Source organism: Gnatocerus cornutus, chromosome 4, assembly GCF_029298725.1.
Source record: "Gnatocerus cornutus isolate USDA-ARS CGAHR chromosome 4, icGnaCorn1.1, whole genome shotgun sequence".
Lineage (NCBI taxonomy): Eukaryota > Metazoa > Arthropoda > Insecta > Coleoptera > Tenebrionidae > Gnatocerus > Gnatocerus cornutus.
Genome location: NC_142236.1, coordinates 8,750,881 through 8,822,969, shown reverse-complemented (window position 1 = coordinate 8,822,969; position 72,089 = coordinate 8,750,881). Strand labels below are relative to the sequence as shown.

At 34.8% G+C, this 72,089-nt stretch overlaps 3 protein-coding genes across 3 annotated transcripts; all 3 read right to left on the bottom strand.

Annotated features, from left to right (window-relative positions):
* Window positions 1–12,639: 12,639 nt before the first annotated feature.
* LOC148176343 (uncharacterized) lies at window positions 12,640–13,383 on the bottom strand. Its single transcript, XM_088035050.1, has 2 exons — window positions 12,787–13,383; window positions 12,640–12,645 (listed from the first exon to the last, which is right to left on the bottom strand). Exons 1-2 carry the CDS (start codon window positions 13,381–13,383, stop codon window positions 12,640–12,642), a joined length of 603 nt encoding a protein of 200 aa, XP_087891176.1.
* A 16,834-nt stretch (window positions 13,384–30,217) lies between these two features.
* Window positions 30,218–30,746, bottom strand: LOC148176342 (uncharacterized). The gene is made up of 4 exons (XM_088035049.1): window positions 30,740–30,746; window positions 30,527–30,666; window positions 30,335–30,490; window positions 30,218–30,280 (listed from the first exon to the last, which is right to left on the bottom strand). Exons 1-4 carry the CDS (start codon window positions 30,744–30,746, stop codon window positions 30,224–30,226), a joined length of 360 nt encoding a protein of 119 aa, XP_087891175.1. The 3' UTR covers window positions 30,218–30,223.
* Window positions 30,747–46,673: 15,927 nt separating this feature from the next.
* LOC148176341 (uncharacterized) lies at window positions 46,674–50,426 on the bottom strand. The gene is made up of 4 exons (XM_088035048.1): window positions 49,679–50,426; window positions 49,308–49,469; window positions 49,060–49,265; window positions 46,674–48,998 (listed from the first exon to the last, which is right to left on the bottom strand). Exons 1-4 carry the CDS (start codon window positions 50,424–50,426, stop codon window positions 46,674–46,676), a joined length of 3,441 nt encoding a protein of 1,146 aa, XP_087891174.1.
* Between the last annotated feature and the right edge of the window lie 21,663 nt (window positions 50,427–72,089).

Below are 72,089 nucleotides of genomic sequence, written 5' to 3'. Positions count from 1 at the left end.
GCCCCATTGTCGCAATTCGAAGATATTGCGACGATAAGGAACCTCCAAACTAAAGATAATTAATAATAATGGGAAAGAAAAGTTAAAATTTACGGCAAAATAAAATAGAGCGATACTAGCCATTTCGATGGTCCCCACGAGTTGATAAGGCAGTACGAATATTTCTGTTCGATGTAAAGCTTGCTGAGCATTTCTAAAATTTGAGTAATAAAATTAATCACACAAAGGGTCTCCGTACTCATAAATTTGTTGGTAGTTCTTGACAAGTTGGCGTAGTTCTCTTGTAATGGTGTTGTGGTAGTTGGTGTAGTTAAGACTTTTGTATGAATTTAAAGAATGTATATAATAAATCAACATTTTTTTTTGGAAAGCCAACAAATCAACATAGAGTAGGAGGGTAAAAGCAGGGGTACCAATTGCCCGGAAAGCAAAAATTGGCTCTAAAATCACTTTTCCAATCCAATAAACGAAACCACCCTAGAAGTGTATAAAGTATATATTATATGTATTCTAACACTATTTGTACTATTATTATTTTAATATACAGGATGTTTTTGAAATACAGTAGCAAACAAAACCCGGCAATTGGCTAAGACAAAAATAGAATCAATGGACAAAAAATGCTAGATGTTAAAGTCTTTTTGTTTTAAATTAACCGAATACTTTGTCAAAATTTCCTGTTCACTACTATAGTAGGAATTTTGTAACTTTGGTTTTACTCCGCCCACATGAACAGATGACGATTTGAATTTGTCGAACTAAGGAATGGCTAGCCTCGTTTATCCAACAGAATTAAAAATTTGACGGCTTTAGTGTCACACTTGTCAAGAAGATTTGCAGTCTTGCAGGAATTCAATTAATCGTGAAACCTTCGTGAATTTTTATGGTGTTTCATCTTCTAATGTCTGGACAGACTTTCATCCAAAATTATATTGGCCTAAAAGGTAGGCGGAGTTGAACCAAAGTTATAAAGTTCCGACTAAAAATTATAATTTTGATTGCTTAGCAACAATGCAAGGTTTGTTACACAGACAATCAAGCAATAATAAGACAGTTCAAATGACGTATATTTTTGACACAGCGTTTGACACAACTAAAACAAATCCGCGGGACGTTTAAAAAAGCTAGGTAAAGGATGCTTTTATGTTTTTCTTATTTTTATAGTCCTTTAATAAATGCAATATTTTAAAGAAACAAAGAATTTATTTTTAAATATAATAACAATAATAAAAACTTAATTTAGATGAGATTCAAAATCTGTTGTTGTGCCTTATCACTGCTTGACCCAAGTGCACTCTAATTAGTATCGTGAGGATAGTAATTTGTAATTATGTAATTAGTGTTAGGATGAAATTTACATCAATCGAAAAATCGAAAGCTAACAACAATTTTCTAGCAGTAATGCCTGACAGATCCCTTCAAAGTCTGCAAAGTCTAAGTATTTTCCACACGTTTTCCATGTGCTTATGTCAGCAACTAATAACTTCCGAAATTTTTATTTGATACCAAATTTATTCTGGTACCCAAAAGTCGTAATTATAGTCATCAAAATGCCACTTATTTGGGGTACCTCGATCAAGCTACGATTACGCATGCCAAGCGGTCTTGAATCCATTCATAAAAATCTTCAAAAAGTGCGTTTGATCGAATTGGCTTACAATCCAGAGTTGAGTGCCATGCGATCGTGGACTAAAAAATGCTTCTTTGTGGAACCTTTTACACCAGAAAGCAGAGATCTAGGAAGTTTTTCTCTGTATTTAATTTGTTGGGCTTGTTGAGTTGCCAAAATTTCTGGAGCGGATCGACATCATCAATTTTTAAGTCAAGAGGAGTAGAAATTTTGGTAAAATGTGGGACGCTATTATACACATATTAGATAAAGCCGTTTGTATACCATTGACTTAATCCAGGGTGGTGTTTGATCGTGGGACTCGACGGGTACAAAAAAAAGTCCTAAAATTATTATTATAAAACTGTAAACATAGATACTAAATGCCTGATAAAAAAGGTCGAAATGTTAGAAACAATTTGGTAATTGCCGCATTTCTTCAACTGCAATGACAATTATTATGACATATCAGTTAGCATTCTAGATTTAAAAATTTGAGGGTAGGTTCGAACGAACATCTCACGGTAATGGTCGAGACTGGCCAAAGTAGTAATTCGCCCATCTGCGCTTAGTGTCGCTCTATTTGCCGAAGTTCCTAATTTTTTGAATGGATTGAATCGTCTTACTATTGCTTAATCGTGTATGGTTTGTTATTTTAGGTGGATATTTTTATCAGTAGTGCTCCAAGTAAGTGGTAAAAGGTGTTTTTTATCATTAGAAAAAAAAAAGAATAGTCAATTCGATTCCTTAAGGCTGCCAAAGATTGTTCAGTTTTTAGTAATGTATTTCAAAAACAACTATGAATAAACGATTTTGAGTAACTTTTCATTATTTATGACACTAAAAATCGTTTAAGAATGTTTTAGTATGATTTTTGAGGATAGAATAACGCAATTCTAATGCCTTAATATTGAAAATTATATTGAACGACAATTAATTTTTTTATTTACCCATTTTTTGAAGATTCCATCAACGATGGGTATCACGTACAAAAGGTCATAATCTTCTTTTGTGGGACAGCAAAATGAAAGTACCATCAGCAATCCACAGGCTAGAGAACAAATCATATACACAGTGATCCAGAAAGTCAGTTTCTCAGACTTTTGTCGAATTTTTAAATTTGCTTCGTTAAATTTCCAAACCCGAATGTGTGGAAAGTGTGTTGTTACAATATTCGCGGCGAGGGGTTGATAAAAAGAACACATCAACACCTAAAAAATCAAAGAAACAGGTAATCTTTTTTACGGATATGATTTTAACTTATAACTTACGTAGACTAACGCAGTGTAAATTGTACTGTACTGAACGAAATATTGCAAGTCAAATTTTTTCAGAAAAAGAAAAGTTTGTATTGTGGTCATTATAACTATTATTATTGTAGTTATATTCTGCACAAACTTAAAACATTTTATGTGGAAAATGCCGACTGTTAAAAACTCACAGATTTTCTTGTAGTGAGAATCTAAAAAATATTAGGTGAGTAAAATTATAATCCCCATAAAACTGTAAGAATAGTTATCATTTGTATAGAAGGCGAAAAAGTGTTTCTTTTCTTGGCCGAGTTTTATTTTAATAAGTAGAATGGTAGAATCTGTATTTTTTCTATATTCGAAAAAGAATCGTAAAATTAACTAGGTGGTTTACTGTATTGGATTTTTTATAATCAGACCAAATAACAACAATAACTAATGCAAAGCCTTTGTTGCTTTTTTTAATTTTTAATTTCTCTACAATCCACTATACAGTATGTTCCCTGATTGAGTTCACAAAAGGGAAAAAATATATTTTTTTCCATTTTACAAAAAAATGACAAAGGAATAACATTTTTTGTTTAATTCAAAACAGATAAATCTGCAATTAAAATAAATATTTTTTTTTATATTTTTATTTATTGAATTTTCTAATCGTAAATACATAATAGCAGGATTCAAATATCAAATGTACATTAAAGATTAAAGGAAAATTTAGCCAATTAATGTGTGAGTATTAAAAAATCGGATAATAAATGCAGTTGCATCCGAAACAATAATTGAGAAAATTGGAAACAGTCGAATTACGAGTTAGAATTATTAAACTATGTGCTGAAAGAAGTGGTGCGTTAATCGAATAGATACAATTGCTTTGAATTGTAAGATATGGGTACCCCGTACACTAAAACCACCTAATAAACATAATGTGAGGTCAATGAAATCGATGAACTGTCGTTCGATCAGACGATGCAATTCAGCAATAGGAAATGCAACGTCTTGATTTGAGGGGGTTCATCGGCTCCTTGACCAATGGAGTTTTGTAAGACGGGAGTCAGTAGTTAGTTGTTAGTTGGTGTTGAAGGTGGTTGTTGGTGTCGGGGGTGCCCAGAAGGCTAAGGGCCAGATCGGCACGAGAATACCCCTCAATAATGTAAGTAGGCTAAGAAGTAGAATAAACTATTAAAAATATATACTCCACACCCTGAGCCTACAGAATTAAGGAACAAATTTGATTCCTTTGGAATTTGTTGGAAAATTAAAAAGAAAAAAGTTTTTCGTTAGTTTTTGTTTTTTACGATTTTATGAATACAGTCTGATAATATTAAAGTTTTAATTATTAAAGATTTATTTATTTTGACTTAAGCAAAATCTATTATTCTGTTGTCATTTATTTGTAAAATTAAAAAATTAAAAAGTTTTTTCCTTTTGCAAACTCAATCTGGGGACATACTGTACTACTCTATACAAGGTCCGGCAACACTTGTGTCCACCCCCAAAATCGTCATTAATTTTAAAGATAAAATTTTGAAAATTTGCATACGCTCACAGTTGATAAAGCTCTAGAAGCTGACGCAAAAATTTGTTTTTTATCACCGATAGTTTTGGCGTCGCGACGCCTTAAAATGTAATTTTTAATTAATTGTGAAGGTTTGTGATATCAACCACCAATTTTTTTTTTTTTAATATAAATGTGTTAAAAATATCTCAGTTGTTATTTTAGATTCAATGCAAATTGTCTTCAAAAATTGAGGAAAAAATGCTGTTTTATCAAGTTAGTTTCCAATTTCATTACGTCAATATTGTGAACAACGTTTACTCCCATCTGTCAAGATCTTGTGTCACTAATGACATCTATCCTTTGGCTCGCTTTAGATTGTAACAAAAGTCTTACTTGGTGAAATTGTCGCTTTGTCGATGTTAATTAACGATTTCTAGTGCCCATATAGTGCAACATGCCCGTGTTAAACAAAATTAACCTTTATAAGAGTGAATGAAGGTACTTGTGAAATTTTGGTGTAAACGTTGTTTGCCGCTGCGCTGTCATAATTTTGAAAACTAACTTGATAAAACAACGTTTTTTTCGCAAATTTTAAACACAATTTGCATTAGATTTAAAATAAAAACTCAAATATTTGTATCACAGTTATGTTGGAAAAAATTTGAATTCGCAGATATTTCTGCAAAAACTCAAAAATCGCTAAAAATTATACTTCTTAGGCGTCGCGACGCCAACCAAACTGTGATAAAAAACAAATTTTTGCGTCAGTTTCTAAAGCTTTGTCAACTATGAGCGTATGCAAATTTTCAAAATTGTAACTTTAAAATTAAAGACGATTTTGGGGGTGGACACAAGTGTTGCCGAACCCTGTAGAATGAAAGTCCTAACTAAATTGGTAAATTTCTTAATTAATAGTTTTTTTGTTAGGCCAAAAGAATTTTTTTATTGAAACCACCAACGCTTTAAGTCTTTGAGAAGATGCACAATTGGCAATTGTTTCGGATTTGACAAATCAGTTTAAGCAAAAAATTCATTGCTTTTAAGTTTGTTTAAAGCACTTTAATAAATAAAGTCAATGTATGTAGCAAATGGACTAGAGTTAAAGGTAATCAAAGAATATAATACATGTAATAATACAGGATGTCCCAGAACTCGCGCCTAACCGAAAAATTGCGGATGCCGACGGCAATCAGGACGCCAAAAATGCAATTTGTTTTGTCCTGATGTGCATTAAAATTGAGAAATTGCTTAACGAAAATGACCAATCCCAGAAGCTCAAGCACAAATAATATTAATGTTGCTAGGTTTCATAAATAAATCCTTAAAAGGATAAATTGATTTGGTCCACTACATTTTTATAACTGACGTCTAATGTCAATTTGACAAATGAAAAACCACACAATGGGGGTTCTAAAAAAACCCCTTTATTACAACAAGAAACAGAACAAGGCACATGGTGTAATAGTTACATCAAATACTCGAACAAACCACGATTATTTTGGACACATTGAGCTCTTCTAACAAAACTTTAACATGCATTTTCAATCATGTCATGCGTGATGCCATCCACAGCTCTCTGAATGCATTGTCTGAGCTCCGCTTCAGTATTTAGCGGCACCACAGCAATTTACACATTCACAGCTTTTCCCGATATGCCCGGTTTTCGGCTAGGCATGAGTTCTGGGACATCTTTTATAATTAATTACAATAAATTTAAAATATTAACCTTTACAGAAAGATCAGACATCGAACATCTCACGGCAGAAAACATTTTTTTTCTTCTTATTGTCTTCAGAAACTGTTATAAATAATTTTTTCGGGTGCATTAATACTAGCAATTTTACATCCTGGCACAAAACACCACTTTTTTGACCCCATTTTCAAATATAACGACAATCGAATGAGAGTACAAGTGAAGCTGAGATGTGACGTCACAAAGCTAGCCTCGCTGATAAGTATGTTTTTCAATCTCGCTCGAATCGTATTTTTAAAAACGCTTAAAAGGTTATAAGCAATTTTTTTGCAATTTTTCGACTAGCGACATCATGTTATACGACATGCATGAAAACTATCGATTTTCGTCAAAATTTAAAAATGTGAATTCTCACCTATTCTGTGTCATACGCGGAACTCCCGAAAATTCTCCTAGTGGTAGGAGAATATTTTTATACAGGTGTCCCAGAACTCATGCCTAGCCGAAAACCGGGGATATCGGGAAAAGGTGTGAATGTGTAAATTGCTGAAAAAAAAGTTCCAGCTCCAACAGAAACTGAGAAAAGACATGACAAAGTTGACCAATCACAAGGCCGCGTGGAGATGATCTGGAGGATACACTGGCGCGTTGCTAAGAAACCAGTTTAAATTTTCTCCTTTGAATTTTGTATGAACAATCTGGTCCACTGTAAATTTCACTGACGTTAGAGTGACAGGCTTCAATAAATCTAACTCATATTGAACTTAGTGTGCAGAAACGGCTTAGCGTACTTTAGAAATTGACTAGAGGGTTGAAGACTACTGGTTGACGAGCGTTGAATGACAAGAGACACACCTGGAGGACAACTGACACAGTGAAAATCGAAGTGGAGTGTGAAACGGCGTTTCTTTTGGTTTCCCTTGCTTGCTGGTTTCCTAGTTGGTGTTTGGTGTCAACAAATATCCTAAAACGGTTCAGGAGCACTCGGCGGCAGAATGCCTCGAAATGCGTCTTATTTTTGAAGAGTGCTATCGAAATTAGTATTAGCAGCAAGAACGTACCGAGGACGTTTTCCAGGTCGTAATGATTATCCGGACAACAAAACGATTCTTAGTGTTGTTTCTCGGGCTGGACACACTGATCAGTTATTAACAGATCGGCGCGAAGTTGGTGGAGCACCAAGACAGGCCAGAACTGTTGCAAATGAAGAAGCCGTTTTGGAAGCGGTTGATGAACACTCCACGCCAAGTATCTGAACTGTGGCACGCCAGTTAGAAATCGGAAAATCTTCTGTACAAAAAATTCTCGCGACAGATCACCGGCACCCGTACCATGTCAAAGTTTGGTTAGAAGAGCTCATCTGTGTGTCCAAAATAATGGTGGTTTGTTCAAGCATTTGATTAAACCATTACATCATGTGCCTTGTTCTGTTTCTTGTTGTAATAAAAGGGTTCTTTTTAGAACCGTCATTGTGTGGTTTTTATTTGTCAAATTGACATTAGATGTCAGTTATAAAAATATAGTGGACCAAATCAATTTTCCTTTTTAGGATTTAATTATGAAACCTAGCAACGTTAATATTATTTGTGCTTGAGCGTCTGGGATTGGTCAGTTTCGTTAAGCAATTTCTCAATTTTAATGCACATCAGGACAAAACAAATTGCATTTTTGGCGTCCTGATTGCTGTCGGCATCCGCCCTTTTTCGGCTAGGCGTGAGTTCTGGGACACTCTGTATAAGGCAATAAGAGACAGCATGTATATAATCAAGTTATTGGAAGTATTGTAAAGTGAAATAAGAGAGAGTAATCGACAGTGTTTCAAGCGCTAAATAAATTTGTTATTGTTGCAAGTGAGACTTTGAATTTTCGGTCAACGTGACAATACATTACCTTCCATTTCTTGATTGTAGTCACGTCGTTAGAACTGTAAACACTGCTTGGCCGAACGAACTTTCGATCAATCTTAAAATATAGATCCTTGGTAGGAAGTAATGGCAGTTTAAGCACTTTTTAAATATTGCCACGTAAGCACTAGCAGTCTATGTTTAGTAAACCTTCGATTTGAAATACCGGACTTCACTACGATTTTAACAAAACAATATACCAACGTATTTTGTTGGCATTGAAATTTAATTTAACTCGTATTATATCAAAGAAATTTATTGGATCAAATCTTGGTGTTGACAAAAATTAAATTATTATTATTAATTGAATTAAACTGAGTTTAATCATCGCTCTGATGATAATAGCATTGCTATCGAAACGCGCGTTAGCATTTTTTGACAAAATTTGGTGTTTGCGAACAAATTGTATATTTTTAAATCGTATTATACAGGGTGTTAGGTAACGTTACGGCCATAGACTAATGGGTAATTAAGGAAGGCAAACTGTCTCGGAGTCCGCAATTAATTTTATTTTTTTCGTTTTAGTTAAAAAGTTACAAGGCTTTAAAGTTGGCCAATAGAATGGCTTCAAATAATTTTTCAATTTTACAGAAATCCAAGTAGCTTTCGGACCAAACGAATAATTTGTCACTTTCCCGTCACATTTGAAGTTTTAAATCAGTGGCGTCAATAAAAGGGAAAACCAATAACGCAATTTTATTCAAAAAACAGACAATACAGCAACACTACAATAGATGTTCAAAATGGCCACCATCTTGTTAAACACATAATTGTAAACGACGCAACAATGTTTCCTTTATTGTACCCAACACATTTTCGTTTTGACGAACTTGATTTGTGATGTCCACAAAAATGGAACAAGTACGTCACTGATAAAAAATAAGAACTGTCAGTTTAACAACAAACAAAAAATTTCCTTCAGTAACTCTGATTCAAATTTTTATAACCTTATGCAAGATTGTTTCCTGATTGGTCACATTCAATGCCTTCCAGCTCTTAAACGGTTCAAGAATACCCGAAAAAAACTTCGAAACATAACTTTTCACGGCTGCCTCCATCACCCCTTTTTCTATGGCCGTAACGTTACCTAACACCCTGTATATTTCCGATGATCAGAGCTGTTTTCATGTTCTTGTGTTTTTTCTTCAGCTTTATGCCATTTGAAAAATCCTGTTTTAACAAAGGAATTTTCACTGGTGTTGTTGAAAAATTTACACACAAAACTGAACACACTTCCGGTAGAGCTTGAATGCATCAACCAGTCTCTTTTAAATACTTCTCCATTGGGATGATACACTTTGAATAATTTAAGAGATAACAGTCTGTTTTGGTTTTTGTATTTTTTCAAAGATTTCTCAAAATTGTCGCCATGGTTATGAAAATAAGTTATTCCTTTCTGTACTGATATTGCACTGATAAATACGTCGTCAATCATCGACGGCCATAAAGCTAGATCTTTATTTATTTCTTGGCATTTAAAATCAGTGTTATCCAACGATGGCAAAGCTGTTGAAGAGCAAGGTAAACTATCCATGTTATTTTCATCTATTGGTAAAGCAATTTTAGGTAAATTATAAAAAGTTTTGTCGGTTTCGGTTGTGGAAGTTTTTGGTTTGAAAATATTCGTCAATTCCATTGCATTTTTTGATGTTTCTTCCAAAACTGTTTCTCGACTCTCTAAATTCACGAAAGAAACTGGTTAGTTTTGGATTTTTTCGGCTTGTTTTAATTTTTCTTGTCGTTTCTGTTGAAAAATGTAATAAAGGTCAATAAAATATAAAAATTATATTAGGTGTAGAATTTATCTTACGCTTAGCAGCGCCACTTTCATATTTTCTAAAAGACATTGTTAATTTTTAGCAGTAATAAGTATATATGCTCAATACAAAATTACAATACACAAGCAATCAAGCACTGTTCAAAAATTAATCTGACCATAATCTAATATTTTTATTTGTAGAGCAGATCCGGATGTGACTTCATCGAAGCGACCGAACAAATTTCTAGAAAACTATCTTTCGTTTTCATCGAATCCATAAACATAAAATCGGCAATCTAATTATTGCAGATTCTTCGAAAACATGCTTGCTGACTTATAGAACTTTGCAAGAATTTCCGTATTAGATTTGTACTTTTTTCAATTTCTATATCAAGATGGGGCCCCAATAAAAGTGGGGCCCGGTGCTACAGCACCCTTAGCCCGACCCTTAGTCCGGACTTGCTGGATGATCTACATCAACAAACTTAGTTGAAATAACTGAATTCCTATGCCAGAATCTTAATATGCATAGACAGGTTGATGTTTTATACAGGGTCCGGCAACACTTGTGTCCACCCCCAAAATCGTCTCTAATTTTAAAGTTACAATTTTGAAAATTTGCAAGCGCTCAAAGTTGACAAAGCTCTATAAGTTGACTCAAAAATTTGTTTTTTTATCACGGTTTGGTTGGCGTCGAAACGCCTAAGAAGTATAATTTTTAGCGATTTTTGAGTTTTTGCGGAAATATTCGCGAATTCAATTTTTTTTCAGCATAACTGTGATGCAAATATCAGAGTTTTTTTTTTTAAATTCAAGGCAAATTGTGTTTAAAATTTGCGAAAAAAGCGCTGTTTTATCAAGTTAGTTTTCAAATTTATGACAACGCAGTGGCAAACTACGTTTACACCAAAATTTCACAAGTCACTTCATTCACTCCTATAAAGGTTAATTTTGATTAACACGGGCATGTTGCACTTTATGGACACCAGAAATTGTTAATTAACATCGACAAAGCGACAATTTCACCAAGGAAGACTTTTGTTACAATCTAAAGCGAGCCAAAGGATAGATGTCATTTGACACAAGATGTTGACAGACGGGTGTAAACGTAGTTCCCAATTTTGACGTAATGAAATTGGAAACTAACTTGATAAAGCAGCATTTTTTTCTCAAATTTAGAAAACAATTTGCATTGAATCTAAAATAACAACTGAGACATTTTTAACACATCTATATTGAAAAAAAATTAAATTAGAAGTTGATGTCACAAACCGTCACAATTAACTAAAAATTTCATTTTTAAGGCGTCGCGGCGCCAAAACTATCAGTGATAAAAAATAAATTTTTCCGTCAGCTTGTAGAGCTTTGTCAACTATGAGCGTATGCAAATTTCCAAAATTTTATCTTTCAAATTAAAGACGATTTTAGGGGTGGACACAAGTGTTGCCGAACTCTGTATATTGACATAGCCAAAGCTTTTGATCGAATAGATCATTCAATTCTCTTACGTAAGTTGGTGGATTTTGGCTGCAATAATCATTTACTAAAACTTTTTAAAAGCTATCTTGTCAATAGAGAAGTTTGTGTAGTTATGGATGGACATGCGTCACAAGTTTATCTTCCAACATCCGGTATACCGCAGGGTTCTAATCTTGGCCCTTTAATGTTTCTAATTTATATTGACGATCTACCAGACTCAGTACGTGGCTTCAGCTCACTGTATGCAGATGACACTAAACTTGCTATGTCTATAAATTCGCAGGAAGAATGTCTGGCTTTGCAGAGCAACTTAGGCAACGTCGCCAATTGGTGTAAACGTAACTCGCTTGATTTAAATGTAGCAAAATGTGATGTAGTTTCTTACACAAGACGTAATTCAGTTATTGAATTCAATTACAACTTACAAGGGTTTGTTCTTCCTAGGTTAAATGAAGTCAAAGATTTGGGTGTAATATTTGACTACAAACTTTCTTTTCAATATCACATCCAGGATATCACCAAATCCGCAAATAGAATGTTCGGTTTTGTAATTAGAAACACTAAATCATTTAGTAATTTAGAGTCTCTTAAGACTTTATATTGTCATCTAATAAGATCTAAATTGGAGTACGGAAGTATGGTTTGGTCTCCAATCTACAACGTATAATATTGATGAGTTGGAAAGTATTTTTTACAACGTCGATTCTTAAAGGTATTGCATTTTAAACAAAGTGGGGTTTATCCTGACCGCGGATGTAACCACGGCAATCTATTAAAAATGTTCAATTTTGTCTCACTTGTTTATAGACGCAGAATGTCTTGTGTTGCTTTTGTATATAAACGTTTAATGGTGTCATTGATTCAAGTAATTTACTTGCTCAATTTAAATTATTAGTGCCTTCATGTTGTAAACGATCCCGTGCTTGTTTCTACTTAAGTAAATCCAACACAAACATCGACAAATTGTCACCTATTCAAACCGCTGCAAGTAACTTCAACGTTATCGCTCACAAATGTGATCTGTTCTGTAGCACACTTAATGAGATCCTGTCGCTAGTTGAGTAACGATTAGCCTTGGCCATAAAGCTAACTGCGTGATAAAGCGCAGCTACAAAGGTCTGACGTCAACTCCAGAAATATTTTCATTTTATTTCATTTCAATTTGTTTATTCTTAGATGTACTTTATTATTTCTCCATTTGTTTTCTATCACTTTTCTCTCGTTAACATTACTTTTTTTTCTTTTTTGTAATTTTGGTTTTCTTTTTGTTTTTTCTCTCCTGGTAATTGGGCTTTGGCCTGTCCAGGGAGACGACAATAATAATAATATTATACAGTATGTCCCCGGATTGAGTTCACAAGAGGAAAAAAAACTTTATTTTCCATTTTTCAAAAAAATAACAAAGGAATAATATTTTTTGCTTCATTCAACATAAATAAATCCTTAATTAAAACTTTAATATTATCAGGCTGTGTTCTTAAAATCAAAAAAAAAACAAAATTCACAAAAAACTTTTTAATTTTTTATTTTACAAAAAATGACAAAAGAGAAAAAAATGTTTCATAATTCAATTTCTACTATTCAATTAACCCACCAGTTCAATTCTTAATCGTAATTCTTGATAACTGTTACGAATTTCGTCAATTGTCAAAGATGCAACTGCATTTCTTATCCTATTTTTTAAAACTTGCACATTGTTGGGCAAGTCTTCTTTGTAAACAATTTGTTTTAAACGCCCCCACAAATAAAAGTCTAAAATTGTCAAATCAGGGCTTCTTGGCGGCCATAAAATTGGGCCACCTCTGCCAATCCAAATGTCTCCAAATTTGCGATTTAGCCAATCAACAACAATATGAGCAAAATGCGCTGGACAACCATCCTGTTGGAAATACATTAAGCGTTGATAATCTAGAGGTAAATCACCTAAACCATCGCGCAGAAAATGTCTCAACATATCCAGGTATGTATGCTGATTACCGTTAGTATCAAAAAAATATGGGCCTATTATTCCGTGATAAGAAACAGCACACCACACGTTTACTTTAACATGATATTGACGTTTAGTCATAATTCTAAAATGCGGATTAGTATCACTCCAATATCGAACATGTTGCGACGAAACCGTCCCGTTGGTAGAAAAGGTTGCTTCATCAGAAAACATAATATTACGATAAAAATTTCTGTCTCTCATTATCTCACTACCCAATCACAAACAAGAATAAAGACGCTTTTCATCATCTTCTGGCTCCAAAGTATGATTAAAGATAGGTTTATAGGGATGCATTTTACATTTGTTCAAAATCCGTTGAATATGTGATTTGCTGACGCCTATTTGCAGGGACCGTCTCCTTAAAGAAAGTTTTGGATTATCGTCTACTGAATCCAAAACTAACAGAGTAGCAGCATCTTCTTCATTATGGACCATCTTTTTTTTCTTCAAATTGGTTACGGATACAGTTTTTAAAAACTTTTTGACCAACTTCTTGATACCATTAATTGAAACATTAACTCCAGGAAATCTTTCATTAAACTCCTGTCTTATGTAACGATAACTTTTACACCCCGTACCATATCATTGTATTAAGTAGATTCGTTGTTCCAATGTTAACATTTTTAATAATAAAATTTTCACTATTTGTAATTATATCTGACATTAACGCACCATTTGACATTTTGAATCCACAGCCTCTCATTTTAAGAGTACAAACTAATAATTTTTAAATTTTAATTGCAGATTTATCTGTTTTGAAATAAGCAAAAAATGTTATTTTTTTGTCATTTTTTTGTAAAATGGAAAATAAACTTTTTTTCCCTCTTGTGAACTCAATCCGGAGACATACTGTATATAATAAAACGGTATTTCTAATCGAAACTCTGCTTAACATAGAATGCTAATGCTTATGTGGCAATATTTAAAAACTATTTAAAAGTACTTAAACTTCCATTACTTCCAACTAAGAAACTATACGTATCTTAATATTGATCGAAATTCAGTTCTGTCGAGCAGTGTTTAAAGTTTCAACGACCTGACTACAACATTAAGATATGGAAGGTACTGTATTTTTTCTCTACCTTAAGTGAAAACTTAGCACCATGAAAACATGTAATAAGCTAATAAGTTGTAAACTCAATCATCGTAATCATCAATATTTCAGATCATATGAATAATACCGGTTAGCAGCAGAGATGACAGTTTCGTTTTTGTTTTAATTCAAAGACGAAACGACATGGTATCAGACAGATCTAGTTATGTTAAAATTACCCGAACTAATTATTATGTAAATGATAAGGTGTGAATTTCCTATCCAAACAATTAATTCATTGAAATAAGAATAGTATCCTGTGATCAATATTGTTTGTAATCGAATCATCCATGAAAATAAATCAAACTTAGCAACCGAATCTATGAAAATAGATAAATCAAGCGACAAAAGAGGATTAAAAGGAAATCTGGAAGATGTTAGATACAGGATAAAAACGTAAATTCGCTATTTGCTCACTTTTGGCATTGCAGTTGACAACCATTTGACAGCTGTCAGTACGAATCTATCAAAGACATACCCACAAATTACTTTACAAGGCTGACTCAATTACAAACAATATTGATCACACGATATATTTTGTAAAGAGTTTTGCAATTGCCCATATTCTGCAGTAACACACTATTGTACTGTAAACTCAGGTGGCATAGTAAATTACCATAAATACCATAAAAGTAGGCGCACACCGTGATCGGTCGGTACTTAAACAGGGTCGTATTTAAAAGAAAATTGAATCGAATATAATAAACAAACATACTATATTTACATACACACAGTTGACCATTTTTAAATTTAAATTAAACTTATAATAAGTTCATTGGGAGAAGTTTATCGAAATGTTGCACGAAATGCGTCCGGGCCTTTTCAACCTTCCCCCCTCTACCTAGAAATTTGTCGACTTGTCACATCGATGTCCTAAATTTAATGTTTGTTGATAAATATAGCAAGGGTTTGAGTCAGTTCCTCGTTGCGTAATTAGCTCGACCATTTCGCTGATACTAGGTCACCAAGTGACGACAGACGTCAGCGAAATGGTAAGAGTCAGCAGTAACTTTGGTACATCGCAATGTATGGATGATGATGTCATTTCTCAATATTGAACTTTGCACGAGGAAATGACCTAAACCCTTGACGGTATTTAAGAGGGAGCAGCACCACTGACGAGAACAAGAACTGATGGTGTGTTGTTACCGTAGTGTCTGGTGTTGTTCCGTCAGGTGTCTGCCCCTCAACCCAATGTCTGTCTTTGAAACATAAGTTTGTCTCATTATATTTTACTTGTTGGCCCAATATAGTCTCTCTGTTTTTATCATCCCCCAATCGAACCTACCCGTCCTTGTCACCCCAAACGTGACAGGCTGCATAAAATATTTACTAGGTGTATATCGTCTGAGTTTACAGTATAGCTTTCTTACAAACTACGCTAAAACCGCACGAATAAATTTATTGACATTTCTGTTGACATTTAGTAACTATGTAAAATTTTAATTATAACTATGCAAATTGCCATTAAATGTAGATTATCGAAAATGCACTAATAAAGTAGTCTTTATTCACTCATTTGAGACAGATAAAGTACTCTATTATTCTCTAGAAGCCATAAGGAAAATTATGTTACATTTCCATGACAAGGCACGCATGGCTTTCTAAATGCTAAAAATTTGTCACTGCTGTCACTTCTGTCAATTCTTTTAATGCCTTAGTTGCAACCAACAGAGGCTTTGGATAAAATCTAGTATTCCATTCGAGTGTAAGGGCAAATTATTCACTCCAAAAATCTTATTCCCTCGATCTACGATCTCGAGAATAACAGATTTTTTGTCGTGAATAATTTGCTTCCTTACACTCTTATATAATAAATATCTATTATTTGACTTTCAGAAGGTGTTCCAGTAGTAGCTATTCTGCAACAAGTGCTGGAATGTATACAGGAGAGGCCAATAAAAACAAAACAGAGACGTTTTGAGGCACTTACCCGTAGATTTAAATTCAATCCCCTCTGGAAGAGTGAAATGAATTCAATTAATTTTTAAAGATAGATATAGAACATGAAAGCTTTTTTGAAAAATCTATTGAAGAACTTTACAATGATATACAATTTTTTTATTTCTAGCTTCTATAAAAAATAATTAGAAACGATTAATAAATCAATGTTAACGAAAAACTTCTGAAATACTTCAAAATCTACCTGTACATGGTTACACAAAAAATTGTATGATTGTATAACTATTGGAAGACACGCTTTCAACATTTTTTCAACTAGTTTTTTTTTAATTGCTAGATGAAATAAAATGAATGCATGTATTACTGTAATGCTTTTTACTAGGTCTTTCAAAAAAATGTTATGTCCTATACCTATCTTGAAAATTAAAAAAGAAAACAGTAAAATCAACAAAATACGTAAAAAAAAAGCAAATTAAAAGTTTGTTATTCTTTTTAAAATAAAATTTTCGTATTTTAGTCTTATTTTAATGCTTTGTTATGCTGATTCGTAAATTGATCGAAACTGTGTAGTTCTAATTATTTTTGTAGGGAGTAGAAAGAAAAAAAACCATATACCTTTTTAAAGTTTTTCAATGGACCTCTCAAAAAAGTGCCATGTCCTACATCTATCTATTTTTCAAAATTAAAGAAATTAATTTCACCACTCAAAGAGGGTTGACTGTAAAGTTTATAATTATATGTGTTCAATGTCCCCCTGTCAACTGAAATTGACCTGTCTCAGCGTTTTTTGAAAATCTACAGGTAAGTGTCCCAAAACGTCTCTGTATCATTTTTGTTGGCCCACCTGAATAATAAATCGCGACGTGAGAATTATAAGGTTCTAAGTGATTTTTTGTGAAAATTTAAATTGTCTGTTTTGCGTTTTTTTTAAACATTTTCTATTATGTATAAAAAAGAAGTGAGTTAATATTTTAACAAGCCAAAATGATTTTAATAAATCCTGTCCTTTTGTAAATAAATGCTTAATAAATTAAAGAGATATCACTGATAACGTGAACACTGGATCAATTTAATGCAAATGTTATTTAGAACCTTATAGTTCTCAGGTCGCGAAATATCCATTTATGGTCGTAGAAAAATTATTTCCTTTTTTCAATTATGGGGGTTATTATTTCACTTACCTAATATTTTTTAGATTCTCGCTGCTAGAAAATTTGTGAGTTTTTAACAGTTGATATTTTTTACAAAAAATGTTTTAAGTTCATGCAGAATATAACAACAATAATAGTAGTTATAATGACCTCAATTCAAACGTTTCTTTTTCTGAAAAAATTTGAGTTGCAATATTTTGTTCAGTACAGCACAATTTACACTACGTTAGTCTACGTAAGTTATAATACAAAATCATAACCGTACAAAAGATTAACTGTTTCTTTGATTTTTTAGGTGTTGATGTGTTCTTTGTATCAACCACTCACTGAGAATATTGTAACAACACACTTTCCACACATTCGGGTTTGGAAATATAACGAAGCAAATTCAAAAATTCGACAAGAGTCTCAGAAACTGACTTTCTGGATCACTCTGTATATGATTTGTTCTCTTGCCAGTGGATTGCTGACCATACTCTCATTTTGCTTACCCACGAAAGATGATCATGACCTTTTGTACGTAATACCCATCATTGATGGAATCTTCAGAAGATGGGTAGATATTACAATATACCTATAAATATCTTATACAGGGCTATTCACATAACTGTACGACCTGTATCAAAAAATGCAACCAACGAAACATTTTCAGTGTTGACTTGGGTTTTCTAAATCAAAATTTCGAAAATACAATCTGAGATGCTTTATATCAACCAGTGGTGTCATACAGATTGGTCAATTTTTGCAAACTAAACTTGATACTCCTAGTTATCATTGTCTTTGGGAAAATGTAGTCTAACGACGAGAAACTGACATGATATTAATTTTTGGCGAGTGCCGAAAAAATGCTGTCGCGTCTGCAGATTTCTATGCACAAAGATATCCTGACCGTGCTGCACACCCTACAGACAAAATTTTCCAAAAATTAGAAAAATACTAGGTGGCCCTCGGAATTCTGAAAATGTCGCTTTTTTCGTGAACTTCGCTTTTCCGTGGCGTTGAATTTTAATTTGAGATTGTTTATTTGTTATACTATGAAACAAAGATGGCCTCGGAAAAATTAGGTTCACAAAAAAACCGATACAGACTTCTGGGGCCACCTAGTTAATTGCATTTTGTCATTTAACATTTAGCAAAGAAAGTGTTAAGATAACTTCATATTTTGTGGTTTTCGTTTTTTAAAACTCTGATACAAATAATTACGCATGGCAAAATTTGGATTTTTCTGAAAATTTTTAGAATCAAAAAAAGAATAAAAGGTTTTAAAAACCAACGGGCTTCGCTATTAAAAATTTAACAGTACTACGCAGAAAATTCATAAATCAGACAGGCTGCGCCTTTCGTGGTTTCTGAACCCATTGCAAATGCTATTACAATAAAAGACGAAAAAATATATGACACACGGCATAGTCTCTCATTTGGGTACCACGTCATACCAAGAAAAAAGATACAACAAAATCTCGCGAATTTATATAAATTGGTGAGTTTCTAAGAATACAGGCGATTTCTAAGTTGGTGTCCTCTAAGCCATAAAATGAGGCTGTTGTAAATCAGTAATAATCAGCTCCTAATTACCCAACTTACGATTTTCTTTTGTGAATGTGATGCGGTACGACTCTCGGCTAAGTGTTGTCGATCTTCGTTTACAACATTTGATAACAGGGGTTGGAAAAGGAAAACAACAAACCATCGATAATAGAGCACCAGTAACAAAACTGGTTCAAAAAAGATTATGAAGAATAACAGAGTTCGCTCTCTTACTAAATTTCTATTTAATCTAAGAAATAAAAAAATTATAAATAAATAGAATGTTGACGTAGCGATGATGTTAACGGGGATGAAGTTACAAAATTTGTCTAATCTTTTACGGTCGGTTTTGCGTTTGAGAAGCTCTGGTACCTGTCAGGGGTTCCAACTATTTTATGACTTAACAGAAATCGCCTGTAGATTCGTTAATTCCCAAATAAACATTGCATTTCAATATTTTGGATAATAAGAATTATTATACACATTCAGGATGTTCGCGGTCATATTTAAAACGGACATACAGAAAAATGGTGGAGTCAAAAAACTTTAGAAAATTTTGAGGTTTCAACAATAATTATAAATGGGCTACAATAATTTATATTTTGGGACCCATTGTTTGGAAACGACCTGTTTGTTTAAGTTTATTCATTCATAAACTGGTATTGACCAGTGGCTGAGTTCACCTGATTTTGTCGCTGATTTTCTTGTGATTTTGTCTACCTTCCCCTGATTTCCGTGTGATTTCGTCTAACTTCCCTTGATTTTTTGTTTTTGATGTGACGTCTAACTCCTGATTTTCAAGTAATACTATCTGATTTCGTGTTGATATCTTAATAATTTTCCCTTATTGTCTATCTAGTGATTTCTTATTGATGACATGACTTGTCAGAGGTTAATACTTGTCAAAAATGGCACACACTTAACTTTATTTTATTTTTTCGCTAATTTCTCCTGATTTCTTTTTGATTTCGCCTAACTTCCCCTGATTTCCTTGTGATTTCGTCTGACATTTCCTATTTTTTTATTGAATGAACCTGATGTTCTAATAATTTTCCATGGATTTCGTCTAACTTTGTTTATTTTTTTGTATTGCGTCAAAGTTTCCCTGATTTCGTAACGAATTCCTCTGATTTGTAGTGATTTCCTAAGACTAACACACTGATTTTCCAGGAAGATTAATCCTAGAAATTAATATTTTTCAAAAATGGCATACTTCCCTTGATTTTCTTGTGTTTTCGATTAACATTCTCGGATTTTCTTGTAATTTCGTCCAAAGTCCCCTGATTTTCTTGGGATTTCGTCTAATTTACCCTGATTTCCTAGTGATTTTCTCTGATTTTCTAATGATTGGCCCCCGATGTTCTAATATTTTCTCCTGATTTTTAGTGATTTCCTCGAACTGCCCCTAATTTTCTAGTGATTCTCGATAAGCAGACCGACTGTTTGCAAAAAAGGTTTATTTGCGCTTTTTCTTGAACTTTTTGAACAATCACACAATAGATTCTCAGTTTATGAAGAAAAAATGCTGTTGATAATTTTTCATGGAATTCCCCAGTTACCTTTCAAAACATTCTTTTTTTACCGAAATAGGGACCTAAAGAACTCATTTAGCACACTCAAAGCAAATACTTGTATACGAAACATGCGTGAAAAATCGTATTTTTTTGTAAATTAAGAGTACAGATCCGTAATTAATTAATGTCAGATTATGTTTTCTTCACAGCTAGGAATGATTTTAATAAGTGCCGTTTCTCTCGAGGAAAACAATATTTTATGTATTTAAACACTGTTTAATTATAGACGTACTTTTTGGGGTATTTAAGGTTCTGTTTTTTTTTTGTTAGACTAAAATAAAACGATTATCAGGATGTCCTGTCCCATTCTTCAGTGATTTCGCATTCTTCATTCCTTGTGAATTTATTGTTTTCTTCGAATTCATATTTATTTATCGGTTCATTTATAGTAAAATCCTTATATACCTCCTCCTTATCTCTGCTTGAACAGTGACTTTAAGTCTTAATTGGAGTACTCACTACACAATAGTACCAAACTACCAAATAGCAGATTTTGTTATTGATGCAAAATATCGGTAAAATGAGCCACCCGACTATCCCTGTCTGATGGTCGGTTTTTTTCTGGTGAGAAAGGGTGTGAAGTGGATGTCGGTACTTATAAATACTCATAAATAACAAAACTCAAGTGCTGTGATGGTGTACTCCTTTTGTGTAATAAGTACGTTCATTAAAACATACACATTTGCATTTTTAGTCTCTCTAATATCTATTATTTACTGCTTTAGAACGATTAAATGTCGGCCGAGTCGTAAATGATACGTACTTACGTTTTTTGGTATTTATGATGAACGGTTCGTTTTTCTTTTTTTGTTAAACTACAATAAAACGACCATCAGGACTTCTTAATCCCTTGTTAATTTATTGTTTTAGTCAAATTCATATTTGTTTATCGCGACTATCGCTGTGTGATTGTCGTTTTTTTAATTGTGTGAAAGGAGAATAGCGTGACGTCGATTTAGAACTAATAATTAAATTATGAAGAATATTTTATTTATATCACCGTAACAGAATAAGTTAGGATTTATTTGTAGATATGTTTTTTTTGTAACTTCTCCCTGTACCAAAATCACACGCTTGCAATAAAATTTCCATCGGTAACTGTTTCGAAAAATATCCCAATATGCGACAAATTAATGAAAAATCGTATTGTTTCGAAACGCTATTGTTGTAGTAGGTCGGGAATGGATTAAAATTTAGAAAGTCGAAATTGATTACACGTTCGTTTCTTTGATTATGCTTTAAGTAATAAAGTCTTCGTCACCCGGAAGGGGCAGTTTGTTTAGATACCACTTCAGATCCCAAGAAGAGACGTAAAAAATACTGGTCATAACACTCGGGCAATATTTGAAGCTCCGCTGTCAAGTTACAGTTGCAGCAGGTACCAAATAGTGATTTTATGGCTTAATTGCAGTACTCACTCTACAAAAGCATTAAGACGGTAAATTAGCAGACTCTTAAATTTTCTTATCTATTACATCTTTTGTGTAATGAGTTCCCGCAATTAAGTCTTCCACACTTGCATTTTTTGTCTCTCTAATATCCACTGCTGCCGAACGATTAAAAATCGACCGAGTCGTAATAAAATTCGATACTCGTCGCGTCCATTTTATTTATCTGTTCTACTTTTGCATAAGTACCCCTAAAAAGAGCCTGTTAGTTACTTGCTATTTATGCAAATTTTTATACAGAGTATCAACAAATGTTTGTCTATCAAATGATGATCTGTGATTGAACAATGAATTGGCGCTTCCTGATTTTTAAGTGTAAGTTACGCATACATACCGAAAACACACCTTGATGGTCAAAGAGATCCTGTATTAAAAATAAGCCCAACTCAATTAATAAATCAATTTCCGCTAATGTAAAAATCAGACCCTTTTGAGATGTTTATGACTGAGTCTCTCGACTTAATGGTCATGGTTTTGTCCCCACGCAACCGACGTACGGCGATGACCCAGAATCCACAGGAAATTAACCCCGAGTTTTAAAAATTTATTTCTCGAAAACCAAACGGCCGAAAAGGACGAAAACCGGCCACTTTGTTAGTTTGGAAACTCGTCGATTTTTCTAGCGGAGCAAAAGGAGCGAGAATGGTACGGTTCGGGAGGAGATAATTTTGAAAGGACGTACACGCTCGAACTCGAACATCTCAACTTTAGAGTGAGGGTTACCCTACACGTTTTAGTATAGAGTTAATTTAAGAGAAAACTGGCCCCAACAGAAACGAGTTAGAACTAGAACACAGGTATGGAGAATAAAGTTGCGGTTCTTCAAGCTATTACAGAAAATCCACATGTCAGCCAAAATTTTGTGGCACGTCAAGTTGGAACCAGTCAGTTTTCAGTTTCAAGAATTATTTCAGTTAACAAATTTCATCGATACCACATCATGTTGGTTCAAGAACTGAAGGAAACTGATTGTCCGAAAAGATTAGCATTTTGTAACTGGATTCACCATAAAATGAATGATGACGAAAATTTCATGAAAAAAGTCCTCTTTAGTGATGAAGCCAAATTTAGCAACAATGGGGGGATAAACAAACATAACTGTCATTATTACGCGCAGGAAAACCCACACTGGATAAGACAAACTCATTTTCAGAACATTTATTCTATCAATGTTTGGTGTGGGAACAGTAACAAATTTAACAAAAATTGAAAACAAATCATCGTATCAAGTGTTGAAAATGCTGCCCATTATTTGCTTCGCAACAAGCTATTCTGCTCATAAATCTACCGGCTGCCGTAATCTTTGCTTTTAAATCTTCCTGGTTTCCTACAGCTCTTGAACCAACATGATATGGTATCGATGAAATTTGTTAGCTGAAATAATTCTTGAAACTAAAGACTGACTGGTTCCAACTTGACGTGCCACAAAATTTTGACTGACATGCGAATTTTCTGTAATAGCTTGAAGAACCGCAACTTCATTCTCCATACCTGTGGCTGTTCTATTTCTAACCCGTTTCTGTTGGGGCCAGTGTTCTCTTAAGTCTTTTTCCAATTTTCGGAAAATTTTGTCTATTGGGTGTGCAGCACGGTCATGATATCTTTGTGCATATAAATCTGCAGCCGCTAGAGCATCATCATGTCACTTTTCTCGTCGTTAGAATACATTGTTAGAATACATTTTCGCGAAGACAATGATAACTAGGGGTAATAAGTTAAGTTTTCAAAAATTGACAAATGTTTATGACACCATTGGTTGATATAAAGCACGACCTGCTGTATTAGTCACGGCCTGTGCAAACATTACATTTCCCATTGAACGCGTGATTCCAGAGAAACACCGATTTCTGCCACTTTGGCGCTCAAGTAGAGGGGTTGCTATGGTAACGTCAGTTGACGCTGTCACTTTTGATATTTTTAATCTGAATTCATGGTGTAAGGGCGACAAAAAAAGGCACAACAACGGAAATTATAAGAACACAAACACTACAAAGAAAGCCCTTTGGAGCTAATAGAACTGATCAACGACAGTGAACGAAAAATCTGACAAGCTGACAAGTGCAAATTATTTGAGGTTCAAAGATTGGATCAATTCTTGGTGTTGACAAATTATCAATGCTATCATCATCAGAGCGATGATTAAATTAGTTTAATCATCGCTCTGCTTTGATGATGATAGCATTGCTATTGAAACGCGCGTCAGCATTTTTTGACAAAATTTGGTGTTTGGGAATAAATTGTAATTTTGATATTTGAGGTTAGTTTTCTCCCTCGAATGCAGCGCAATGCGGGAATCAGTTGAAAATGCCGAATGCACAGGCCAGTAATAATGGAGCAGGCCATGATATAAAGCATCTCTGATTGTATTTTTGAAATTTTAATTTAGAAAACCCAAGTCAACACTGGAAATGTATTGTTGGTTGCATTTTTTCAAATTGCAGGTCGTACAGTTATGTAAATAGCCCTGTATAAGATATTTATAGGTATATTGTAATATCTACCCATCTTCTGAAGATTCCATCAATGATGGGTATTACGTACAAAAGGTCATGATCATCTTTCGTGGATAAGCAAAATGAGAGTATGATCAGCAATCCACTGGCAAGAGAACAAATCATATACAGAGTGATCCAGAAAGTCAATTTTTCAGACTTTTGTTGAATTTTTAAATTTGCTTCGTTAAATTTCCAAACCCGAATGTGTGGAAAGTGTGTTGTTACAATATTCTCAGTGAGTGGTTGATAAAAGGAACACATCAACACCTAAAAAATCAAAGAAACCTGGCAGTTGGTACCCCTACTTTTACCCTCTTACTCTATGTTGATCTGTTGGCCTTCCAAAAAAAAATGTTGATTCATTATACAGGGTCCGGCAACACTTGTGTCCACCCCCAAAATCGTCTTTAATTTTAAAGATAAAATTTTGAAAATTTGCATACGCTCACAGTTGACAAAGCTCTAGAAGCTGACGCAAAAATTTGTTTTTTATCACCAATAGTTTTAGCGTCGCGACGCCTTAAAAATGTAATTTTTATTTAATTGTAAGGGTTTGTGATATCAACCCCTAATTTATTTTTTTTTGAATATAAATGTGTTAAAAATATCTCAGTTGTTATTTTAGATTCAATGCAAATTGTCTTCAAAATTTGAGAAAAAAATGCTGTTTTATCAAGTTAGTTTTCAATTTCATTACGTCAAAGTTGGGAACTACGTTTACACCCATCTGTCAACATCTTGTGTCACAAATGACATCTATCCTTTGGCTCGCTTTAGATTGTAACAGAAGTCTTACTTGGTGAAATTGTCGCTTTGTCGATGTTAATTAACGATTTCTGGTGTCCATAAAGTGCAACATGCCCGTGTTAATCAAAATTAACCTTTATAAGAGTGAATAAAGTGACTTGTGAAATTTTGGTGTAAACGTAGCTTGCCACTGCGCTGTCATAATTCTAAAAACTAACTTGATAAAACAGCGTTTTTTTCGCAAATTTTAAACACAATTTGCATTAGATTTAAAATAAAAACTCAGATATTTGTATCACTGTTATGTTAAAAAAAAAATAGAATTCGCGAATATTTCTGCAAAAACTCAAAAGTCGCTAAAAATTATACTTCTTAGGCGTCGCGACGCCAACCAAACCGTGATAAAAAATAAATTTTTGCGTCAGCTTCTAGAGCTTTGTCAACTATGAGCGTACGCAAATTTTCAAAATTGTAACTTTAAAATTAAAGACTATTTTGGGGGTGGACACAAGTGTTGCCGGACCCTGTATACATTCTTTAAATTCATACAAAAGACTTAACTACACCAACTACCACAACACCATTACAAGAGAACTACGCCAACTTGTCAAGAACTACCAACAAATTTATGAGTACGGAGACCCTTTGTGTGATTAATTTTATTACTCAAATTTTAGAAATGCTCAGCAAGCTTTACATCGAACAGAAATATTCGTACTGCCTTATCAACTTGTGGGGACCATCGAAATGGCTAGTGTCGCTCTATTTTATTTTGCCGTAAATTTTAACTCTTTTTTTTCATTGTTATTAATTATCTTCAGTTTGAAGGTTCCTTATCATCGCAATATCTTCGAATTGGAGCGTTGGGGCTGGCCGTTTTTGTGGTACTAGGAGGAATGGTTGTAGGTGGTCAAGAAATAGAAAATTTTGTAAGTCTTAACCTTGGACAAAACTTATTTTCCTCTCATAGTCCGTCGGAGTTTTAGAAGAGTTGGTTCATGCAGAATGGTACGACTGGTCTGAGCAAAATAAAAAAATGTATTTAATGTTTTTGATGAAGGTGGCTCCTAGGTTTAAAATCAAATGTTCTGAGAATATCACCCTTAACTATAACATGGCATTAAAAGTATATTTATAATTGTGATAAAAGTGCTCATAGTTGTTTATGTATGTTTTAGGTTTTCCAAGCTTTTTTCTCTGCAATTTCAATTATTTATAGTCTTAAACAGCAATAAAACCATTGTAGATGACAACACACGGCTGTGTTATTTTACTTGTTGACGTGAATGTAAAATTTATTTCCAAGGCCGTGAGGTGAGGAACATATCTACTAAAGTGACTTCACAGCCAATTCCTACATAAAAATGACAGATGCACAATTAATAATAAAAAATTATGCTTCTATATGTTAGTCGTTTTTATTTTTCAGCCTGTAGTCTCTGAAATGCATTAGTTTTCAGTTTTTTCTTAAGACTGTTTTTTTAAATACTTGTGCTATGAATTCCAAATTTATTATTAGTCATTAATTTATTATTTATTATTATTATATTATACATATTTTATTTTTATTTGTCGTAATCTTTTTGTTACAGTGATACAAACATAGCAATCCATTACACGATTTTTGAGGATTACTCTGAATCATGGGTGTTGAAAATTGCACGGATAAGATAACTCTCGTCTAATCTTTACCCTTGTCTTAGTCCCCAACTTTGATTTTATTACTTTTTACATCTTATTGACCCCATATTATTACTTCGATATTAATTACTACTAATAAGCAAAAAAAATTCTCGAACCCTAGTCCAGCCACCTGCAAAGACGAAAGAAAAGTCCCGAACTCTTAGTTCACAATCTGCTACTGATTCCCACTTCTTCACTTTCTACCAATCACATCTTATTAAATCTTTATAAAACTACCCTATCTTCTTTTACTTTATTCTAAGATTTTTGTGAATAGTTGAAAAGAACAAGTTAGACGTCAACCTCCGTATTATAAGCATCAATTCCTATAACATCTTAATCAATTTACAATAATAAGTAGGGCCCATTTAGAACACAATACGTTTTTAATGCTTTTAGCTTGGTTTTCAAAGTAACTTTTGAAAAGTCAATTTTTTTTTAAAGAATTTGCCCGGGTTTTTGAAGTCACCCTTTTTTTAAAAAAGTCAAAATTTTAAGAAATATCCAGTTTCGTCAAACGTGATTACGGTTTCGTTCAAACAAATTCAACTTTTAAAAAGCAAATATTTTAACCATTTTACCAAGTTGTTATGGTAGGTATGTACCTACAGGATTGAGTTCACAAGAGGGAAAAAAAGTTTATTTTCTATTTTACAAAAAAATTTCGAAGGAATAACATTTTTTTGCTTATTTCAAAACATAAATCTGCAATTAAAATTTCAAAATTATTAATTTGTACTCTTGAATTTTTTTTTTATTATGTTTATTTATTAAATTTTGAAAATCGTGTTTAAATAACAGCAGGCTGTGGATTCGCATTATCAAATAGTGCGTTAAAAATTAAAGAAAAATTTATCCAATAATGTGTAAGTATTAAAAAATTGGAAAAAAATTGCAATTGCATCCTTAACAATAGTCGAGAAAATTCGAAACAGTCTTAAAGAATTACGAGTTAGAATTGAACTAAGTGCTAAAACAGGTAATGGGTCAATCAAATAGTGGAAATTGGTTTGATTTAAAGAATAAATTTCATTCCTTTGACATTTTTTGCAAAATTAAAAATAAAAAGTTCTTCTTTATTTTTTGTTTTTTTTTTTTCAATTTTAAGAACACAGCTTGATAATATTACAGTTTTAATTAAAGATTTATTTATTTTAAATTAAGCAAAAAATATTATTCCTTTGTCATTTTGTTGTAAAATGAAAAATAACGTTTTTTTTTTTCTTGTGAACTCAATCCGGGCACATACTGTATATTTAAAAAAAAAACAAATATTTTAAAAATATTACTATTATTAAGGTAGGTATATTTACTTTTAATGATTTTAGCCTGTTTTTCAAGGTAACTATTAAGAAAATAAATATTTTAACCATTTTACCATGTTTTTATGGTAGGTACCTATATTTAAAAAAAAAACAAATATTTTAACAATGTTACTGTTATTAAGGTAGGTATATTAAAAAGTTACAATGTTAATGCATTTTGGTCTCTTCAGAACACTGTTTTTTAAGCATTTTTCCCTTGTTTTTAAAGTATATTTTAAAATTAACATTTTTCAAAGATTTTACCCTGTTTTGAATTTTGTATTGGTAAGGCCCCTTCAGAACACTTTGTGTTTTTAGTCATTTTATCCTAATTGTAAACGTATATTTAAAAAGCAGATATTCTCATCTCAAACTCATCTAAATAACCATTTTAAACGAAAATTAATAGATTTTTTCGACGGTTAAAACACCCGGGGTAAAAACTATATTCAAAAAAAGCATTAACGCAATTGATTTTATTTTTAATTTTTATTAAATAAACCCAATAATGATTTATTCTAATTTATTCTTATTTAACTGTGAGATGAAGGATTTTATTTTGTTTCAGGGCTCGAGCGGTTGCTACAAATAAAAAAAAAATAGATATTAGGTATGCATATCTATCTACATAAATGTTTTTCTCACCTCAAGCGCAAATCATGTATTAATACTCCCACAAACTCTTCTGATTTTTATTTGGAAAAACCAAGGAGATGTCTTCATCCCCCCTTTCTTCAAAAACAATTTTTAATTCGTCATCCCTTTCCAGAAAAGGGAAAAGTAAATGAACCTTCTAGAGTAAAAATGATGGAAGTTTTGTTACGGAAAACAATGACGCCCAAATCTGGGAAGATCCCTTGCCTACTGTTGATTGTAACATCTTCCTTCCATAGGTCTGAGCCCCTTTGAAACCGTACGTTTTTAAATTGTATTAAGTTTGCCTACGTTTTCTTGAATAGTCTCTGAATACGTCGTGTCCGTTGCAGTTGACAATATTCTTCTAATAGTGTTTTTATATCCATTTTAATCTACAACAAAAATGCAGATAACTGGCGTTTTTACCACTGTTTTAATATTCTTACAATTCTGAAATCGCATTCACATTCACACAAAGACGAAATGCGCACGATTCTAGTCACAGAATCGCAAAAGAATCACGAAATAAACACAATTGCTTCTTTTTCTTCTTTCCTATTGGCAAAAACGGATCTCACCAGATGGCACAGTCGATAGTCAACGAAAGTCACATGATTTTGTGTTATGATTATAGGTTATGGTTGTGTTCCGATTTTCTTGCCTTTGTAGAGTTATTTTGAATTAAAGACTTAGTTTTCCGTTTTATTGTAGCGTGTTGGAGCTGTATGTTTTGTTTTTGTGATTTTTGGCTGATTATTTTAACTTACTATTTTGTGTTTGTGGTCAGGTCAGGTCATAAGAACGTGTGTTATGTGATGTGACTTATGTGTTTTACTGTTTTTATTAGGTACTTTTTTCTCAGTTTTCCTTCAATAAAGCCAATTATACCTAAATCGAAATATCAATAACCGACATTATTGATTATTTAGAAGGTAGAAGCCGACTTTTTAAAGAAGGTGTTGCATTGTTTTTAAAGCTAGAAGAGGAAGACGTTATTATCAACTCCTAAAAGAAATAAAGTAAATTTTAGCCTTCTTATTAATTGTAGCAAGTAACAACAAAGAAAAGTGTAATTTGCAGAAGGTAATTATAAAACAAACAACATAATTTTTACAAGAGAATAGAAATAACCAAAAAACTGGAGGAAATAGAAAATAAAAACAAATTTAGAAGCAAATAAGTTATTATACAATAAGCAAGAGATACTGATGATCTAAGAATAGGAAAATTAAGATCAAACCAGTCAAGTAAACGCAATATTTGCAAAATAGAACAAGAAAAGCATTAAAAATATTATCATATTTCATTATCAGAAAGGATAAAATTAACATCAAAAAATGAAAATTCAAAATATAAAATGAATGATAAGAGGACGGAAAGACGGAACTACAAGGAAAATACAATATTCGGAAACGTTTATTTAAGAGCAACTAAGCCTATATCTTATAAACGTTGTACTGTGAAAGTGAAGTTGCTCCATTTTAACCTTCGTTTAACTTATACAGGATTGAAACCGCAGAAAAAAAATCTTTAATAACCTAAAATAAAAACACCATAAAAAGAGTTAGAGCAACGAGCTCCTGTAAGTTAACCTGCACTGCCATTCCATAATTAAGCGATTTTTTTTCTGAATATTTAATTCTCCATACTGAAGCCCCATTCATTAAGAAAATCAAATACATTTTCCTATTTTTTACGTTCCAGTGGTACCAATTCACTTGAAGCAAAGCATCTAAAACTCGTACAGACTTTGGGAAATAATAGAAGGAGTTTTTAAGTATTACAATATTTTCAATTTCTTGTCCGCTGACTGCAAATCCTCCCAGGTTAAGAAAAGTAGCCAAAGCTAAAGTTGCTATACAAAAGTATTGCGATGAGAGCGAGCCTTCAAACTGAAGATAATTTCGTACACAATACAGGTTCCCTCAAAATGGCTTTTAATTAAGAAGCTATAATACTTATTTACGAGTGCCTCGTTCGCCAAACTTCACACTTACATGACATATTTTCCTTTTGACACTAGTTATGAAAACTACTATTTTGTTATATGCAGAGAAAAGGTAGCATTTCAAGTTGACTTGCTAGTAAAATGTATAGGAATACATATGTAATCCCAATTTTTTTAAATAAACATAATGTATTAATAATAACAACTAGGGAAATATGAGTACATTTTCCTTGGACATCCCTACGATGAAACCTCGCGAAATACCCATATGAACCCATATAAAGTACAAAGATTTTAACTCCAATATCATACAACTTAGTTTGATATATTGGCCAAATTTTGCGTTCCAAAACATCACCGTTTCCGAGAAAAAAACGATTAAAGTTTTCTGCAGAAATGAGTGCGCGCCATTGCAGAATCTAAGTTCAAGTTCAGTCAGTATAGCCATCGCCCACTTCATCTTATACCAATTTTAATTTCTCCCCTTTTCAAAAAGTTCTTTCAAGGTCATCGTCGTGCGTATGCCCCCAACGACGAGAAAACGTATCAAATTCTGGTGATAATTCTTTTATTTTGGTGACATTTCCGTCACTTTAAAAGTCATTCAACTAACTTGTTTTTAAATATTGAAAGAAGGCCCTGCGATCTAGTCGCCAACTAAAAGAAATAATAATTCTAACAACTTTGTTAATTCATAAATTATTAAATTGAAAAATAAAACATTTGTATTGTGAAATATGACGTCTCATATTTCTCATGGGAAACATTGTAACTAAGGCAATGTAGAAAATCTTCACAGAAAATTCTTCAGAAATCAATAACAATACTTTTTTCTCCAAACGTCACAAAAAGTCACTATTTTTTGTTTGTTTTTAGACAGTAAAGTAGACAGTTTTGTTATAAGTAATGAAAAGCGCTCGTTGACATGGAAACACTTTTGCTGCCTAGACAGAAAAAGTACTTTTTGTGACGGTTACTATTTGAGACTTACATTTTGTATGGCATTTGCACGATCTTAACTTTGCAACGCTACGCTTCGCCTTGCTACTGCAATTTAATTGGTCGTCAAAAAGTACCACTTTTCGGCCGTATAACAAAATCTACTATTATTTTAAAAATATACTATGACTGCCTAAAAGAATGCACGCCTTTTCTTGCATGTGTCCCCTATAATAAACCTTATACAGTCGACTCTCTCTAAGTCGACACTCCTCTAAGTTGAATTTTCCTCTAACTCGAATTATTTGGATGGCAACAGCACTTGCATAGCATTTTACATGCAAAATTTATCCTCTAACTCGAACTTAACTCGAATGTCATAAGTCGAACTCCCTTTAACTCGAGCATAATTTTTGGACGTGCCATACCAGAAACAGTGTTAATTACTTCCTCTAAGTCGAACATAACAAATATCATGTTGCATAAACAAAGTTTTCCGAAAAACTATAGTAGTATAATATAAACTTAAACCTTTATTTAGCAGACAAAACAATATTTATTTGCTTTGACTGATACTGGAAAAAATCGAAATTGTTTCAATTGCCAGCACAATGTCGAAGAGAACGTTAACTTTGAGTGAAAAAAACAATTTAATTAGTGAAGGATCTAAAGGCATTAAAAGAAGTGTGGTTGCTAAAAATTATGGTATCCCACGCAGCACCTTGTCAACGATTTGGAAAAACAAAGACAAAATCTTAGAAGACTTTAAAAACAGTGAATCTAGGGGTAAATCGAAAGGAACTAGTTGTTGTACGTACGAAGATATCGATAAAGCCGTTTTTATGTGGTTTAGTTCTGTAAGAGCGCAAAATTTACCTGTTAGTGAACCTTTAGTAAAAGAAAAAGCTGCATTTTATGCAAACGCTTTTGGGCATGAAAATTTTAGTGCTAGTGAGGGGTGATTAAACAGATTCAAAACTAGACACAATATTGGCAGAAAAGCATTAAGTGGAGAAGCTGCATCGGTAAGCAACACAACATCCGAAGAATGGATCACGCAAAAATTGCCTCATTTGAATGAAGATTACAGTCCCGAAAATATTTTCAAGGCAGATGAAACAGGACTATTTTTTAAGAATAAGAATTTTAAGAATCAAACATGTTTTGGAGGAAAACAGACTAGAGAACGTATCACTTTCTTAGTAGGAGCAAATATGACGGGTACTGAAAAGTTGAAAAATTGTTATTGGAAAAAGCCAAAACCCGCGATGCTTTAGAGAAATTCAGACGCTGACTGTGGAGTATCGTAGGAATAAAAAAGCTTGGATGACTGGTGAAATTTTTTCCAAATGGCTACTAAATCTAGACAAAAAATCCAAAACCCTGCTACAGCAATATTATTCAATATTGTATCAACCAGAAATAGTATATTATGTCATTAAGAGTAAAAATGAAGCTTTGCACACAAAGCCATTTTTGCTCTAAATGGCATATACAATTTTTTTGCAAACAATAGAAAATTTCTCTATTTCGAAAATGTTTTCATGCAGAATCATAGTGCAATGAAAACATTTAGTGGTTACGGTGGAGCCCAAACATATGTTATAAAGTGCTGTGTTCTGCTTAAGCATGTAAGTGAAACTTATACCCTGACAATTACTATATATATAAAACGTGTAGAGGCGGAACCCCTCTAATAAAACGAGATTACCGATAATACTTTGGGAACAAATTTCTCCTAGACCGATTTTTTCTCCGTCTTTTCATCGAGCTTTTCCAAAAGTACAGTTTCCCGAAAAAGGTTTAGGGGAGGTTTCGTCCTTTTCGGACTTTTGGTTTTGGCGTGAGAAGAGACTTTTGAAAGTCGTTTTCGTTCGTCCGGTTTTGCTGACGTGCTAGACGTTTCAAAATACTTTGAAACAGAGAAATGTTCGTCGACATAGTGAAAAATTCTTGGGGGATTGAGATGTAAACAAGGTTCTTGACTGAGAAGCGGGTTTACATTTACGGTAGTGATTTTTTTTGCCACTTGAAATCGATCCCAGCGACGACGAAAACATAATCGGAGATTGCACTGAATTTTTTTTCATCGGTTTATAAACTATTAGGCTTATTTTTTTAATTGCATTGATTCACTTTCGATATCAAATAACAGGCCAAAAAGTAGTATTTGTTATTTCTCCGAAAAGTGGCTTTGCTGTTCGCAATTTTGCATACGCTACGCTTCGCCTTGATACTACATTTCAATTGCTCGACAAAAAATTACAACTTTTTTGCCGTCTGATAAAAGCTACTATTTTTTTCAAACGTCAAAAATTTGCCAGTTTTCACGACCGAACCGTACCATTCTCGCTCCTTTTGCCCTTTTGCCGACGAGTTTCTAAAATAACAAAGTGGCGGGATTTCGTCCTCTTCGGCCGTTTGGTTTTCGCGAAATCAATTTTTAAATATCGCCGTACATCGGTTGTCTCGGGGTCAAAACCATAACCATTAAGTCGAGAGACAGTCATAAAAATGTCTCAACATTTCAGAAAAGGGTCTGATTTTTTGTATACATAACAAGTACGGTAGCTACTTTTTTTTTCGGCACTTATTTAAATCGGTCCGAGCAACGAAGAAAACATTAGCGGAGATTGATTTATAATTCGAGTTCGGCTTATTTTTAATAGGGTATCTCTTTGACCCTCAGGTGTCTTCTCGGTATGTATGCGTGCGTAACTTACACTTAAACATCTTGACGCATGTTTCGAAACTCCTCTTTACAAGCGCGAATTCATTGTTTATCACAGATCATCATTTAATGGACAAATATCACTCTGTATAAAAAATTTGCATAGATAGCAAGTATCTGACGAGCTTTTTTTGAAATTTTGACTATCAATTAATAGATTGGCGCGATTTTATCGAAAGTCAAGGCAGATCTCCACACTCCACACCCATCCTCATCCGAAAACAAACGACCATCAGACAAGCGGCTGGTGAATTTTACCGAATCTGCTAATTTACCGGTTTATTGCTTTTGTGTAGTGAGTAAGCCATAAAATCACTATTTGGTATCTGCTGTAACTGTAACTTGACAGCGGAGCTTCAAATACTGCCCGAGTGTTATGACCAGTATTTTTTACCTCTTTTCTTAGGATCTGAAGTGGATGTAAAAAAACTGAACTGCCCCTTCCGGGTGACGAAGACTTTATTACTTAAAGTATAATCAACGTATAATGAATTTTATTTTTCTAAATTTTAATCCATTCCCGACTTTCTTCAACAAAGTCGTACTTTATTATCTCTCGAAAACGTGGCGTATCATTTTTAATTCATTTGTCGCATTTTGGGATATTTCTCCAAACAGTTACCGATGGAAATTTTATTGCAAACGTGTGATTTTGACACGGGGGAAGTTACAAAAAACATATCTACAAATAAATCTTAACTTATTCCGTTCTGATAATATAAATAAAATATTCTTCATTGAATAATAATGAATGAACGGATAAAATAATGTTCATTACGAATGAACCGATAAACAAATATGAACTCCAAAAAAACAATAAATTAACGTGAGATAAAAAATGCGAAACTTATATAAAGAATGCGACCAGACATCCTGATAGTCGTTTTATTGCAGTTTAAAAAAAATTGTTGACATAAATACCCCAAAACGTAAGTACTATTTACGACTCGGCCGATTTTTATTCGTTCTAAAGCAGTAGATATTAGGGAGACTAAAAATGCAAGTATGTATGGCTCAATTGGGGTACTCATTACACAAAAAGGGTAAACTATCACACTACATAATTTTTTAATTAGTGTTAAGGACTATGAGTCATGGGGTTGTCCCATCCCCCTCTTTCGGGGATGACTGGTCCACCACCCACCCTGAACCAAGAGTTCTGGTGTAACGAGTCAGTACCAAAACATAAGTTGGTAAATTCGCTTCTCTTAAAAATCACCATCATTACATCACTGGAAGGCCTTACAAACCTTCCAGTTAAATCGTTAAACATATTGCGACACTCTGTATATATTCTGTAAATACATTATTTACTGGTCCTTCGGCTGCTTTATTTCCTGAGCTCGAACAATTAGTTTTGTTATTTACGACTAGTATCGACATCACTCCACACCCTTTCTAACCAGAAAAAACTGACCATCTTGATGGTCGTTTTATTGTAGTTTAACAAAAAAAAAAACAGAACCCTTGAACAAACCCCAAACCGTGCATCTACAATTACACGATGTTTATACAAAATGTTTAAATACATAAAATATAGTTTACGGTAGCGGCTTCTTTTCTTTGAAAGAAACTCTACTTATTAAAATCAGTCCGAGCTCTGAAGAAAACATAATTTGACATTAATTAATTACGAAACCGTACTCTCAATTTACAAGAAAATACGATTTTTCATGCATGTTTCGGATACAATTATTTGCTTTGGGTGTGCTAAATGAGTTCTTTAGGTCCTTTAGGTACAGGCGATTTCTGAGTTGGTGTCTTCTAAGCCATAAAATGGAGCTGCTGTAAATCAGTAATAATCACATCCTATTTACCCTTTTCTTTTGTGAATGTGGTACGGGTACGACTTTCGACTAAGTGTTCTTCATCTTCGTTCATAACTTACGATAACAGGGGTTGGAAAAGGAAAACAACAAACCACCAAAACGGTATCGATAATAAAACAGTAGTAACAAAACTTATCCAAAAAAGGTTGTCAAGAATAACAGAATTCGCCTTCTGCCTACATAGAAATAAAATAATACAAAATAAATAGAATATTGAAGTAGCAATGATGTTATCGGTGATAATTGAAGTTACAAAATTTGTTCAATTTTTTGCTGTCGGTTTTGCGTTTGAGAAGCTGTGGGACCTGTCATGGGTTCCAACCATTTTATGACCTAGCGGACACTAACTTAGAAATCGCCTTAATTACTGTGGAGTTCTATGAATTGAACTATCGTCATAAACAAAAATTATCAACAGCAGTCTTTTTTAAAAAACTGAGAATCTATTGTGTAATTGCATGAGTTCAAAAAAGAGCGCAAATAAACCTTTTTAGCAAACAGCGATACCCGACAGGTTAACCTCCCAGAAAAATCACGAGAAAATCAGGAAAATTAATGAGAAATCACTTAAAAATTAGGGTCAATCAATAGGAGATCAGAGGAAATCACTAGATCAAGGGAAGTTAGACGAAATCACTAAAAAATCAAGGATAAATATTAGAACATCAAAGACCAATCAAAAGGAAATCAGAGGAAATTATTAGGATATCAGGGGAAGTTAGACAATGTCATAAAAAAATCAGGGGGATTTGGACGAAATTACTAGAAAATACAAAGAAATAAAAGAAAGTTTGGCGTACGCCATTTTTGAAAAATTTAACTTCTGAGATTAATGTTCCTGGGAAATCAATGTATCAGTCTTAATAAATCACTATGAATCAGAGGAATTCGTTACGAAATCAAGGAAACTTAGACGAAATAAAAAAAGTCAAAAAAGTTAGACGAAATCATTGGAAAATCATTAGTACATCAGGGACAATCAATAGGAAGCCAGCGAAAGTCAGACAAAATCATAAGAAAATCAGGGAATGTTAGACGAAATCTAAAAGAAATCAGGGAAAATTAGCGAGGAAATAAGAGGAAGTTAAGTGTAAGCCATTTTTGAGAAGTATTAATTTCTGACAAGTCATGTCATCAATAAAAAATCACTAGACAATAAGAAAAAATCATTAGGATTTTAAGTCATTAAGATATCAATTGAAAATCAGGAGTTAGACGACATCAAAAGAAAATCTGGGGAAGTTAGACGAAATTACAAGACAGTCAGCGAGGAAATTAGGTGACTCAGCCTCTGGTCAATACCAATTTATGAATGAATAAGCTTAAACAAATAGTTCGTTTCCAAACAATGAGTTCCAAAATATAAATTATTATTGTAGCCCATTTATAATTATCATTGCTGAAATCTGAGACTACACCGTGTGTATATTTTTTTCTTCTTTGATTGTAATAGAATTTGCAATGGACTTAGAAACCTTTAAAGGCGCAGCCTGCCTGATTTATGAATGTTCTGCGTAGTACTGTTAAATTTTTAATAGCGAAGCCCGTTGGTTAGTTTTTTTAAACCTTCAAGTCTGTTTTTTTTTTCTAAAATTTTCAGAAAATTCTTCATTTTGCCATGCGTAGTTATTTGTATCAGAGTTTCAAAAATCAAAAAACACAAAATATGAAGTTATTTTAAAACTTTCTTTGCTAAATGTTGAATGACAAAATACAATTAAAATTTTACAAAATGGCCCTCGGAATTCTGTAAAACTCGCCTTTTTTGTTTCATAATCTAACAAATAAACAATTTCAAATTAATATCCAACGCCACGGAAAAGCGAGGTCCACGAAAAAAGCGAGTCTACAGAATTCCGAGGGCCACCTAGTCGAGCTAGAAAATGTGTCACTTTTAAGACGTTTGGAAAAAAAATCAAAACATGCGTGTAGAACCAAGGAATTTAATCAAATTTTTTTACCGCAAAGTAGAATAAAGCGACGTTAGCCGTTTCAATGGTACCAACAATTTGAAGAGGAAACACAAAAATTTCTGCTCGGCGAAGAGCATTACGGGTATGTCTGAAAGAGCTTGTTTATAGTTACCTACTTAACAAACCAAGTTCAGGGTTCGGTTTCAAGTGTGACTAGCGTCGCTGCAAATCCACTTGGCAACATAGCTACGCCAATCCTTGGCAACTGTTGCAACTTTGGATTAACGCATTTACTTGAAATCTACCCGTTAGACTAATTCCGTCGACCGTTCATTAATGCGGGTTAAGAACGCACGATGTTTTATGTATTATTGGCGGCCAAACTTCATTAATGAAGGAGATTAATAATTTCACTACGTTCGTGCGTTAAAATATCGATATTTTTAATTAAATGCCTACTATATTATTAAACGAGTTAGTAACTGACATTAATTTGCTGTTATAACATAGGTAGCTACTTCTGCATTCGCTTGTAATGTGTTAATAGACTATTTTCTTATTTTCTGTTTTTGACATTTCCGCTATGGAAACAAACCTATTATAGCATTCTGTGTCGAAATGAAATATTGTAGCATTGAAAGCTAATGCGGAAACAGCGGAAATTGCTTTTTTACAAGAGCAAATTAGGAACAATAGTATACAAAATTCGTTCATAAGGCCGTTAAGTCACTCATCCTTTATAAAACTCGCGGCCTTGCCGTGCCGTTCGTTTTATAAACTTGAATTCGTGCTTTAAATGTTGCTTTATAAACCTCGGTATTTTAATATACTAATTTCTACATTGGGTGCGTTAACAGCTTCGTAACCACACGATTTTTGAAAAATACAATTTACTAATTTTCTGCTGTAACAAAGTTATTTCCGCATTCGCAGTAGCAGGTACATAAAAAAACATTCATTAATGAGGGTCAATAATAAACGATTTTTGAGCAAAAATGGCCTATTAATGACCTTATTATCAAACAGGCGTAGGAAAATTAAGTATTTTTCTTACTTGCAAATATGGCTGTGGTTCTTAACAAGATCGGTCAGCTTTTCGGAAATTTTTTGCTGGTTTTCAATGCCAAGCGCATTTAAATCTAAAATTTCATAAACGAGCATTTCCGTTTGCAATCTAAAATGGCAGACGTAGTAAAAAATGGTGAAAACTGGTGTTCCCATGGCGACGTATGTAGCTATTGGTAAAACTGATAACTTCATCCACCACAAGACGATTTGGGCCCATTTCCCAAAATGCGCAGAAATAAAAGGCACATGAAACAGGAATTTTTTGTCGTCCTCGGTTGGTAGAGCAAATGCGATAACGAGTAATAGACCACTTAAAACCGAGAAAATCATATAAAAGGTAACCCAGAAAAGTGTTTCATTGACTTTTTTCTGAACACTTCTTGGGGCATCTTTCAGTTGCCAAACCTGTATGTGTTCTATGTGCGTCCTGACGATACTTTCAGCAAGTGGTTGATATAAAGCACAAACTGTACTCTACAAAACGAAGAAGTTGAGGACAAATAAATTACATTTCATGGACTTACGTATAATAAAGTGCAGTATACAGTACTGTATTGGATCAAATATTGAAGATCAAATTTGCTCAAAAAGAAGTATCCTTGGATCAAACTAGCTAAAATCATTAATATTTTAGCTGAGACTAGAAAAAACCTTAAAAATTTGATTTGAAAGATATTAATCGTTAAGAATCGACAAATTCTTATGTAGTTTGAATCTAGAAAAAAAAAATTAGTTTATACGTCTTTTGAAAATTGGGGTCTAATGTCAACCCTCCATATTCTATTACAATCATTTGAGTATTAGGAGCAACTGTAATATTGTCTGGCGTCATAAAGCATATAAAGTATAGAAAGTATAGAAAAATGTATGTATATTCCCAGGATAATGGAAAAGGAATTAGCATATTTATTATTTACTTAGTCAAAGTTCTATGTCTATTTCTCTACATTAATTGAAAACGTCGTTTCACCAGTCTTGGAAATATTGATCGCATTTTCAATTTAATGTTTTTTGAAGCAGCATTGACCCAGTTTCTAGTTTTACGCATGCCATATGATTCATCTTTTCGTTTTTTGTATGTTTGTATCGTATGGAGAACTATGGAAAACACATCGTCGAACTGGACAGTTTTCAATATTCTAACGACGTTACAATAATGCAACAGTGCCAAGAAAATTTCAATTAAGATGAAATTTATCTTGTTGGTAAAATCTTGCAAAGATCTTCTATCATTGCCAATTTAGCTAAATACACCGTGTTCAAAAAGATTTTCATCTAGTTGCGTGTAATTTTCCGTACAACTTAAAAAATACCGCTATACGATAATAATAATAATCATTGTAATGTTGGTTAGAGAGTAGAACCCGCTTAATACGATTTTCTAGAGACCGAGAAAAAAGAGCGTCTTATGCGGGAAAACGTCTTATACGGGAAACCCAAAAAAATTTTTTAATTAGAAAATTAAAAGATTTAGTAAGTTACATTGTAGAAATATATTTTTTTTCTTTTCGTTTCTGCAACTGACTTGCACAATTCTTCAATTTTTTTCAGTTTTTTAAAATGGTCCGAAGAGTAGAAACCGGTAAATGAAACGTCATCGCTATCTGCTTTTGGTTTTTTGTTTGACGATTTTAGTCGTATTGCTGTAAAATTTTTAATTTTTCAAGTGGAGATAACGTTTTCCTCTTTACACTATTCTGCGCAATACGCCATTTTCCAAGACAACCGTTCCATAACTGAGACTAACGAAATAACAAAGTGAATCAACTGACGCTTGGCCCCACTATATGTAAACATTTTCTTAGAAACGAATACAAAACTGACGGCTCGGCTATACCATTAAATTTTTCTCGGAAATATCATTCAGGGAACGTTATAAACGGGAAATTTGTACGTCTTAAGCGAGAAAAAATACATGTACCTAATAAAACATATCCAAACGCAAGGGACCAGCATAAAAAGGCGTATTATGCGAGAAATCGTATTATTTCGGAGCGTCTTAAGCGGGTTCTACTGTATAACCTTAAAATACTTTAAAAAAATTATTAGGTAGACAGTGATCTAGGACGACTGCATCTCTGAGGGGATAAAACTGGCTCAATCTTTGCTTAATGTTGCTGTTTGTGACAATAAAGAAACTTCAATAATTTAACGTTTTGATCAGAATTCTAACCAAACTGATTGAACTAACATTCATTAATTAAACTATACTAAATTCTGATAGCCCTCGCTCTTTCTATGAAGCGAGAAAAATTCGGAGATTTGGTACGCAGAGTTTCTCCGAAACGGCGGATCTGAGACCTGTTTCGCCCCCATTTTCCGAATCTACGGTTTGTCTTCTACCTAAACGAGGAGTGCCCGAGGCATTGTCCGAGAAGAAAGTCGCGACTTCGCGTTCCGAAATTCGAATTTAATTCGCCGTCATCCAACTCAGTGCTATGACGTGCAGGCTGCCGAACACGCAATAACAAGCGATCTGCTCGGATACGTTTTTGAAGATTTTCGGCACATTTCGCCACTCACCCTCTCAAAAACGAAATCCAACGGGCCCCTGGTCACTTTGCTCGCGCACATTTTCGCTCTCAAAAGGCCCTAACTCACAAAAAACTCGTTTTTCCATCGTCGCTTGACATGTCATCAGTTCATCCAAGATCACCGCATCGAAAACTCATCCCCTAGAAAAAAATTTCGATCCAATGACAGTTGGCGTTTCTCAAATTTTGTCCTATTTCTCAATTTTTTGATGTTAAAAGTCACCAAGAGCCTCCTTTCCGGCTTTTATTCATCGACAATTAAGATGTGAGGTTACAATATTTGCCGATGTTTCAGTTGGCACCGATGAAACGACCAACTCACTCTCGAAAGTTAGCAACACTGAGGATGTTTCACGTGCTGCCTAAGCAACTCCAACCTGAAATGTGATTTTTGGGAGGTCATGAGGTTACGTTTTCTTTCTTTGCCATTAATTGGGCTATTGTCTAAGCCCTAACGCTCTCTTGGCATCAACACTTCCTACAGGAGAATCTGAGATTGGTGCAGACACCGCAGATTGTGACAACCAAACGAAAAAGATCATCTGGGAGTCTATTCTTCAATTTCGCATAGTAGATGTCGTATGCGAAACATTAAAATTCTTGTATGAGTTTCAGTTTTTGTATTCTAGGATTTCGTATGCGAAAAATGTATCTCAAAAACCATACGACACCGTGTCGGGCGGACTAGAGTGTGTGACTTGCCAGGTTACAGGATAGAGAATGACAGTTTACTGTTGAAAATCGCATAAAACGTTTAAATTATGGTAAACGATGAAGAAATGTTTCTCCTCGTTGACAATTTTTTAGCAGAACGACCACGAAAACAATTTTATAAAAGGCCAAATCCTTTTGTAACTTTAAGTGAAAACATATTTATTAAACACTTTCGTTTAACCAAAAATCTGGCGGAATATGTTGTAAATATTGTGGAGCCGCATATTCGTCCTCGTTCTCGTAGTGCTGCAATTGGTTTACGTACCAAGGTAAGTGGTTTTTTCAGGTATTCTCAGTTTCTATATAAATTATTTTAGGTGTTGATAACTTTTTGGTTCTGGAAGTTATCAACTGTCGGTTGGAAGCAATATTTTTATGGGTGCGATAGCTGAAGTTACAAACGCATAAACCAACCAGACATTTTTCAGGAGTGGGTTAGATTTCCAAGAAATTTAAATGAGCTAACCAACATTCGAAATGAGTGAATTTTTAAATTTATTCATTTTAGAGCAACAATATTTTTTTCAGATTTTACAGAAAATTTAATTTTCCGGGAATAATTGGGTGCCTAGATTGTACTCATGTTGCCATCGATTCCCCTAAGAAAACCGATGAACTTTATCTAGAAAACATTTATATTAATAGAAAAAACTATCATTCCTTAAATGTGCAACTAGTAGGTAATTGTAACTATGTACTTCCTGGTAGTACTAATTATGCTTACATATGAAATATTATTACATAGAAATAGTGCAGTTGAAAGAATTGTGAGAGATTTGTTTTACAGAGGAAACGAAGGATTCTTTTTCTTAGGTGAAGTTTTCGATTCAAGTCATTTTTGACAATATAATTTTTTTTAAATATAATGTTGCAGGCGATTCTGGATATCCACTGAGACCATGGTTAATTACACCTGTTGGTGATGCTCTACCTGGTACACCTCAAGACCGCTTTAATCTTCACCATTGAACAGTGCAATGGAGTCTAGAAAATGCGATTTCGGTGTTTATTAAAAGATCGAGTTTTGCATTACCATCCCGAGAAAGCGACAGAAATTGTAAATGCATGCATCATTACCTGATATCGATTAAATTAACCAAGATTTGGATTTCGGCATGATCGCACCTGGACAACAAGAACAACATGTGGGTGCTAACAATAATCCGGATTTAATTGCAAGAAGAGTAATGCGAAACAGAATTATAAATAATTATTTTTAATGTTTAAAAATACATATCTACTAATGAACAGATGATTTTATTATCAAAACTATTTAACAGCTGCACATTTAAAAATCGAAATTTGGGCGACGCACGATGGAACAAGAGCATTGATTTTCTTTAACTGTTTCAACCAACGTTCTTAAAATATCATTTTTTTCTTTCAAAATCTGTAATTTTTTTTTATAATAATTTTCTTTAATACGAAGTTTTCTTTTTGAGGTTTCAGCCATTATATCGGCAGACATAAAGTTACGCTGAAATTTTGTCTTTTTGGAGATTTTATTTTTATAAGCAGGAATTAGACTTTCTTGTACATTCTTCACGTTGTCCATAATGAATTCATCCGTTACCTTTTGACCATTTTTGGCTGCTTCATCATTGTCTTGATTGGGACTCTCATTATTTATTTCAAACACTACGGAGGATTCTGTAGATTCTTTATGACCACTCACACTTGTTATTCGGATATGATATCTAAAACTTCCTCGTCTGTTGTCGATAGGACTTCTGTAGAAGGTGGACCACCTAAAGTTTCTTGAGCGTGAGTAGTGAGAGAATGGGGAGGCAAACGAGGTCATCCCAAGGCCATTCTAAGGCCACCTCCCACCTTAGTTTTTTCCCAAGGTCAATTGCGGCAGTGTCCACCCGACCACCGACCAGGGACAGTCTCCCTTAGCTCTCCGTCTAAGACAGTCATGCGCTATTTCCGTTTTACGTGTACTGGTGGTAGTTTGTTTAGTGAAACTTGTTATTTCAATCAATTGGGCCATTTGGACTTGGATGGTAGTTCCCTGCAAAGATTTTTTACTTTGTCAGATTATTGCAAGTGTTGCTACGATAAAAGAAAAGAAGAAGCAAGTCGTGTGACGCCCCCATGTGAAACGTTTGATAGTACCGAATTTACCATCGACGTCATTTGTGATGAGAAGAAATTGAGGGAATGTATTCAAGAATATGGAAAACCGTGTAAGGATTGCAAGGAAATATTTTTCAAAGTGACTTCAGTGGAACCTTACAATACAACACCATTAGTGACAACATGGCAGTGATAACTTGTTACCAAAATAAAAATATTATCGACATATATTTTTTATTTGAACCCCTATTTCTCAGTTGACCTTGAACGCCACAGAATGGATTTTCTGGCCTTGAACCCATTGCGGTAGTGCTCACCAGTCTCCCTTAGCTGAACAGTCGTTCATGTGGGGTTCAGTGTTCCATGATGAGTATTCGGAACACCATGACCGAAGATATTATCGAATACCCGTTGAGACAAATGAAGTGTTTTGAAGATCGGTTGTTGACATTTCACGATTGGCCGCTAAAAGATGTTGATCCATTAAAATTAGCCAACAACGGGTTTTACTACCTCAAGAAGTTCGATATTGTGCGCTGTTTTCATTGCAACATCGAGCTGGGATCATTTCGTTCAACGGATATAATTTCCGAAGAACATCTCAAGTATTCAAAGGATTGTGGTTTTGCAAAACTCTGTGTTAGTAATAAAAAGTTTTATAGGATTGAATATATTGTGATCATCCTACTTATTATAAAATTTGTATGTATAATGTTGGCTTATAATAAATACTGTTAAAGAAATGTTGTTGACCTTGCGGATGCGATGCGTGAATAATGCACACCTATGACTCGTCATTGCAGCCTGCAGCTCTACGGTTTCTTTTTAAGATCGATTCTCGATCTTCAGAAAAACCTTTCAAGTTTTTCAGCAGCAGTTGCTGCTTAAAAATGACGGAAAAGTTAAGCAAAGCTGAGTGACCTTGAAAAAAAAGTGGCCTTGAAAGAAAATGTAACCTTGAAACTAAAAAAATGCTATCGTGTATAAATTGAATGGCGTAATGGAATAGGGGGTTAGTTCAAGATGTGTTCCGAAGAAAATACTGTTAACAATCTCGATCAGTGTGGGTGGCATCGTTCACATGAAACCATAGTTACATTACTCGTTCATGAACCGACCTGCCTAATGCCAACAATACAACAGCAACGTTACTATGAAAATTTAAATTATGGGGGGTACAGTTCTGCAATGTTGCCAATTTCCAAATTTTCTTTTGGTCTTCCTGCGAAAATAGAGTCTGGAATTTTTTTTAACATTTTTTTGGTACTCTGGGGCACCACCCAATTACCACCTTTCTGGGTGGTGCGCCACTTTCCGGAGACCATGTATTTATAACAAAAAGGACTTTTTTTCATAAATTTTTCCCTCACCCCTTATATTAGGTGCAACCACTAGAGTCTAAACTTCATAGTTTCGCAACAATTCTTCGAAAATCAAAAGCGACGAAAATGTTGTGGGATAGATTATATAAAATTCGTGTATAGATGATTGTTATCATTATTGAGAAAACCGCCCTGGAGCACTTTTCATTTTCTAATTTGAATGGAATATTTATCTGGTAACCAGTCGTATTGTTCAATTCCTCTCATTAAAGGGTAAGACTTTTTTTAATACATGATTGGGAGTGTCCTGCTTTTTTTTCTACTAGCTCTAGACTTAAAAGTTTATTTGGCAAAATTTTAGATTGAAAACTTGCTCATTTCATCAAATCGGTGATCATAAGTACCTCTTTTAAACACCTTATGGTTCTAAGTGTAATAAATTTTAAACTTTCGCGACTCATAAAGTTTTTTAAAAAATGCTACGAGTTACATTAGACATTTGGAATTCTTTTTGATCGACCAAAGTTGATTTTTGCTTTAGTTTTATCTTTAAATCTTTAGCGACTAAAGTTCAGCTCGGTGGTTAGTGAATAATACTCTCACAATTTTCAGTACAACGTTTATTTCGTACTTTTCTTTTCGAGTGTCGGGAGAAGACTGGTCAGGATGAAAGGATGATCAGGTAAAGAAAGTGTAGGAGTGTTGACCAGATGGCGGAAAGTATGGGAAGACCGGATGGGTTTATGGACTTGGGTACTCGGTTAGGAAGGATGGGAAATACCGGACTATTTTACATTTTATACCAAAGTATTTACAATTGGCGACAGAATGCCGCCACAGCACCCCCCGTGTAGCTAGTGGTTACGTATCCCGACTTGTAACCTTTCTGGGAATCTGACACGTTTTCCACTTTTCGTGATAGGTGGATCTGGAGGAACTTCTTGAGGCGCGGACATAGGTGATTGCCTTTGGCGTTCTTCTTGTAAAAGCTCCTCGTTCATGATGTATGCCGGTTTCAGTCGGTCGATAGAAACTTTGACATCGCGGCCTCGGATATTTATGGTGAATGTCTTTTCACCACGTGTGACAACCGGAAAAGGACCATCATACGGTTGCTGTAGACCAATTTTCGGACCGTCGTGTCGGACGAATACTTGTTGAGTCGTTGCCAAATCTTTAAACACGAAAATCTTCTTTTCGCCGTGACGTCGTGTTTCAGCGGGGCGAAGATCTTTGAAGTGTTTTCGCAGTTCCTTCACAAAGTCGGTGGCGTATTCACTCTGGATTGGTGGATCTCGGGATACTAGAAACTCTCCCGGAAGTCGAATTGGCTCGCCATAAACCATCTCGGCAGCGCTGGTTTGGATGTCTTCCTTCCACGCGGCTCGGATTCCCATCATTACCGTTGGTAGAACGTCGGTCCAGCGATCGTTCTGGTGGCACTTGATTGCAGCTTTTAACTGCCGATGTAGTCGCTCCACCATGCCATTGGCTGCGGGGTGATATGCCGTTGTGTGGAAATGAGTCGTACCTTCCGGCCATCGCGTGAACCTGTCGACCAAAGTTAGACAATACCAAAAACCCTGCGATAGTGGCATGATCACAATATCTATATGAACGTGTTCGAATCGCGAAGATGGGCTAGTGAAGGATTCCAATGGCGAAGAAACATGTCGCGAAATTTTTGATTTTTGGCATTGCACACACGCTTGTGCCCATTGTCTGCAATCAGCTTTCACTGATGGCCAAACAAAACGGTCGGTAACCATTTTCACCGTCACTTTTACTCCGGGATGAGCCAGGCGATGCACCGAATTAAAAGCTGTTTTTCGATGTTCAGAAGTGACAAATGGTCGGACCCTTTGTGTCGAAATGTCACAATATAAAGATACGTTGGTTCCGGGCATTGTAATACGCTTAAGTTGAAGCGATGTGAACTTTGATGAAATTAAATTTTGCAGTTCGTCATCATCGTTTTGTGATAGAGCGAGTTTTGCAAAATCTAAGGAAGCATCAACTTCTTCAATGCGGAACAGAGCATCTGCAACAACGTTGTCTTTTCCGGCAACATGTCGTATGTCAGTTGTAAACTGAGCAATAAAGTCCAAATACCGAAACTGTCGAGGAGTACATTGCTTGTTTTTCTTCCTAAACGCAAATGTAATTGGGCGATGATCTGTAAAAATGGTGAACGTTCGCGCTTCCACCATGTATCGAAAATATTTTACAGCTTCATAAATTGCCAAAAGCTCACGATCGTACGTGGCGTAATTTTTTTCGGCATTGCTCAATTTTTTCGAGAAGAATCCTAGTGGCTGCCAAGAATCGTCAACGTACTGTTGCAATGTTGCACCGATGGTCGTATCTGACGCGTCACAAAATAAAGCTAACGAAGCTTGTTGGTTGGGATGTGTCAATATCGCAGCTTCCGCTAAACTCCTCTTACACATCTCAAAGGCTGAAACGGTTTCTTCCGTCCACTGGACGGGAGTACGTCCTTTCGCGTTCCCTTGAAGATATGCATTCAGGGCAGCTTGGGTTCGTGCTGCTTCCGGAATAAATCGTCGATAAAAGTTTAACACGCCTAAGAACTGACGAAGTTCCTTAATAGTTTTCGGTCGCGGGTATGAAAGAATGGCGTCTACTTTTTCGGGAAGTGGTTTCGTTCCGCTCTCACAAACTAAATATCCTAAAAATTTTACACTTGTTTGTCCGAATACGCACTTTGAGGGATTAATCACGACACCATATTCGCGCAACCTGCTAAATAATAGGTTTAAATGAGTCCAGTGTTCGTCCACGGAAGATGATGCCACTAAAATATCGTCTATATACGCGTAGCAAAAGTCTAAATCACGGAGCACTTCATCTATAAAACGTTGGAATGTTTGGGCTGCGTTGCGAAGGCCAAAAGTCATATATGGGAATTCAATCATACCAAACGGAGTAGTAATGGCTGTTTTGGGAATGTCCTCTTCAGCGACCGGAATTTGATTAAATGCTTTCACCAAATTAATAGTGGAAAAAATCTTTTTTCCATGGAGGGTCTGGGCAAAATCGTGGATATGTCTTACCGGATATTGGTCAGGTTCCGTTCTGGCATTAAGAGCACGGTAATCTCCACATGGTCTCACAAATTCTGGCTTTTTGGCACCATGTGTAGCGGTGACGACCACGAACTTTTGGAAGGACGAGCGGTTCCGGCTTTAAGCATCGCGTCAAATTCCTTTTTTGCAGCACCCAAGCGACTTGGATCCAGGCGTCGCGGTTTCTGTGAAATTGGTGGTCCGGTGTCGTCTGAATATGGTGTTTTGTCGCGTGCTTCGGGGGGAAAATTGTTCCTCGCGGACGTGTTATTTCTGGGAACTTGGCAAGCAAAGAATGGAATGGCGATAATCCCGTAATAATCTTCACGCTAGGAATCACTTCGGACCCAACTACCTGGCCTGTAGAGGAAAGATGAGTCGTCGCGTCTAAAAGGCGTTTACCTCGCGAATCTATGAGGAGATTAAAATAACTTAAAAAATCAATGCCGATAATTGGTTTCGCCACGTCGGCTACCACGAACTGCCAAGTAAAGTCGCGACGTAGGCCAAAATTTAAATTGAGCGTTATTGTCCCATACGTCGCAATTACACTACCATTCGCTGCTGAAAGTTCATACGTCGATTTTTCTCGCGCACCTCCCACCTTTGTTTTTGGAAATACGCACAGATCCGCACCAGTGTCTATTAAGAATTGAATTTTTGAAAGTTTATCAGTCACATATATGCGGCGGATGTTTGTCGGGCTTATGTCGCCGGTCGCCATCAACGACTGCCCGTTGCGTTTCCCGAAGATTCGTCTGTAGAAAACTTACACGCCTTCCTGCTGGTACGGGCGTTTTCTTTGAATTTCCTATGGTACCAGCAATGGTCAAACTCTTCTTCTCGTTGATGCGGTGATCTTCCGCGCGATCGCGATCGGGATCTCTCATAGTTGCGGGTACGGCCGCGAATTTGGGACTTACCCATTATTTGTGCCAGCTCTTCGATGCGCTTTTCCAGTCTGCCAAGACGGTCGTCATCGATTCTTTTAACCCATGTTTCCAACACGTTTTTATTTGGAACGGCGTCTGCGACGGCATCTGCTAATTCGGCCACTTCTTCGAGCGACGCTTTCTTCTGTGTCGCCAAAATCCCCTGTAAATGGTAGGGCAAGCGACTAACCCAAAGGGTTCTTAATAATTTGTCGGTGACGCAGGATCCAGCAAGAGCTCGCAATCGTCTCAGGAATTGTGATGGTGTCGAATCTCCAATTTCTTCCTGTTCGAGAAGTCGACGGGTCTTCTTTTCTTGGGACTGGCTGAATCGTGTGACAAGCGCCGTTTTCAGGGCAGTGTACGGTGCCTCTGGTGGCTTTATGAGGATGTCGCGAATTTCCGCGCAGTACCGCGATTCCATATTCGTTACCACATAATTAAATTTCGTTTCTTCGCAGGTAATCCGGCTGATTGCAAAATTTCTCTCCACAAGTTCCAGCCAGATTTCAGGATCTTCTGGCATAAATTGCGGAATTCGGACCGAAACGCGGTCAACTGCGTTACCACCGGAATTTCCGTCAGTCATTTTCGCGCACGTATTTTTCACTTGATCACTAACTCACTTTTCGTAAAATATCACGTCGGGGTCACCACTTTAGCGACTTGGTTACTCGGTTAGGAAGGATGGGAAATACCGGACTATTTTACATTTTATACAAAAGTATTTACAATTGGCGACAGAATGCCGCCACAATGTGTATTCTGAGTTGCAGTTTTAATTTGTTAGGTTATCATGAAACTCACTTTGTATAATACAACATTTTATCTAAACCCCATTTGTTGCAATTACTGTGACGTCTGTGTTTTTGTCTTTTCTTGATTGGACCACTTTGTAAAATAAATATCCAGGGAGAAATTATAGCAAACTCGTTTAAAAGTGATCCAAAGAATGTGTATTTTTTAATTAATTAGGTACAGTGAAAAATAAACTAACTATAAGTAAGACTTTACGGCTTAATAGCTAATGTTTGCTGCCCGATTCGAAGGCGTAGCTCTTCAAGGGCTAGTGCATTCATTTTTTTTACTGTTGGGGCTTTTACGCACTGGTGGCACAAAAATTAGGTTAGGGTTGGTTTGTGTACAATTAAAATGTGTGCTTGGCATTTCACGACGCCAATAAATATTTTCCTGCGATCATAGAGTTAAGCAACGACAATTGTCGATGATTGAGTGTATGTGTTTTACCACTAGTGAAAATGAGCCTTAACGAATTTGAAATTCAACCCAAAATACACTTTCATAACTTTTGTTGTCAAATTTTTACTTACAAGAAAACAGCTGTCTGAGTTTCGACAAATCTTAGCACTCAAGATAGCTTCTAATCACACGTGGAATGGCTTCTGTTCATAGAAAACGTTAAACATGAAAAAGCAGTGGTAAAATTTCGCAGTCTCTACAAATTGAGAGCGTAATAACATGAGTAGATTGTTGTGGAAAATTTGACAACTTTGACATTTAGTTCAAGTATCTACGACAGCCATGCAAATGTATTTTGAGTTGCAGTTTGAGTTTGGTCAGGTTCATTATCACTCGCGGACCACGGTGTATAATCTTTATTTCTTCTTTAGGTTATACAAAATTGAAAGTGCTGAAAAGAATGCATGTAAAACCTAAGAAAACAATGAAAATGTTGTGAAGCCAGTCTCTTAAATTTACCCCAAGTCCCATCTTATAGTTGAGAGTAATATTCTCGGAATATTTAATTTTCAATATGGGGGCTGCATTCATTAAGAATATCAAATATGTTTTTTTATTTGATTCATTCCAGTCGTACCATTTCACTTCATGTAGAGCCTCTAAAATTTCCACAGACTTTGAAAAAGTAAAAACGCAATTTCATTCAAATTTACGATATTTTCAATTTCTTGCCCACTCATGACGAATCCTATAAGCGTAACAAAATTCACAAGACCTAAAGTTAACAAACGAAAATACTGTATTAAAACGGATCCTTCAAACTGAAGATAACTTGTTAGAAAAAGTACAAAAATCAGTTTGAACTTACTGCGAAGTAAAATAGGCCAATATTGGCCACTTGAATAGTACCGATAATTAGAAGAGGAAAAACAAAGATCCCTGCTCGACGTAAAGCTGCACGAGTGTACCTAAAAAAGTTGTATAAAATGTATAAACACCGTGTTTTAAAAATATTTTTATCTAGTCTCCTATGATTTTCCGTGCAAATAAAACATGCCGCTTAACGACTATAATGATTGGAAGGTTGGTTACATAACCTCAAAATATTTTTCAAAAATTATTAGGTAGGCACTGATCTAGGACGACTGAATCGCTGAAGGGATAAAGCTGACTCAAGTTTTGCTGACTCAATTCTTTCCCTATTGCATCACAGTGCCAGCGACACAAAAAGAAATTACATTCCAAAGGCAACTAGTTAAAAATTTTGAAACACGTTGTACTTTTACTTGTAAAGTTGTATATGATGGGTGATAAGCTGATGTAGTTTCTTAGTAATGACTTTATGGTAGTTGACATCTTTAGAACGTTTTTCGCTAGAGTTTAAGGTGCGTATGTAATACATCATCATTTTCATTTGTAACTTTCCTTCACAAACGAAGTAAAAGATTGTAAAAACAGGCGTAGATATGCCAATATACGTTAATATAGGTACAAATATTATTAAGAGAAGTCTAGTTATGATTCCACTCTACAAAACTTAAGGAAGTTAAAATTCGATTGAATTCCTTATGTTACCAATTTCCCAAAACACCTGTAAATCATAGGTAAAAGGTATATAATTTCGTAGTCGTCGTCTGTTGGTAAGCAAAATCCAAAAGTTTCTAAAAGTCCACATAAAAGAACCACAATCATATAAAGTGTTATAAAAAAAGCCGTCTTCTTGACCTCTTCCTGTATTATCGAGTTTGATTCTTCAAATTTCCAAATTTGTATTTTTGGTAAAAGACTTTTCACAATGCTTTCAGCTAATGGTTGATATAAGGAACAGACTGTTACCTATAACTGAATGTCTTAGAAATACATTTTACTGTTGGGGCGAACTTTTACATATAAAACGCCAGTGTACGTTGTACTGTAACGAACGAGATAGTTCAAGTCAAATTTTTCCAAAAATAAATTAGCTTGGACCAAAGACAACACAACAAAAAATCTTCTTACAAAAAACATTAGGTATCTTACAGCTTTTTTTTGAAATATATCGATTGTTAAGAACTTGCATATTTTCATATGGTCAGTGTCTGGAAAAAATGTTGTTTTGTATGCTTTCTTAGGAGTTTTCGAGCATACCGTTCATAGTGTGTGTGACAAGCTCGAAAACCTTACAATGACTGTTAGTTTTGACTGTTAAGTTTTTAGGTTAAAGATGGGTCATCGCTGATGGATTTCTAATAATATTTTAATGTACATATTAAACTATTTTAAATGTCTTTCTAATAATTTTCTAGAAACAATATTAAAATAAATATTTGATTAATTGTGTTTGGGAAAATGTCGTCATTATTGTGATTTATTTAAAAACATCTGCACCGCGATATTTCAATTCCTACATCGAAAGAAATAATTTAGATATAAATTAATATGTATAATTTTTAACATCGTTATTGTATGGTAAAACTACTACAGGCGGCACAGAGACCTCTAAGAATTACTATAGTGGACACTGAATCTTGGACAGTACTTTCCTGTCATTTCAAAAAGTCTCGATGTAATCCTAGCTTTATTGTCATTATCATTGACGTTAATACAAAAGTCAAACAAATTTTGAAAACATTTTGCGATATGCCATCAACAATTGATGCTCCACCACAAGGAAGCGAGAATTGGTTTTGCGCTACAACACTTGGCCACGGGCAAAGCGTTTTGCAGCCGAGTTGTTTTATTATTGCTAAAATGTCAAAATGACAATTAATAATATAAATAAACGTCCTCCGTAAAGCCCGGTTTAGAAATTATGACAATCAAATGACAATTCTGTCCAAGATTCAGTGTCGACAGCTAAAAAAAATATTTTTTCGTCAAACGTCACAAAAAGTCACTATTTTTTAGTCGTTTTTAGACAGTAAAGTAGGCAATTTTGTTATAAGTAATGAAAACACTTGCTGCCTAGGCAGAAAAAGTACTTTATGTGACGGGTACTATTTGAGACTTACATTTTGCACTTGCACTTGCACGATCTTAACTTTGAAACACTTTGAAACCAATATTTTTCACAGTAAATGTCATCAATGACAACTACATGCATAGCCATTCATGTTTATAATTCAGTTTGCGTTCACTCATTGTCGGTGGTGGAACTGAATCTAACGTTTGGAGAAAAAGTTGTATTTGTTATTTGGCCGAAAAGTGGCTTTGCTGTCTCGTAATTTTGCATACGCTCAGCTACGCTACGCTTCGCCTTGCTACTGCAATTCAATTGCTCGAAAAAAGTACCACTTTTCTGTCGTATCACAAAATCTACTATTATTCGATAGTAATTATACGTTTCCTAAACTGAGCTGTCTATAATTGTTTGATAAAAAATTGAATTTTTTTTGGACTCTTCATGACAACGTGTTATCCTAGGTTCTAGCTTACCATTCAGATACTTTTTAATTAAGTTTATAAAATAATGGTGTTAGAGTTTGGTGTGCCCAGTATTAGATAAAATTTAACTCATTTTTCCATAGTCGGCTTAGGATTGCCCATTATTGGATGACGACAAGTTTCGAGCCGTTATGAAGTTTTTAGTTTTATTTTAGTTAATTTTTATATATTCAATCACTTGCAAAATCTATTTTGTTTTCCTTGTGTTCTTACACATTTCGGTACACCACATAACTAATAATGGGCAGTGCCGATTATTGAAAAGTCAGCATACCTACTTCTGATAAAATTTCCTAACAAAAATTAACATTTAACATATAGGTATTTAACACTGTATCTAATTTGAAATGGTGAAGTGTACACTGGATTGCAATAAATTTGCATACACTTAAAATATCAAGTAGCAGAATTTTGATGATTTTTAGCTAAGTGGCTGTGGGTTTTCTTAGATTAGGTTAAGTCAAACTGACAAATGTTGTCACTATCATTCTTGACATTTTTATTAATTTTAAATCTGTCAATGACAAAATAAAGGCAAACTCAATCTAGCAAAAAATGGGTTTACGCAAATGATAAAAAGATAGCAATTATTGTCAAAATTTAATTCTTTTCACTAATGTCTTCATATTGCATACCAAAGTAAGGTTACTACCAATGAAAAAATCCATTTTTAAAAGAAATCGTAAAAGAAATTTGTCTAAGAGTCGAAAAAGACAAAGAAAATTGAGTGAGAAAAGAAGCAAATGTGCTATTTCGAGCCAAAAGTAAAAAAAACTAGGCAAAGAGGGTCTTACAATAAATAATTTTTCTTATGGCCGGTATTATAAAGCTCTAACAAAATTTGTTTCTGAAATAAATTTATTTGTTCTATAGATTTCCGTCTTATAAAAGCCAAACACATTTATTCAATGAACAAATCAACCGATTAATTTATTCCCAAGATTTTCTCCCAAATAATTGTTTATTTAGGAATTAATTGACAGTAATGACGTTTTAAACTTTTAAACAGTGCGAATTGGAAGATTCAGTTTTTCGGTTTTTGAAGTCTTATATTTCGTTAAAATGTCGTCAGTGTCCTCTGTTTCGGATGTTAGTTCACCTTCGGTGTCAGAGGATGGTACCGACCAAAGTGATTTGGATGAGCCACATCAAAATAGGAGACGCCCGCGTGTGTTCCGTGAAAGAATAAATCCCTTCGACATATATAGTGAAGAAGAATTTAAAGCCCGATTTAGACTATCAAAGAACACGGCGAATTTTGTGTTAAGTTTAATCGAAGACAAAATAAGACCTTTAACGCAAAGAAACAAATCCATATCTGCAATGAACCAACTTCTTATAGCGCTTCGATTTTATGCAAGTGGTACATTTCTCATTAACATTGGTGACCATTTTAATGTTACTAAGGCCACAGCAGCCCGAATTGTCCATAAAGTTAGTCACTGTATTGCCAGACTGAGGAACAGATACATTAACATGCCGACATTACCCCGTGAATGGCGGCACATTTGTACCGAATTTTATACCATCGCGGGATTTCCAAATGTTGGCACGATAGATGCAACACACATTAGAATACAGTCTCCAGGGGGACCGGCCGCCGAAACCTTCAGAAACAGAAAGGGTTACTTTTCTTTGAATATTCAAGGAATTTGCGGCCCCGACTTAACTATAATGGACGTGGTGGAAAGACATCCAGGATCATGTCACGATAGCTACATCTTTGATAATTCCTTAGTGAGGGCGCGACTTGAAAACCAAAAATTTGGTGAAACCTATTTATTGGGTGACAGTGGGGTATCCTTGCCGGCCTTACATTTTAACTCCATTGGCCAATCCTATAACAAACCCAAGTTAGATACAACGGTGCTCATATAAAAACCAGAAATGTAATTGAGAGAACATTCGGCGTTTTGAAAAGAAGATTTCCGTGCTTGTCTTATGGCTTAAGGGTGGCAGTCAACAAAACCATTCCGATTATAATTGCTTCGTGCGTATTACATAACATTTGTAAAATTAGGAATGACGAAGTAGACGATCTCAATGACGACCTGGACGACGCGAATCACAATGTGCCAGTTGAAGATGTTAACATAAATTTGAATAATGTACAGATACAGAAATGCTGTTATCCAAACCGTATTCAATTAATACTAGAACTGTAATTAAGTTTTCGAATTTATTAAATATTTATAACAATCATCTAACATTTAATTAAAAGATATTTTGTATTTGGAAAAGAAAAACTGAAGGAAGAAAAGAAAAACTGAAAAAATAACATCATTCAATTTGTCACACCGTATTCTTTTCTCAATTGTAAAATCTTTTCGTCAATTTCTAATTCCAATTTCTTCTTCTGTAGATGCAAAATGTCTCTTTCTATTTCTTCTTTTTCTTTTCTTATCTTCAAAATATCAAATTTTAGATTTTCCTTATCGTCACACTTTAATAATGGTCTTTTCTTATGGTATGGAATACCTGATCTTAATTTCGACCTACGATTGGAGGAGTGCCGAATGCTGGTAGTTGTTCTTTCTTCTGAACTTAATATTTCTTGATTTTCTTCAATGCATGGAACTTCTTTAGCAATTTCATCTACAGGCGCAGGCATGGGGAAGTTGTCTTGATTTTGAAGGAGTTCGTCAAAAGGAGCGTCACTGTCATAACTATTTGCCAGCTGAATGTTAGTTGAGGCTGATATAGACAGACATTTTTCCTCAATCGCATCACTACCCCTCAATGCTGAGGGACCCCCACCCGTTTTGTAGATTTCCACTTTCTGAGAAGCTTTATTTTTCTTTGCTTTTTTCTGAATACACTCATACAATAATTTCAACTGTGTTGCGGTTCTTGGTCCTGTTAAGCAAGTCGCGTTATACTGCAAAGCTATCGTTGCCCAAGATTCGTTCTTCAGTTTGGCACTGGAATTGTCGGTTTGTTTGTTCTCAACTATATTTCTGAAGTCCTTTATGAGTTCTAACAAGGATTCCTTTTCTTGATCCGTATAGTTTCGGCCTCTTTCTCGCTTTTTATCCATTTTCAAATTTGACTGTACAAACTTCGGCTGTCAAACTTGTCACTACAACATAGGCGCCATCTATCGTAAATACAACACACTTGAGCTCAGTTGATACATTTGTTCCTTGGATGATTTATTTGTCCAGTAGTTATTTAATTGCTAGATTTTCTTTATAATACGCACATGTAATTGTTAGATTTGTTGGGGAAGCAAATTTATTCTCTTAATAACTATCTTACGAGTTATTCGTGCTTTATAATACCGGCCATTAGTATTTTAATCTATTATTAGAAAAAATGCCAAGAGCAATTTTTTCTATCCATCAGAGTTTCAAACATCGAAGGACATAAACAACTTCGCCAAATGTAAAATGAGAAATAACTAGGTGGCCCTCGGAAATCGGTAAATCTCGCTTTTTCGTAAATCTAGCTTTTCCGTGACCATATTTGTTTTATAGTATACTAAATAAGAAATCCCAAATTAAAATCCAAGACCACGGAAAAGCGAGGTCCACGAAAAAAGCGAGATCTACAGAATTCCGAGGGCCACCTAGTTGAATTATATAAAACCTGAATTCAAAAATTTCAAAAATTGAGTGAAAAAATTAATTTGATTGAAATTAATGGAGGGATAAAGAGAGCTTTATATCGATTGGTCCGTAAAGTGACTTTTTCCTAGTAATAAAAATAACAGAAAATGTATTTTTATGTCAAAGTTGAAAAAGCAAAACTTTTTAGCTAGAGACAAATAATTAAAAAAATTATACACCCGGTTTACAGAAACAAAATTAAATCCTTAATTTTGATCAAAGATTTTTACGAAACCAAATAACGTTATTGGAGTTTTTACATCAGAAAAATTAAAACTCGAGAAAATGTATAAATTGATGCTTCAAAAATTATAAATGCTAGTTGGCCATAATCAGTAAAACATGTAAACAGCTTGTCAAAATCAAGAGATTGCGAAAAGACGCATTTACCAATATTAGTATTGTTGCCAAATTTTTAACAGCACTAGAATTGTTAAATGTGCCTATCTACTGCTAAAGTGATAGGGGAACGTAGGGTAATCGGAGCCATCGAGTAATGGGAGCGATAGTAATACAAGGAAAAGTAGGCACATTTGCGCGATCGTAAGCACTCGACCGCTTCCGTCAACCATCGTCAAACTTCGCCCCAAAAACACAAGTTGTTAGCGCCATCCCTTAAGTCACGACGAACGGTTGTGTTTTTCGCTCCATGCTTATAAAAAACTGCCGATTGCCAGCGCCAAGCTAAGCATGAAGTTATATTCTATATTTATTATTTATTTGTGTTACAAATAGTTCATCGCATTAATAACTAAGATCTCATTTAAAGTATGTTTAGTTGAATTTTCGGGCCAGAGTAAATATTATGGCCCAATTTCCCAAAAAACGTTGAGTGGGCTCTCATTACCCGCATGTGTCGGGTAATGGGAGCGATTGACTTTTTTTGTAAAATCGTTATTGGACCTCAACCTATGACTGTAATTTATTATATTTGTGATTGAAATATACTTAAATAATGAATGTAAAAATTCCTAATTAAAAATTATAAGAATGTTAACAAATGTTGTTTTTATCAAGATTTTCCCTTGATACCCATTACCCTCCCATTACCCTGGTTTCCCCTACTGTAACTCTAACAATTTAGAATGAAATGAAATATTCAACATTATGTTAAAGTGACATAAGTAAGTTGCAAGTTTAATTTAATTTCAATTAAATTATTGCGTTAAGCCGACCTATACTTAGTTACTTACTATTGATCACAATTAAAAATCGATTGTTCTAAAATTTACTTTTTTAGCAATGAAAGTGAATTGTATGAAGAAAAATGAACGTTAGAACAATCAATAATTCAGCAATCAAACTTAATTAAATGCGTGATTAATTTAATTGCAATCAACTTATAGTGGTATCGAGGTCATTGATTAAGAATACAAACATATAGATTCAATTTTTTTTTTATCATACCATGTTGTTTATTTATTCAACTCAATCTTCAAGAGTTGTCGAGTAAGGGCCGCTTTTACAAATCAGGTATAAACCCTGTATAAGCTCAGGGTAGTTATCGTAGGCATAATTTTATAGGTACCGCCGGTTATTCCTGGTATAAATGATGACCAATTTTTACAAGTACTTTTTCGGTCTAGGTTAGCTATACCGGAGATAAGCGAAATTGGTAACACTGGAAACAAAATTCCCCAAGTTTTATTTAATTTTGTTTGTCAAATGAACGGGACAAAGACGGTTTACGTTGTGGTTTGCAATTATTAAAATCCCAAAATGTTGATAAATGATGTACAGTAGAACTTCAATTATCCGAACTCCGACCATCCGAATCGCTGATTATCCGTATCACTTTCAAAAATAAAAATAAGCCTATCACAAATTATTGCCTGGTTTAATTAGTTCCGATGACACGATGATGAGTCACCGTCTCGTAGTCAACTTCTCACTCTCAAGCGTATACGTGACTTGGCTGCCCGAAAACGGATTAAAGCATTCAAACAACTGACTATGACTGAGATGTTCAGTAAAAAATGACATACATATGTATGTAAATAACATAACATGTAAATTTGTATCAGTGTCTTTTAATTAATTAAAACGCACAGAGTATCGAAAATAAAATGTTATTCTTTCAACTGCACCCAGAAAAAAATCCAATTATCCGAATTTTTGGTTATCCGAATGGGGTCCGGTCCCAATTGATTCGGATAATTGAAGTTCTACTGTACCAATATTTGCATCGGAAAACATTTTGAGGGCCTCGCCGGGGCAGGTACAAGTCCATTCTTGACCGTCCCAGCACATCTGGGTAGTCATAAAATGGTAATTTTTCAATGTTTGCAAAAACCCAGTTCTAAAACTATTTAGATCTTATTTTGCTGTGCTGTGATGGTAAAAGAAACGTATAAATACGGTGGAGCGTTTATGACTTTAACTTTTTAAATAGTTTTCACCAAACTTACCGCAAGACCCTATGAACATAATCACCCTCAAGTGGTGTCTTGTCTGATGATCAGATTTGATCCCCAATAAATTACAGCCTTTTTGTTGATTCAAATTTACTGGAATTGGGGAAAAAATATTTGGAAATAAAGTTTCAGGACAGACAAAATATAGTAGATTACTCAACGTGTGAAGTTAAGTTTTGTTTTAATCTAATGTTAACTTGTAATAATAGAGTTGAAGAATGATTAAAATTTAGATTAGCTTAAAAGTGCGGTATAAAATTTTTCAAATTTCCCTTAAATTAAATAAAAATATAATTGTCAATTTTGACATGTCAAATCACTTGCTCTCATTGTTTTTCACTTACTAGTTAGTAGAAACATAAGTTAATTACATGTGAAAAAAATGAAGAAAATTTGAGTTTCTTAGGTCCCAAACAATGACAGAAAATGTATTTTTATGGCAAAGTTAAAAAAAACTATATCTTATAGCTAGAGACAAATAATTAAAAAAATTATAAAGTCCGTTTTTAAAAAAAAAAAACACCACCAACACCGCAATTTTCCCCTGCATTACACCCGACAACGTTGCCTAGGAAGATTTTTGGTGAGAAAATATTTGTCAATTTTTTGACATTTCTGAAAATTAGGCAGTGTTTCCGTTAAAAACGTGTTTCTTTTACACCCTGTTGGATTGCAAATCAGGATTCAATAGACTCGGCACAGCCTGGAAGGCCGTTTTGTGTGATCAAATTGTCAATTAGGCAGCTAACCTATTTGATTTTATAACCAAAAAGGCACTATCGACGATGTTGCCGGTTGTAAAGTGCTGGGAGAGTGCGGTGTTGGTGGTTTTTTTAATAAAAAAACGGACTTTACACCCGGTTTACCGAATCAAAATTAAATCCTTAATTTTGATCAAAGATTTTCACAAAACCAAATAAGGTTATTGGGGTTTTTACATCTGAAAAACTATGTTTGAAAAAATAAAAGTCAAGAAAATGTATAAATTGAGGCTTCAAAAATTATTAATGCTAGTTGGCCATAATCAGTAAAACATGTAAACAGTTTAGTAAAATTACCAACACTAGTATTGTTGCCAAATTTTTAACAGCACTAGGATTGTTAAATGTGCCTTTATACAATTTCCTGCTAAAGTGATACTGTTACTCTAACAATTTAGAATGAAATGAAATATTTAACATTATGTTAAAGTGACATATGTAAGTTGCAAGTTTAATTTAATTTCAATTATTGCATTAAACCGGCCTATACTTAGTTACTTACTATTGATCAGAATTAAAAATCAATTGTTCTAAAATTTACTTTTTTAGCAATGAAAGTGTATTATGTGAAAAAATTGAATTTTAAGAAATAAATTAGAAATTAAAAATTACATCTTTAATTAAAATTAATATTTGATTTCATCATCCAACCAGGTCAGCAATCAAACTTAATTAAATGCGTGATTAATTTAATCGCAATCAACTTATAGTGGAAATGAGGTCATTTTGCTTAAAAATACAAACATTGATTCAAAATTTCTTTCAATGGTCTTCAAATCATGTTGTTTAGCCGACTCAATCTGCATGAGTTTTCAAGTTAGTTGTAAATAAAATATGGTTGTCTCACTCTTGTACAAAAACTGACCGCTCAGATCTCAAGCAGACCAACCCAAAAGTTCTAGGGGTAAAATGTATTGTTGGGTGCATATTATATTCATACCATGGTGCATTATTTTTGGACGCAATTGTACCACGGGCATAACTTGATGTTTATGTAACTCGGGAAACTTAAAAAGTCTCGGGCCGAAGGCCCTCGACCTTGTATAGTTCAGCCAAGTTGGTCTGAGCTACCATAAAAACATAAAAATTAGACGGCAACCGCAACCGGACAGTTTGCGGTATTTTGTCATTTATGACAAGACATGTGGCCTGTTTAGGGATGCTGTTCTTATCGCAGGGTGCAAACTTGAGCAAATAAACCCCTCATTATGAGCACTTGAGGATCTTTTGAAGCTGTCCCGTTGCGGTAGCCCGCAAATTTTTATGCTTTTATGGTAGCTCAGACCAACTTGGCTGAACTATAATCTAGTTGCCCTCGAACATAAACATCCACATTATGCCCTTAATACATAAATAACTATTATGGCCATAAATGTTCAAAATCAGAAAACACAAAAGTTGCAAAAAAAATGTAAAAAATGTCTTATGTAAGTACTTTTTAGCCGCTAACTTTGATGCGAAATTATAGTTTTTTTGAACTTGCCACTTGTCCGAAACACTTTGCAAAAATTTTTGAAGTGAAATATGTCAATTATAACAGGTAAACACGCATATAATTTCCTCTTTTACCAGGAATAACTCACTATTTTCTACGAACTACCACTGATATTAAAACCCATATTCAGGGTTTATCTAAGGAATAGTGCTATTTTCAATTTATACCTGCTTTGTAAAAGCGGCCCTTACTCAGAAAAGCAAAGAGAAACTCAGGATACTAGAACGCAAAATTCTGGGAACAAAGAAGACGCAAGGGGGAGAACATCGAGCTCTTATGAACCATAAAATTTTAGAACAGATGGAAGGAGAAAACATAGTGAAACACATAAAAGAACAAAGGCTAAAATGGTTTGGCCACATCCAGTCTTAAAATAAAGATAAAGAAAATACTAGATTGGAAACCACCAAGTAAAAGACCTAGGGGGAGCCAGTGTATGCGGCATGCAGAAAATGAGATCGATAACTAGAGGGAGAAAATAAAAAACAAAGAGAAATGGAAAGCAATAACGGTCGCAACGAAGAAACACGTCAAGAACGTTATCTTCTGATTTTTTAAACTCTTAAAAACGATTGCCGTGGATATTTTTGTTAAGAAGTTAAAGTTAAGGAGTTGGTAAACCTGAAGATTCTGCCGCCAAAAGTAAGGAGGCAGGCGACCACGAAACTTCAAGTTGCTTTGTGTTATAATCGAGTGAAGAATTATATGTTTCATAAATTTTCATTACATTTCGGCGTCCAGTCCTCGATATCACATTATTGAAACCATGTAGTACGTGTTGTCTAGTACTTGGCGCACAATATTTAAAGAAAGAAATCCTCCGTTCCCCACTCTTCACTCGTTGCTACACGCTTCCACTCGTCATTGTGTTTCTTGTGCTCTGGCGCTTCGGATCGCACCGCATCTCGTAACATTACAAAAATGTAAGTATCTAATAAGAATGGATTATTTTAGAATTAGCGAGATGGGAAAGTCAAAGAAAAGAAGAAGTCGCTCTTCTAGCTCTGAAGAGGACTCAGCTGGACTGAGAAAACGAATTAAAAGGTTGGAAGCGAGATTTCTGGGAGAGCATTCAAGGTCTCCCTTATATTCACACGTGCACACTAGACGTGAGCGTTCAGGTATCGTTCAGGGTCACGGATGCACCGTGTACCAACTGACGACAACAAATATGCTGACAGGCACACGTGCAGTGAAGCCTCAAGCTCGCCTTCCCCGTGTAGGGATGCAGGCAGTATCTTCACCGGTGACTCTGCAGGTCACTCGAACACCATCCCAGATGAAAATGGTTCTAGGTATCGTTCAGGATCACGGATGCACCGTGTACCAACTGACTACAACAAATATGCTGACAGGCACACGTGCAGTGAAACCTCAAGCTCGCCTTCCCCATGTAGGGATGCAGGCAGTATCTTCACCGGTGACTCTGCAGGTCACTCAAACACCATCCCAGATGAAAATGAACTTATAATTCATAATGACGAAGTTTTACCAAAAACGAGATTTTGACAATTCTGGGTGACAATCCCGAGGACAGCACTCAAACAACTCTCACCCTTCATGAGGCGTTGGTAAATAGATGGCGTCACATACTTTGGTATGGTCTTAAAAAAGGAAATTGCACTTCCTCTTTTAGACAGTTATCCCATACCAGACAATCTCTCCAACCTAGCGCCTCCGCAGTTAAATGCAGAAATTTCCCAAATTTTAACGAAAACTAATGTCACTAGAGACGAATCTCATGCAGAGATGCAGAACCAGCTAAGCCGCGGCATGTCCGCCCTTGGTAAAGGAATTAACATTGTGCTCAATGGAGCTGACAACATCCCAAAAGATGTACAGTAAGAGCTGTTATCCTGTTTGTCAGATTCAGGGCGTATTTTAGCCAATGTTTTCCACCGGGTATCTGTAATACGCCGAAACTTGATCACTCCTCTAATAAATAATGTGAGCAGGTTGATAAGTTACCACCCTCCGAATTTTTATTCGGTCCCGATTCAGGGGAAAGAATAAAAACGGCAAAGAATTTGGAGTCTTGAAGTAAAGACATAAAAATCACTCATACAACTCCTACCTCTACTTACGTGAGTCGTCAAAAAGGCGGCAGACAGACAAAATACGCGGGAAGTTTAAACCGTTATCGCCCGAGCCGTCAACTGGGAGAGACGAGCTCTGCAAAAGGGCAAGTCCCGAAAACCAGACGTCGCGAACATTATCGCAGACGCACTCCCCAACGCAAGTACAAGAAGTAGGAGAGGCAGCTGTTTCAGTAAGTACAGCCTATGCAGGGAAGCTTTTCGAAAAGTGTAAAATGATAACATCGAATCCTATTGTCCTTGGTTGGATTAGGGGTTATAAAATACCATTCATTTAAACTCCAACTCAAGGGAAACTACCTACAGCCACAGTTTTTTCTCCAAAAGAGTTGGCAGACGTAAAAGCTGAAATTTCAAATTTATTAAAAATTGGGGCGGTGCAAAAATGCAATAACGAACCTAATCAGTTCATCTCTAGATTGTTTCTAGCAGATAAACCTAACGGCCAAAAACGCTTTATTTTAAATTTGACAAACCTGAACAACTTTATAGAAGCTCCTCACTTTAAAATGGATGACATCAGAACTGCATCGAGGTTGATGCAGAATAACTATTTTGCTGCAACCTTAGATCTCAAAGACGCGTATTATTTAATACCGATCAGAGATAACAACATTTTTGCGCTTTCAGTTTGAAACAGAAACATTCGAATTTACGTGCTTACCGTTTGGTTTAGCTTCAGCTCCTTATACATTTCATAAACTGACGAAACCTATCGTACAATCCTTACGATCGCAAGGAATTATTTGCATTAATTACCTTGACAATTTTTTAATATTGGGAGCTACTCATGAAGAGTGTAAATCTAACGTAAGCGTAGTCTATAATCTTTTAATAAAGCTGGGGTTTATCATTAATAGAAAGAAAAGCGTTCTACTACCAAGCCAACACTGCAAATTCTTAGGGTTTATCTTTAGCACCAGCAATATGACCATAGAATTAACACCTGAAAAACGAACAAAAATTTGGTCACTTTTGAATTCATTTATACTACAAAAGCGCTGCGAAATTAGGAAATTTGCCCAACTTATAGGGACACTCGTTTCAGCCTGTCCTGCTGTCAAATATGGGTGCCTCTACACCAAACTATTGGAAAGAGGAAAATACTTAGCTCTATTAAAAAATCAAGGGAACTACAGCGCAAAAATGTCAATAACAAACGAGGTTGTTTCTGACCTAATCTGGTGGCAGAAAAGTGTAGACAATTCTGTCAACGATTTAAGAAAGGACAGCTTTGAAATCAAAATTTATACAGATGCCAGTGAAACCGGCTGGGGCGCATTTTGCAATGGAGAAAGTATTAATGGTTGGTGGAACAACTCCCTAAAAGAGAATCACATAAATTTTTTGGAGTTGCAAGCCATATTGCTAGGTCTACAACATTTTACAAAAAAAAAAAAAATTGTATATTTGCAATATACTAATAAGTAAGATCTGATAATACCACTGCAATAGCATACATTAATAAAATGGGTAGTGTTCAATTTCCCAAACTGAACAACTTATCAAGGACAATCTGGCAATGGTGCAAATCTTAACAACAGTGGCTTTTCGCATCGTATATAAGTTCCTCAAAAAACACGGAGGCAGACCAAGCTTCCCGAGTCTTGCCGCCGGAAACTGAATGGTCCCTAAACACTAACTTTTTTATCATGATAATTAAACAATTTGGTTACCCGGATATAGACTTATTCGCATCAGCTAGCAACACAAAATGTCCTAAGTTTATATCACGTTATCCAGACACAGAAGCTTGGGGAGTTGATGCGTTTACTTTGAATTGGAAAAATTGTAAATTTTATGCATTTCCTCCCTTTGCGTTAATACTGAGGGTACTACAAAAAATTATTACCGACAAAGCCTCGGGGATCATTATAGTCCCTTTTTGGCAGACGCAAACATGGTATCCACTTTTTGTAAAGCTTACCATAAGTAAACCGCTCTATTTTGAACCGTCAGATAACCTTCTATACTCTCCTTTTAGCAATCAACATCAACGACATCCTTTGGCATCGACCCTTATCCTGGTTGCTGCCAGGTTATCCGGCGAGCATTTGTATTAAAAGGTACTCCAGAAACCGCATTAGACACTATATTGAACTCGCTATCTTCAGCAACTATTACTCTTATGGCATTAGCCACGGGTCAGCGAATACAGACATTGTCTTTAAGAAAGCTGACAAATATTTTCTTCTCAGAAGAGGGTGTTCGAATCCTTATTCCAGATTTGGTAAAGACGAGCGGACCAGAAGCCTCGCAACCAGGCTTAAATTTTCCTTACTATAAGAAAAAAGTGAGTTTATGGGTCGCTACATCGCTAAGGGAATATATACTTTTAACACAGAATTTTAGATCTAATACAAGTGACAACTTATTCATAACATTTAAGAAACCTTATGGACCTGCCTCCAAGCAAACATTAAGCCGTTGGATTAAAGATACACTTTTCTTATCAGGCGTGGACTGCTCAATTTTTAAGGCCCACTCAACGCGACGTGCTTCAACGTCGGCTGCATTTAGTAAAGGGCTACCTTATGACACAATTAGAAAATCAGCAGGTTGAACAGAATCTTCTTCAACTTTTGCTAGATTTTACAATCGTCCAGTGGTACAATCCACTATCTTAGAAGCAGTATTTGAGTATGATTAAATAACAAACTTTTACAAGTTCTATGTTTTGTTTAATCAATTATACGATTAATAATCAGAATAACCAGGTGGACTTCCAATTCCTCATTAACATCATTTTCAGGCAAAATTCTTTAAACAACTACATGGTTTCAATAATGTGATATCGAGGACTGGACGCCGAAATATAATTACTAGATCAAAAGAACTTACCTGAAGTTCGATCGTAATTATATGAGGCGTCCAGTCCGAAGATATCACACACCCTTCCCTCCCTTTATTACCCCATTGCCTTCAATGTGTTAATGGGCTTCTTTAAAACAATGACGAGTGGAAGCGTGTAGCAACGAGTGATGAGTGGGGAACAGAGGATTTCCTTCTTTAAATATTGTGCGCCAAGTACTAGACAACACGTACTACATGGTTTCAATAATGTGATATCGAGGACTGGACGCCTCATATAATTACGATCGAACTTCAGGTAAGTTTTTTTGATCTAGTAATTTTAATTGTTACTGCTTCTAATTGTCATTTTGATTTTGTAATTTGTTGATTTATATTTAAGTTTTGATCGCTTTTTAAGTAATTTTTTTGCATTCAACCAGTGGTAGTGATTTGAAGACAGAATTTCTCTTAAAACTAAAATTGAATAATTGTAATATTGCGCAACAGTTTTAAAAATTGTGAATTGCATAAACTAAAAATATTTTCTGAATTTACGATGTATCAATCAAGTTCAAAAATAAATACATTTTTTCTAAAGACCACGACTTTTTATTCCATTGTATTTCTTTGTTTACATATTTTATGTAAGTTCCTTCTTTTCGTGGTTTCTCTAAACTTGTTCGAACTTAAATTTCCTTTCCAGTTTTTTTTTGTCACAAAAAATCAAAATCGAGAAAATCCACTCGCGTTAAACTTAGTATCCAGTTTGCACAGGTAGACGCGACGTCAAGTGCAAAGTTTAGTATGACTCAATGACGCACCAAAATGTTTTTTTTTTATTTTCATGATAAACTATCACTTCCAAATGCATACAGGTGTCCCAGAACGCTCGCGCTATCTTTTAATGAGAAATTCTTCATCAAAATAAGCGAGTGATAAGGCAATCAATTCAGATTTTGAGACTTTCTGTAAAGGCATTGCATAATTCCAAAACTAGAGCTAATTTTGAAAAAAGAGCACAATTTCCAGTGCGCAGTATTCACAACGCCCGGAATATTTAGAATCCTTGATCACATTTAATAAAGCACCAAACATATAGGGGATCTCTGTTACTCAAAAAAAAATCTCATCACGAAGGTAAAGTAAAAATATCCTTCAGTTGAAACTGAATCAAAATTATCACATACATAGCCACAGCAGCAATCATCTAGAAAAAAAATGAGTTTGTGATAAAACAGTGGAAAATCAGTCACCTGATGAAAGAAGGCCCAATCAAGATTGAAGAAACCACTGATACCCAAGTTGAGTTTGCAATGCAAGGTTCGGATGGAAATTAATGGTAAAGCACGCAGTTGGTTTACCATAGAATTAGCATGTTTATTCCATACAATGTGGGCAAAAGTTTCAACTTCATTGGTTGTCTCTTGAATTCTGCTGGTTTTCAAAATAAGAGCATACAACCAAAAGATGTTGTAGAATATAAACATAAGATTGTTTAGGCTTCTGATGGATGTCACTTGACCGTGCACCACCAAGAAAGTTACCGTATACGCTGAATCTATCATGTTTCTAAAAGATAGAGCCATTTCAAGAAGAATTGTAATTGAAAATTCTTTAATGACCTCGTTAATTAACATCACCAGATTGTACTGAAAGTGTGATAACATTTGGACTCGTCCCATATCAAATTGAAGAGTTTTCAGTTGCGTTCTAACTGCTGCTGCAGAATCTGAGCTGATGATCACTTTCAAATGAAAATTGATCGTTTCTAGTTTATTACCAATGTATTGAAGCATCTCAGTCAAGAAAAAAGCATCGAATGTGCTTACAATGCATGGAAAAATGACGTACATAGTTGAGTTTAAATGCATGTCTCTTATTGAAAAACCGACGATGGTTAAAAGAAGAAATATAATAACAGTCAAGTCCCACCAATAATCCCTTCTTACACCACGTGATTTCAAAACCAATTCTGTTTTTCTGACTGTTTGGAGTACCAACTTGAGCTTGTTACTTCTTCTGTAAAAGACTACAACAAAAATGGTCATCGAAACGATGTTCCTGAAGTTTATAAGGAAGTTGATGAACTTGAAAACTTTCGTTGTTTTTTTGGCGTTAATGTTATGGAAATAACAGATGTAGATGAAGTACGTGTAAAAAACGGTACACCATAAACGAGGTGTTGTTTTGTTAGAAACGTCCGAAAATTGGACAATTCCTAAGATTTTATAGATGTATAGCAAAAGGGGAGAGGTCAAGTTGAAGAGTTTGGTCGGCATGTTAACGAAGGCCATTAAAAATTGAGCTCGTTCAAGGATTAATCATATTGATGCATTGTTAGTGTCAACATAATTTATAAATTGTCTTAGTTACTTATTATAGGATACTTTGAAAACAATTGTGTTTGCTTAATTGTCTGTTTCCACATCGGATGCGTTAGTAGCTTCCTTACCATCGCAACCTAAAAAAATGTCAATAATGTTGTATTAAAAATGCAAATTGGGAAAAAAACGCATAAGAATTTGGTTTAAGTATAGAATTTAAAGGCATGGCATATTAGGAAAGGCTATTGTAGACTGACAGGTCAATTTTAATCCGATTTTTGCGTTAACGCAAGTCTGGTTCCCATGGATACTGCGGCAACTGAGTTGCCGCTCAATTCTAATACCACTTTGGGGCGCTAGTTTGCTGAATTGGTTTGCAGTACTGCAAATAGGTGACGCAAGCATTTGCGTAAACCACGTGACCGGCTATTCGCGCTCATTCTTTCCAAAAATGGCAGAGCTCGACAATGCTTTGGGAGCTTTTGCTTTGGATTTCTTTGAAAGTGAGAGTGATAGTGACGAAAATGAAGAAAGGCCACCAAGAGAACCGTTCAATATTCAAGAAATTACCAACAAGACGCTATTTCAACGCACACGATTAAACAGGGAAGTATTTCTTTATGTTTTAGAGGTTATTTCACCGGATTTGACAAATACTACGAACTCAGGACGTTACGGGCATTTAACACCGATGCAAAAGTTATATGCAACACTCCAATTTTATGCCACTGGATCATTTCAGTGGTTAATTGGTAACAGTGGCCGGATTTCGCAAGCCGCAGCTTCCCGCGCAATTCAAGAAGTAACAAATGCTTTGACCGCACGAGCTGCGCATTTCATCAAGTTTCCACCACCAGAAGAATACGCGGCAATCAAACAGGCCTTCTACCAACTAGAACTGACCAGACACGGACGAGGTTTTCCTAATGTTCTTAGTGCAATTGACTGCACCCACATCCGAATTGCGGCCCCAACAACAGCTCCAGAACAATATTTAAACCGTCATATATATTATTCCATTAATGTACAGTTAATTGTAGGACCTGACTTGAAAATCTACAACACCTTTGCGGAATATCCAGGTTCCAATCACGATTCCTTCATCTGGAGAAATTCGGCTGTTCGGAATGGACTGTCTGAAGGAGATTTTCCGGAAGGTTGGCTTGTTGGAGATTCTGGATATCCACAAGAACCTTGGCTGATGACACCAGTGCCACATCCGAATTCACCACCAAAGATGTTGTACAATTCTGTACACATCTCGACAAGAAATCCAGTTGAGAGGGCAAATGGTGTTCTTAAAAGTAGATGGCATGTTTTAGATTCACCTATTAAATATTCTCCCAGAAAAGTCTGTGCTATAACAACCGCATGCTGTGTTCTTCACAACATTTGTACGCAATACAACCTGGAAGTAGAAGATCTACAGGAATTTCCCCTTAATGATGACCATCCCAATATTGACCCACTGAATCCCAATTATGAACACTTCAGAAACCACATCATTGATCAATATTTCACTTGATTATGACGTCTACTCAATAATGATTATCTTTTTTTCAGTTCTATTTTTTTTCTAATCGTTTATTTCAGACTCTTCATTTTTTTTGACTTTGCAAATTTTCAAATTATCCTTCCAGTTCTCATCATTCCTTCTTTTTCTGCCAGCTTCTCCGTGCTCTCATTAGATATAGTTCAGCCAAGTTGGTCAGAGCTACCATAAAATCATAAAAATTAAATGGCAACCGGGCAGTTTGTGGTATTTTGTCATTTGTGACGAGACATCTGGCTTGTTTAGGGATGTTGTTCTTATCCCAGGGTGAAAACTTGAGCAAATAAACCCTCATTATGTGCACTAGCTAGCCCGCAAATTTTTATGTTTTTATGGTAGCTCAGACCAACTTGCCTGAAGTATACTTTATTAATTCAATAATAATAAGCAATGTTAAGTTTTACGTCTCATATTTTATGTTTTAAGTTCTGCATGAGTTTTCAGTTGTGGAAAGTAACCAAATTGGGAAAATATGAGTAGAAAATAAAATAAACCAACCCTTTAATACCAAATAATTAAAAGTAAGAACAAACAATTTAATTACTAATTCATTTTTCTTTTTTTTAAATTCACATTTTCTCTCATG

Coding starts and splice junctions, on each gene's coding strand:
- LOC148176343 (XM_088035050.1), bottom strand. CDS start 13,383: ATGAGAGACAGAAATTTTTATCGTAATATTATGTTTTCTGATGAAGCA.
- LOC148176342 (XM_088035049.1), bottom strand. Junction 30,491..30,526: donor GACAAGAAATTGAAAATATT/GTAATACTTAAA, acceptor TATTTCCCAAAG/TCTGTACGAGTTTTAGATGC. Junction 30,281..30,334: donor ATTATGGAATGGCAGTGCAG/GTTAACTTACAG, acceptor TTTTTATTTTAG/GTTATTAAAGATTTTTTTTC.
- LOC148176341 (XM_088035048.1), bottom strand. CDS start 50,426: ATGACTGACGGAAATTCCGGTGGTAACGCAGTTGACCGCGTTTCGGTC. Junction 49,266..49,307: donor TCTCCTCATAGATTCGCGAG/GTAAACGCCTTT, acceptor TTTCCTCTACAG/GCCAGGTAGTTGGGTCCGAA. Junction 48,999..49,059: donor CCTGGATCCAAGTCGCTTGG/GTGCTGCAAAAA, acceptor TCCTTCCAAAAG/TTCGTGGTCGTCACCGCTAC.